General features: G+C 37.6%; 5 protein-coding genes and 2 long non-coding RNA genes across 8 annotated transcripts; 3 read left to right on the top strand and 4 right to left on the bottom strand.

Annotated features, from left to right (window-relative positions):
• Positions 1 to 2,484: 2,484 nt before the first annotated feature.
• LOC124312455 (very-long-chain (3R)-3-hydroxyacyl-CoA dehydratase 2-like) lies at positions 2,485 to 5,429 on the top strand. Its single transcript, XM_046776971.1, has 9 exons — positions 2,485 to 2,943; positions 3,010 to 3,149; positions 3,231 to 3,447; positions 3,514 to 3,562; positions 3,679 to 3,710; positions 3,782 to 4,078; positions 4,140 to 4,481; positions 4,552 to 4,835; positions 4,911 to 5,429. Exons 1-6 carry the CDS (start codon positions 2,686 to 2,688, stop codon positions 3,863 to 3,865), a joined length of 780 nt encoding a protein of 259 aa, XP_046632927.1. The 5' UTR covers positions 2,485 to 2,685; the 3' UTR covers positions 3,866 to 4,078; positions 4,140 to 4,481; positions 4,552 to 4,835; positions 4,911 to 5,429.
• Positions 5,430 to 15,776: 10,347 nt separating this feature from the next.
• On the top strand, positions 15,777 to 16,753 carry LOC124312493 (BPTI/Kunitz domain-containing protein-like). Its single transcript, XM_046777023.1, has 4 exons — positions 15,777 to 15,898; positions 16,011 to 16,062; positions 16,154 to 16,324; positions 16,392 to 16,753. Exons 1-4 carry the CDS (start codon positions 15,869 to 15,871, stop codon positions 16,592 to 16,594), a joined length of 456 nt encoding a protein of 151 aa, XP_046632979.1. The 5' UTR covers positions 15,777 to 15,868; the 3' UTR covers positions 16,595 to 16,753.
• A 3,076-nt stretch (positions 16,754 to 19,829) lies between these two features.
• LOC124312521 (neuropeptide-like protein 31) lies at positions 19,830 to 20,568 on the bottom strand. The gene is made up of 3 exons (XM_046777055.1): positions 20,487 to 20,568; positions 20,229 to 20,346; positions 19,830 to 20,159 (listed from the first exon to the last, which is right to left on the bottom strand). Exons 1-3 carry the CDS (start codon positions 20,502 to 20,504, stop codon positions 20,029 to 20,031), a joined length of 267 nt encoding a protein of 88 aa, XP_046633011.1. The 5' UTR covers positions 20,505 to 20,568; the 3' UTR covers positions 19,830 to 20,028.
• A 3,050-nt stretch (positions 20,569 to 23,618) lies between these two features.
• Positions 23,619 to 24,790, bottom strand: LOC124312464. 2 transcript variants are annotated; one of them, XM_046776985.1, is made up of 5 exons: positions 24,579 to 24,790; positions 24,394 to 24,505; positions 24,195 to 24,327; positions 24,040 to 24,140; positions 23,619 to 23,980 (listed from the first exon to the last, which is right to left on the bottom strand). In XM_046776985.1, exons 1-5 carry the CDS (start codon positions 24,773 to 24,775, stop codon positions 23,876 to 23,878), a joined length of 648 nt encoding a protein of 215 aa, XP_046632941.1. In that variant the 5' UTR covers positions 24,776 to 24,790; the 3' UTR covers positions 23,619 to 23,875. The 2 variants fall into 2 exon arrangements, with proteins under 2 accessions (XP_046632941.1, XP_046632942.1); XM_046776986.1 differs by having other exon boundaries at positions 23,619 to 23,964; positions 24,195 to 24,329; positions 24,393 to 24,505.
• A 10,859-nt stretch (positions 24,791 to 35,649) lies between these two features.
• On the top strand, positions 35,650 to 37,005 carry LOC124311862 (protein strawberry notch homolog 1-like). The gene is made up of 4 exons (XM_046776233.1): positions 35,650 to 35,688; positions 35,890 to 36,487; positions 36,553 to 36,911; positions 36,988 to 37,005. The coding sequence occupies exons 1-4, from the start codon at positions 35,650 to 35,652 to the stop codon at positions 37,003 to 37,005; spliced, it is 1,014 nt and encodes a 337-aa protein (XP_046632189.1).
• Positions 37,006 to 38,354: 1,349 nt separating this feature from the next.
• LOC124312546 lies at positions 38,355 to 39,456 on the bottom strand. The gene is made up of 4 exons (XR_006910539.1): positions 39,250 to 39,456; positions 39,050 to 39,176; positions 38,529 to 38,979; positions 38,355 to 38,467 (listed from the first exon to the last, which is right to left on the bottom strand). It is a non-coding gene; the product is annotated as an uncharacterized LOC124312546 (long non-coding RNA).
• A 3,815-nt stretch (positions 39,457 to 43,271) lies between these two features.
• LOC124312578 lies at positions 43,272 to 43,805 on the bottom strand. The gene is made up of 3 exons (XR_006910572.1): positions 43,724 to 43,805; positions 43,373 to 43,409; positions 43,272 to 43,287 (listed from the first exon to the last, which is right to left on the bottom strand). It is a non-coding gene; the product is annotated as an uncharacterized LOC124312578 (long non-coding RNA).
• Positions 43,806 to 61,460: the final 17,655 nt, after the last annotated feature.

The raw sequence follows: 61,460 nt of genomic DNA on the forward strand, positions 1-61,460 counted from the left end.
AAATTTGCGAGAAGCGCGCTTGTTGAATTTACTTAAATGCGATGTGCGTTAGCCTTAAGTAGCGCAGAATATTTAATTTAGCGCTTGCGCGTTTCGCTAATAAAATAATGAAAATAACCGCGCTAAATTTTGCTTATCGTGCACAAGTTTATCACAAGTAAATGACAAGCGCAATGCGAGCTTACATCGTGCAAGATCCAGTCTAGATCTAGCGCGAAATATTTGACTAATCTATATTTCGCGCTAAATATTTTTTTACCTGGATATCCGGGTTTCGTAAATTATATAATGAACTTGATAGCGCTACGTCTAGCGCATCCCGCAAAAGTTAAGCACAAATAAATCATTAGCGCCATGAGCGCTAAGAAAGATAGCCCTAATTCTTGCTCGAAATAATTGACTTCGTTATTTTTCGTGCAGTGAGCCGCCAAGAACGGGATGGGTGACGATTACGCTTAAATAACGGACGGGTGCGTGTGCTACTCGTCTGACCGCTGTCGCCACAATCGTTTTCCTTGTCTCGCCTGTTTAATAAATTTTAGTGCGATGCGCGTTAGGTAGCGCAATAACATATTTATTTAATCGCTTTCGCGTTTCGTAATAAATCTGACGAAATGGATTTTCGATAAAGTATAGCGCATCCGGCATCGCGTGCTATAGTGAAGCACAAGTAAATTATTAGAAGCCTACTACGCGTTTAAAAGTGTATGCTGTTATTTCCGCTTTGCCAGCAGCCTGAAATAGCGGACAGGCGACATAGCGCTAGATCTAGCACGAATTATTTGACTTTTTTAGCGCTAATGTCCGTTTCTGAGCAAAGAACCACCTGTCTATACTGTTTTAGGCGGCTCACTCCGCGCAAATAATTAATTCAAAAATATCGTGCTAGATGTAGCTCATAAGCGCGCATTGCACTAATGATCTGGATAACTTGCTTGTGATAAGCTAAATAGCGCACGATAAATATCATCATAAAATTTAAGAAACGAGCAAGTGCTAAAAATAATATTTTACCCTTAAATTCCGTGCTGGCCAGACTAGTGAGACTACCGCTTGCTTGCAACGACACACATGTGGTTCATGTAGTCGCAAAGGGGCAGTACTGCAATCCCGGAATAAAACGGCGAAATATTACCGCAATAAATTTCAGCCCAAACTTTGCGGGATGTGCTTCCGTTGTATTTACTTTAATTCGATGCGCGTTAAGTAGCTATATGAATTAATTTTTTAAATAGAATTGAATTTTTTCTTTAATATTATGATAAAATTCATGGCGAAGAATAATAAATAACAATAAATAGCAAATTGTGCGTAAGTTAATCTTAATTAAATCATAAGCGTCATGCACGCTTATTAGCGAGAAATCTAGCGCGAAATATTTAACGTAATTATTTTCATGGAGTGAGCTTCTGAAAGAGTGGACAGGCGACGCTTAGCGATAAAGTAACGTGTGATGCTCAAAATTTGGCGCAATTTATTTCAGCCGGAAATTTGCCAGAAGTGCGACAGTTAAATTTAGCTTACTTGATTATGATGCGCGGTAAGCAGCGTTAAATATTTATTTCAGTGCTTGCGCGTTTCATAAATAATAGGATGAAATAAATTAGAATAAATTTAGCGCAACGTGCGCAAGTTAATCAAAAAAACATTAGCACAATTCGCGCTTACATAGCACTAGATCTAGCATGAATTAGCCTATTTGACTTCGTAATTTTTAGAGCTAAAGATTTATTATAGCGGTTTATCTTCGTTTCATAAATTATACTATATTAAACTTGATTGCGATTAATTTATCGCATCCCTCAAAAGTTAAGGAAAAATTAATCGTTATTAGCGCCATGCTCGCTTAGATAGCAATATAGATCTAGCGCGAAATATTTGACTTTGTTTTTTTTTGTTCACTGAGCAGACGGGCGGCACTTAGCGCTAAAATAATGGATGGCCGGATCCGTGATAAGCACTAAAATAACGGACAAGCGTTCGGTACTCGTCCGACAAGTCACCGCAATCGTTTTTCTTGTCGCGCCCATAATAATATTTGATACAATGCGCGTTTATTAGCGCAAACTATTTATTTCAGCGCTTGTGCGTTTCGTAAATTTCCCGATAGGGATTCTATCGCCAAAGACCTTTTTTCTTGACCCAACCCAACCCAACCCACACCAACAGATGGCGTCGTTCCTCTCAGTGAGATAGGAAAGTTGTTTATTTTCATTAATGTCTTATACGTTTTTTGTCTTATAGTTCAACAATTAGGAAATTTTGATCATCTTGTGCAAGACAAGGTTTTACATGGAGCCGTCGCATTTAGATTTTTATCCGTCGACGAAATCATAATTAAAAACTCAAATTTATGTTTTCGTGTTTTATTAAACTGCCGTTAGATGGTTCTGACGCATTGCTATAAAGCCGTGCTATATAAACACAGCCTATTATCTAGGCAATCTCGGTCCACTGTTTTCGTTTAGTTTTGATTGGTTTTGATAGACCGAGACAGTTCACGCGGCCTTGGATTGGAATAATAGAAAATGAAAAAAACAAGGCAAAACAAAACAATTGATGGCTGGCTGCTAATCAACCAAGTTTCAGGAAATGTAGTCAAATGTAGTTTGAAGTTTGTAGGCAATCTTTTGATCTTAAAGTACATGTAATTTATTTATAATATTTTCTCCAACTTATTCTTTAATGCTTGTTTGGTTATTTTGTATCTATTTAGATTGTACACAGTGCCAAAGCATCATCCCCAGCAATGTTGGAATCACTTTCGCTCAAGTTTTTTCAAGAGTTTTTCTCCTTTGGCCAATCCTTTACTATGTTACTGAGACAAGAGATCAGTTTGGATTCCCCCTGTTATTGATTTCTTGGACTGTCACTGAAGTTCTTCGCTACCTTTACTACATCTTGAATTTACTCTCTACTGTGCCAGCAATTACATTGGTGCAGGTAAATATTACTATTTAAAAATTTTACTTTTGGTTTCATTATCCACTAATGTTTCTGTTTGAACAGATATTTTTTTTCATTATCTTGTATCCTATTGGAATAACTGGTGAGCTTATTTCCTGTTACTGTGCTCTACCCTACTACAGCACAACTCAGGAAATTTCAGTTTTACTACCAAATAAGTGGAATTTAACATTCAACTTCTGGTACATGCAATTTAATTATATATTTTCTCCAACTTATTGTTTAAGGCTTGTTTGCTTATTTTGTATCTAGATTGTACACAGTGCTACAGGCTTCATTCCCAACAATGTTGGAATTACTTTCGCTCAAGTTTTTTCAAGAGTTTTTCTCCTTTGGCCAATCCTTTACTATATTACTGAGACAAGAGATCAGTTTGGATTCCCCCTGTTATTGATTGCTTGGACTGTTACTGAAGTTCTTCGCTACCTTTACTACATCTTGAATTTACTCTCTACTGTGCCAGCAATTACATTGGTGCAGGTAAATATTACTATTTAAAAATTTTACTTTTGGTTTCATTATCCACTAATGTTTTCATTTGAACAGATATTCTTTTTTGATTATCTTGTATCCTATTGCCCTATTGGAATAACGGGTGAGCTTATTTCCTGTTACTGTGCTCTACCCTACTACAGCAGAACTCAGGAATTTTCAGTTTTACTACCAAATAAGTAGAATTTAACAATCAACTTCTTTTGAAATTTTTTCGAGTGACATTTGAATATTACCTACTCATCAAACAGGTGATTTCATTCCTTGGTTCACTTTTTTTTGAAAATTTGAATTTGAACCGTATGTTTTTTTTTTCTCATAGATGAGAGATCATTTTGCTGAATTCACCCTTCTGGGTTCTACGGAACAGCACGTGCGACAAAAGTTGTTCCAAATATTCCATTAACGAACTGGCTTTCTTAACAACGCCGACCGTTACATCCGGGAAGGTCAACGCCGTCGATCCAAAGAAGCTCCCTTCAACCCAATCAACGCGACTGACGTAATCACCCTTGAATCAGAGAAGAAATAAAATCCTCGACTAATCGAAGAAGCTTTCAAAGAGAGTGAAAACAACGAATTAACTGGCTTCAAACGTATCCGAGATCAAAACATTCAAGTAATTATCATAATTCACTTTACCATAATCGTGAACTAATTTTTTTGTGTTTTGACTTTAGAAAAAAGTCTAATTATCAAGGCCTTGCTTATTACTGTATTTGCCGAGGCAAACCCCAAGGAGGAATGATCGAATGCTCGATCTGCTTGTGATGATTCTATCTTTCGTGTTAAGGAGGAGCGAAACAACAAGGTCCAGGGGCCAAAAAGAAGACAAATAATGAAGGCAATGCGATCAGCGGAATCAAAGATGGCCGTTACCTCTGTGGCTTTTTTGTCGTTCAAGACGAACTCGTCTTGAAACGATCCTCTCGCGCTGATGTGACGTTATAAAAACTTCATTTTCGATTACCCGAGAGTGAAACTCTTCAATATGTCTCACAGAGAGGGCCATGAACTGGCAGGTGTGTTATTATATTGTTAAAATCGTCCTTTCAAAAATTTAACCAAAATTTGTCATCTTGTTTAACTCAGGATCGACGCTGCTATCTACTGATGAGTTAACAGCATGTTTGTCTCAATTATCTAACATTATGCAACGAGCTACTGACGCTTCTTCCCAGAAGAAAATATTGGTTATAAGAGTGGATTCAATGAACTTCAAAAATTGTCAGTGACCGGGGAGCAACGCGATTTCTACAATGGCAACGAAGAGTCACAGGACAGCAATTGTACGACTAAAGACGGTATTTCAGAAGTTGTCGAACAACCTCCAGCGTTCAACAACTCAGAACATGCGAATTCTTTGTTTTCTAAAGGTAAAAACTCGTCGATCAATCTACAGGATAATTTTACCTTTTTAACTAAATTTGGTTTTAATTTGGAAACATCAGATGGCTCGAATTGTATCACTTCTAACAAGAAGAATTCACGCAAATCTCCGTTAGTTCCTCGACAGCTAAACTCATTCGTGTGGACAACGCCATCAAACGTTTCATCCGATCTCATCATCATCATCACATAATGTTCCTCTTACAACTCTTTCTTCTCAAACTGCTGTAGATCTCATCCTCGAGGCTGATTCACTCGAAGTGTCGCTCGACGAAACGGATCCATATAGGAAGGATTCTTCAGGTATTAGAATTCTTCGGAATTCTTTCGATTACTGTTCGATTACCCTAGGGTGAAACTCTTCAATGTCTCATCAAGAGGGCCATGAATTGGCCTTCCTTTCAAAAATTGTAACATTATTTGTCATCTTGTTTAACTCAGGATCGATTCTGCTATCTACTGAAGAATTCAACGGTTTCTGGTTGTTGGACTCGGTGCGGGGAAAAAAAATGTAAAATTAAATCCACGAATGAGTGTTCCTTGTTTACAGTGATGTGAAATAAATGCAAATCATGAACTGATGTCGAAATAGCAGAGTGATGAGGGGTGATCGAAGTGATACGGAAGGTGAGAAGGAATATGGAAAAAATTAGAAGTGATTCCGTGAATAGGCAACGAGGGTTGGTGACAGCAGCACGTTATATAGGCGATGGTTATAGGAAGAGTGTGAAAAAAAGCTAGAAGTGCATCCGTGAATAGGGAACCATGCGTAATAACATAAAAATTGTTAGAATTATCGTTTGTAACTTTTTATTTAATTAAAATCCTGTAGAAATGTAAATACCGATGATATAAAATTTCTAACAGATGAAACTTTTAAAAGTATAAGACAAGGTTGACAAATAAGAAATAAAGAAACATTTCCCATTATAAAGCGTTAAAAAGTAACTTGAGAAGATATCGTAAATGAAATGTTCTTCAGTGGATAGGACTGCCGGAATAGTAAAACTAAAACTTACTAGAAATTACAATTATATTTTTTCGATTACTTCCGTTTTTAAAAGTTTCAATAATTTTTTCAATGGTTTTCATTTTTGTTTTGAATTCTACACACTTCTCGGACAGCTGAAGGAATTTTGAATTATTTTCTTTTGGAAACGATAAAAAAAAACACAACTAAAAAAAACCACAGTTGCAGCTGGCAAAACTGACTCCCACAGATAAAATTCCGCATCCAAATTTGAAACTTCTTTAGGTAGATTATCAACTTTCGGAAATTGCTGATGGATAACCTCTTCCACCGCAGTTCGAAACATGTTCTTCCCGTTCTTCGAATTCAATGGTGTCATCACTGCGGGTTTTGTTCATTTTGTTGTACACGAATGTTCATTTCCATAGTGCATACCGGTGCATACTTTACTTTTACTGTCACACCCGTACTTTTGATTCAAACTCGCGTGTAGGTTTTTAATTGTTTGGGTTTTTTTTTTCCGTTCCTATTGTTATGAGGCTTTTTTTTTATTCCCTATAAAACGATTAATCGAACAAAAATATCGAAACCAAAGCTAAAAAGACACCTAAACTCCGCAAAAAAGGTAGACGTTAGAGGACTCCGGAATGCATTAGCCTCTTTTATTGACACTTGAGCGCTCCGGAGTGCAATAGATTTTACCATAAAGGGAAAATCGGAAAATCAAAATATAGACTTGAGGAAAACTATTTTCTAATTGTTGGACCACTCCTATCGGGAAACTCGCGCGCGCAGCAAGGGATCGGATTTTACGAATTTAGCGCTTCGTTCGCAAGTTAAGTACAAATAAATTATTAGAGCAATTGACTTGATTGCGATGCGCGTTATGTTTGTATGATATGTAGCGCTAAATATTTATTTTAGCGCTTATATCGCTCTTTTATAATATGATGGAATTAATTGCGCGTCATTTAGATCATCGCGCGAAAGATAATTTCAATTTATTTTTTAGCGCCATGCGCGCTTAATATATAGCGCTAAATCTAAAACGAATATATATATCTAAAACAACTTTCAGCATTCATAAATTTTCTCATAAATAAAATATATCTAAAATAAATCTGGCTGGATATAAAATATATCGCACATATGTAATCTTCGCGTTTACCTTTCGCTTAGTAGCGCTATATATAATAGTCCCTTGTCTATAAAGCGCAAAGGGCTAAAATGGGGAGGAGTTTGTTTGTGTTTCTGTCTGTTTGTTTGTCCGTAGGTGTGAACGCACGCTGTGATTGGTCGAGCTTACCACCGGAGGCAATACGTCATCACATCTATCTTACAAGGATACCGCCGGAGGCTATGTCGCTCTACACTGCGAATTTACCGCCGGAGGCCAAGCGTGAATATCCTATGTCAGGCAATGCGTGAACATCTCTACCCTACAAATTTACCGCCGGAGGCCAATTGAATCTAGCAAAGGTTACACAATTTTAGCAGCTGCCGGTGTAATGGCTATGGCTCTGGCTTTAAGATGTCAAGTATGGTGGTTCAAGCCCACTCCCGTTTACATCATTTATCGTGAATAACGGCGTGTCAGGGGATGGATACGTGCAGCCAAGGTGCGGTCCCGACGATATATCGTGATAGAAAATTTTTCACGCAAAAAACACGGCGTTGACGCAAAAAAAAATATATATTTTTTAAATAGTAAGATTTAATCTGAAATAGCATAATGGTTAAAGCACTGGCGTGGTAATGAAGAGATTCATGGTTCGATTGATGTGATAGCCTTTTTTTTTATAAGGATAAATTTTTTTTTACGGATGCTTTTGTTAGCCATGACTCAGACAAGTCAAAATTTGGCGAAAAAAAAAATTTTTACACAAAACTAAACAGTAAAGTTACAGAATATACATATTGAAAAAAAAACAGCCGGAAGCAATGCGTGAAAAATTCTACACTACTAATTTACCGCCGGAGGCAAAACGTTAATATCCTCTATCCTGCAAATTTACCGCCGGAGTCAATATAACACAACCTCTACCCTGCAAATTTACCGCCGGAGGCCATGTGTGAATATCTACACATTAAAAATTTACCGACTTTTTAAGCAGCGTATCCAAGCTCCAACAATGAAAATGGGAAGAATTTTCAAAAAATGTTTTTTTCAAATCTTGAAGTAAACTTGATAATTGCTTTACGCTAAGGTTTAAGTTTTTTAAAGAAATGCTAAGATAAAAAGAAAAAAAATTCTCAAAATGTGCAACCCTCAACATATGCTCTGCGACTTAAGATAAGGCTGTGTCTGAAATTTTTTATGTCACCCATACCATTAAAACAGAAATTTTTTTAGAAAATTATGAAAGGAAATATAAACGTTTGGACGTTTATGCTGTGAATTGAAAAGGGATAAAATAAATGTATAACAAATATAAGGAGGCAATGTAATAAAAATAAGGAAAACTTAAGACATGGCTTTGTCTGAAATTTTTTATGCCACCCATACTATTAAAACAGAAATTTTTTTAGAAAATTATGAAAGGGAATATAAACGTTTGGACGTTTATGCTGTGAATTGAAAAGGGATAAAATAAATGTATAACAAATATAAGGAGGCAATGTAATAAAAATAAGAAACACTTAAGACATGTCTTTGTCTGAAATTTTTTATGTCACCCATACCATTAAAACAGAATTTTTTTTAAGAAAATTATGAAAGGAAATATAAACGTTTGGACGTTTATGCTGTGAATTGAAAAGGGATAAAATTAATGTATCACAAATATAAGGAGGCAATGTAATAAAAATAAGGAAAACTTAAGACATGTCTTTGTCTGTTACATGAAAAGATTCGGACAAAGGCTTGTCTTAAGTCGGAGAGGACATGTTGGATTGTGTAGTGTAGCACTCGCAAATGAGATGGGACAATAATAAGCAATTTAATTTAAATAAACACCTCAATGTACTCATACTCACAGTTAAAAATATGGCAAGCAGAAATGGAATGGTTGAAATGGGAAAGAAAAAACTGGCACACATAAAAAATTAGCTAATACAATCAACGTTTCTTCTAGATTTACAATTTGTGGCTTTTCTTGATGCCAGTCCTCTAAATGATCTAATCAACAGTCATTTTCTTTTTACAGAGATCTGTCACTGTTGGTGCAAAAATTTAAATTTCAAAAGAGTTAACTTTTTTCTATTCCATATCTGCATTTTGTCAAGGTAACCTCCCAATGACTTCGTTTTAATCACATAATAAAAACAACTTATACCAACAAAGAGAAAAGAGTGAAACCATATTCAAAAAATTAAGTTATCTCACCTACCATTAGGTTAATTTTTGAAATTTTTGCAAGGCAATTACGGCCCCATAAAAAATGTAAAATGTTCAAATCGACCCCCTACATAACCGTACATAATATATAAATGCCTCGCAAATTGCAATACAAAACTATCACTTACACAAAGTGAACATAATTTTCTTTAGATTATACTTTGCTAAATAGAATTGACTACTTCCTTAATTCTTGATGAAACCAGGTAAAAGCAGATTCATTTGGTTTTTGTGACTACAAACTGAGAACACAATACTTTAAGGTTCAAACTGGTATTTTTTTCCTGAATAACTTATAAAGTAAAACAATAGTGAAACTGCGATTCTTTCTAAGACATGAAAAAGATGTATGCTCTCAAAGCTGTTTATTCGTCCGTTAACGTTTTCACCATGTTTTAACCAGTTTTCACAGCAGCATTATTTTTTATTTTTCTTTCCCACAATCAATTTTTTTTCGGCAAAATCTTCAGTCAGCAATATTGGGCCAAATATACGCTCTAACTAAAAACTTGATTTTTAAATTTACAGTGCAAAAGGACGGAGCAGTTTTGTACCCTTCACCTAAAAAACAAAGTGGTTTCAAGTTGATAAAGGATGGTGTAATGAAAGAGGTACTACTCATCCATGCTGAAGAACATTGCGTGAATTGCATGAATCGAGGACATCTGTCCTGGACTATGACAACTGTGATTGCTCCTGACCGCCTACAAAACATCAGAAAAAGCAATGGAGTCTACCAAAACTGATCACAATCATTTCAACCAGACCGATATTCATGGTGGTTCTGGTATCACGTTCCTCAAGTGGTCAAGAAATTCAACAGGAGATTTATGACAACCTGAGGAAGATCATCGTTACACAACTAAGCTAAAATACATTATTTTCTTCCTGTACATGTAGAAATAACATTACCACCTACACACCATTACACACGTGTCAGGGAAAAGGGAGGGAGAAATGGGGTAAAACTGCGTCAGGTAGGAAGAGAAAATTACTTTATTTTAATCATGGAAGAAATTTAAAAAAAAATTAGGTGCTAATATGTATGTATAGGGATGCCTATAACACGAAAGGAAGTACCGAAAAGAGTTTTTTTATGAAAAAAATTGTGAAGGAGAGGATCTTTATGATGATGATGCTCCTTCTTTTATGGGTCGAACAGAAAGACGTTGGTTTCTAACTGGGCGATTTCTCAAACGTTCGTTGCGGTGCAGAATTATTCCTCGATGAAAATAATGTTGATTATTAATATTATTTCAACTAATTCAAATTCGTAAATGAATCCAACTTTTTCAGCGCTTCGACATTGGAAATGAGCGTCTTCATGGCCACCTCTCAACTTATGGAGGATGTCCTTTTCAGTCAGCGGATCTTTGTGACCCGCACTGATCTGAAAGGGTTTCAAATAAGCTGGTATATATTGGCTTTCAGGAACATCTGCGTGGTTCAAGTCGTTCGCATTAAATTCACACTGCTCGTCACGTTATCTGTCAAAAATTTGTAAATCACCAAAAGTTGGTGGCCGTCTGGCGTCAAAAGCCGCTGCCTGTCTGGCGCCTGGTAGAAATTGTGGTGGTGGAGGTGTTGCTCCAGGTGTTCCAGGTGATTGGCAGTTCAAAACTTTGTGCAATTTAATGGATTTTTTGGATACCGTTGGTGTGAGAATAGAGGAACGAGGGTAGACAATAAAACTGTTTACAACTACGAAGAAATTTCAGTATTAAGGGATAAAAAGTCTGTAGAAGAGTGTGCTAGAAGAGCAAATGAATCTCAATACCCGGTGAAAGGATTAAAGGTTTACTCTGTTTTTAGTCTTTTTCTAACCCTGTTTGACATTATTCTTGGAATCGTTTTTGATTCTATGCATTGTGTAGACCTTGGGGTAATGAAACAACTGGCAACACTTTGGTTCAATCCAAAAAATTGTGACCAACCGTGGTACATGGGTTTGTCACTGAAAGATATTAACAGTAAAATGTCTAATATATTTCCCCCTTCAAATGTATCCCGGTTACCTGCCAGTCTATGTCTACGTTCAAATTGGAAGTCCTCAGAATAGAGGAATTTACTTCTGTACTATTGACCCTTTATTTTCAAAGGAATCCTCCCATAACCGTGTTTTAATCATTTTTAGTTATTTAGTTCTCCATTTACCTTCTAAATCAGAAATCAATCACCCTTCATGAGTTAGGCATCGCCAAATACCTTGAATTATTCGTGAGGATTTTGAACATTTGTATGGCCTAAGTAATATGAGTTTAAATGTCCATCCATTACTGCATGCCTGTGACTGTGTAAAAAATTGGGGCCACTGTGGGTAAAATCTGCATATGGGTTTGAAAATACTAATGGAGTTTCTTGTTGACATGTTTAATGGGAATCAGTGCATTATTGCACAAAACTTCCAGAAATTTATGAAACTGAAAGCACTTACCGCTATGATAAACAATTCAAATGTCAAAAACACATACTTTGATGAAATTCAACAAAAAATGATTGGAACATCTGTGAAAACCCAAAAAGTAGTGAAACAGGGCAACAACATCGTATTCATAGGGAATGGAAAACAACAAATATTATCACCTGAACAAAACTTTGCATGCAACAACTATGCACAACAATACAGTAGGCTTCAAAAGTGTCCGGACACCCGAGAGAACCTTATGGGAAACCGCTGTTTTCGCAAGGCGAAAAAGTGGTCAAATTTTCATTCGATTTGAATGAAAATTTTTTCGTAGGTTTTCTCGGGTGCCAGGAACAACCCTCATTTTTTGTTGAATTTTAAAATAATGGGAAGGGTAGGTTTTTTCGAGGCAAAAGGGTCCGGACAGTAGAGAGGCCCATATGTAAATAGGCTTACTTTAGGTTCAAATTGTGACTTACTGGGAAATGCTAGAGAAACGCAAATGGTCTTTAAAAAAAGATCTGCGTTTCTTCTATGGCACGATTTTTTTAAAGCAATTAGTATTCTTTCAGCAATTAGTATCCGCAAAATTGATTTCGTTAAGATTTCTACTTCTGAGAGCCGTGCACTGCTGCCGGGTCTACGGAATTGCTTACTCTCCCCAACAGTTTTACTAAACCCCTTTGTTTCAGAAAAACGTTTTCAAAATATGCGATGCGACCAGAACAAAAAATATTCCATTTTCTTAATTAGTTCTCCCGTAATTAATGAAAAATTGCTAAAATAATTGCATAACGACTAGTGACATCTAGCGGTTGAACTACAACTTTTTCACTTTAGGTCGAAATAAATCACCACCAGATGTCCATAGCATCGCCCTGATGACTCAATCTATGATGTCCCAACCATGAAGCAACAACCAGATTTGCATTTATGTTTTGCAGTTATTTGACTAAAAGATGGTTATTTGTAAATTCAATTATTGAACTTTATGTGTAAAAACTGAAAACCTTTTTTCCGCTCCCACCCCTTTGTTTTTTCTCTGACGCGAGATAAAAAAGGGATGGGAGCGGGAAAAAGAGGAATTCTATTCTTTCGTTTTTCAACTTAAAATTCATCTTAGATAGTATAAATGAAAAAATTGCAAATAATAGCTAAAATAAAACTAACGAAGGTTTATTTTTTTAAAGTCGTGTTTCCCTAGCCCTAGCCGTTCAACTGAAAAAAGGCCAAAGTGACCTTATTTTCACAAGGTCCTCTCGGCTTTCCAAAGACTTTTAGAACCGGACAAAAGTAATTCAAGAAATGTAAACAAAAATCTCAAAAAATCAGAGTTGTTCTTACTACCTCTAGCTATCTCCACACCAAATTTGAAAGCATTTGTTAAAAAACTGTACTACTGAGAGGACTGCAAACACAGCGTTTTTGCATAAGGTCCACTCGGGCTTCCAAAGACTTGCGGTAGGTACTGTATATAGAGAAGGGGCAACATGTTTTATAAAGACACACAGAGAGAAAAGTCATCCGACTAAAAAGTCTCATTTCCAATTGGGTCGGCGTATCATGGTCCGGCGAAAGGCCAGGGCCCACGAAAGGGAATGAAATTGTTTTTTCTCCTTTAGCTTTAGCTTTCCGTCTCTCTTCGTATCAAAACATAATCGAGAATACGAGAATTACACACGGTAAAATAAATCAACTAACCGCCTTGTCAGCATTGATCATTTAAAATCGTTCGGCGATAATGAAGAACGTGCGTCGAAAAGAAGGGAAAAGAGTAAAAAAAATAATGCGAGAAGAAGCAGAAGGAAGAAGAGAATACGAAAATTAATTCTGGGCGTAGGTTGGTTATTAGGCTCTTAAGAGAACTTGACTCGTTATACTCTCACGATTCTTTTAGATGCTAAACCTGGTCTTTATCTATGAGAGGCACAGCCAAGCGGCGTTTTTTGACGCCTCACGACCAGTCGAGACCGACCGACACCGAAAAAAAATCAGATGTAAAAAATTATCAGGTATAATCTATAGGACCTCCCGTGTGTGTGTCATCGGCTCATTACCCAGGAGCATTAGAGCTGATGTGTGCCAATGATCCGATTAGGAACCGATGTGTGTCGACTTTCAGGTAAGCGTAGTTGCCGATATGGTTGCCGAAACTGTCACGGAGGTTGCCGGTGAACTGTCCGGGGTGAGCTAGAGGGAAGCTGGCCTGGTCCAGCTCGTCCTGGCTAGCGCTTGCACCCGAATTGCGATTGATTCGAATCGCTTCAACTCGAATTGCGTTTTAATTTTAGATTTTCGAATATTCAGTTCATTTCGAATTAGAAAAATCCAAATTCATATTCATCCGAATTGTGATTTTTTTGGACAAATATTCATTTCCCGATTCATGAATATTCATTGTGAATATTCACGAATATTTGGGTCAATTCGTGTCGAATTTGCCAAAAAAAATTTTAAAAGTTGGAATATTTTGGGGAGAGGGGGGTTATATAGTCCGTTGTACTATGTGAAACAGCAAGTTAAAAAATATTTAATTTAGTTATAAAATTCTAAAATTAATACTTGATGTTTTTCTTAGGTATCTACTTTATTCCCTAAAAAATTATTACTTTTGTACATTAAGTTTTTTAGTTTTTTAATAAATAAAAAAAGCCCTCTAAAATTCTTTAAAAAAATACAGGATTTTTTTGGAATTTACTCAAAATTTTAAAAGAAAAATTAGATAGCAAAAGTGTAGGTATACCTTTTTTTCTTAAATCCCCCAAAAAATAAAATTTCTTACTTCAAAAATGTGTTTTATAATTCAAGTTTCCCAGAAGCGTTTTTTGGGGGATATTTGGGACGAAAATTTGGGGTATATTGGAACTAAAAGGGAGTTTATAATGGGTGGAGCTTAGCTCAGTGGCAACGCTGAAAAACTAATCATTTTTAAACAAATAATTTTTAAACATACCAAACAACTTAAAAACATAGTGAAAAACAAATACTAGGAGGCAAATATAATCGCACGATATTTTTTAAATTAATTTATAACAATATTTTATTGCTAAATTTAGAGTGTTTCGCCCTGCCTCATATAAACTCCGAATGTTTCCACGCCCACTTTTTTTCCGCAACTTTAAAAATCGGTAGCGGGTAAACTAACGACTCTAAAATAAAATTTAAACAAAATGGAGATAGAAAAAAGTGAGGCAAATACAAAAAAACATTTATTTTACAAATCGGATGATTAGCAAGGCCCTACACGAGAAAAACCGAAACCGGTCCAAATGACCCCACTCTCAATTTCGACCACTAGATGTGCCACCTCTTCGTTTCGTTAAACGAAGGAGAAATTCTATTGTAATTGAATTATCACTAAATTAAGTGCGGTTCAAGTGATATTATACTGCAATAAATGAGAACAGTTAAAATTTTGGATTTTTTAGTGTAATATTTCTTGCCAAATTCAAGAAATAACTTTTTAGAATTTTTCGTGATTTCATTCGAATGGATTCTAATGGAGTTTCTGGCAATTCGATTTAATTCATTTTCAACTCAAATAACGTTAAAAAAACAATTCAACTCGAATTTCGATTTTTTATGCGAATTGATTCGAGTGCGAGCGCTAGTCCTGGCTGACTGGATGGCCGAGAAAGATCAGGATTGACGTAGGTGACGAGGATTCCTGTGTATAGGCCGTGGTGGCGCGAACGTCAGCGAACGGATAGCAACGTAGTTTCCGTAGTATCCACCATTTGCGGCGCCGAGACCGTATCCGTAAATTTGAGCTTGAATTTGGGCGGCAAGAACCAACACCAACAGGCACGCGATCTGCGTATGGGATTACCAATATGTTAATTTAAAGAATTACGTCAAGATGAAATGTAAAATTAATCTAATCAAACAATAAAAATAAACATTTGCGTGCTTTTAGAGAAAAACCACGCTCTTGACGAGAAACTCTACGAGAAAAACCCGTGCTTTATTTTCTGACTGGTTATCGAGTATCAGCTATCCGCATTACTAACCTCGGGAAAATAATACTACCGCCGAAATTATGTCATCATGGGCTAAATATATCGGTGAGTTTTTTTCCCATGGACACGGATAACATTTGTCAAGTTACTATTGGTTGATTCCAGTTTAGATTGACAGCACGCACGCGAAATTCAATTGAGTATATAATAGAACGTATAATTTAGAGCATCTTATATTGTCTAATACACCATTCAAATATTTCAGATACGCTTTGGCAGCCAGAGGTAAATAAAGCAATTTCCACCGTCGTCTCTACATTCAAATTTGTCAAGCGGTTTTATTAGGCTACATGAAAACATCTTTTGCAATGTTTTCATTGGTAAGCTAAAATATATTACTTTATTCTTCACAGTTCATATCATGAGCAGACTACTAATTGTCGAGATTGTACCGTTAGTCAATTAATATAAACATTTTTATTTTCATATCAGTTTCTCGTTATGAGTTTGATGTTGGTCACATCGCAAGCGGCCCAATTTGATGGTAAGTATAACGCACAAGTTCATAAAGGAAAGGAAACTGCAAATAGGCCTATACCTGTATGAAAATACTAAATGATTCAAATTTTGAACAGACGTTTGCAGTTTGAAGCGAGAATCCGTCAAGTGCCGAACATTACTTCCCACTTGGTATTTCGACAAAGCGACTGGAACTTGTTACTCGTTCAACATCGGTGAATGCAGCAGCAACTTTAACAGTTTCGGGACAAAAAAGATGTGTGAGAAGAGGTGCGCAACACCGGCAAGTAAGTCTACTAAAATTCAAAAAATCCAAAACTGCACACATCATTATGATTAATTCTTTTCTCGCAGATGTGTGCACTTTAAAAAAAGACTCTGGAATGTGCCGAGCGGCGGTAACTGCGTGGTATTTCGATCCGCCAACTGACTCGCGTAATAAAGGCGAATGCAAAAATTTTATTTACGGCGGCTGCGGTGGCAACGCAAATCGTTTCGCGTCCAAGAAGAAATGCGACGACATGTGCGCTTACTTACCCTTTGGAGCCTCAAAATAATTAACCTACTAGATGTTTCCCGCGACTATAAAACTAACGAACAACAAAATCTTCGTTGGATGATGAATTGCTAAGAAGAAGACCATTCAGGCTAAACCGTTATCTTTTGTGCACCACCTCCTTTGCTATTTAAAATTGTATCCTTATAATTGGCTATAGTTCCGGAAAATAAATTGCATCAGTTATTATTTGAAAATGGTGTTCCGTATAGGGTAATCGTTGATAAAGGGTAATCGGCTAATAATAGAGGGAAATAAAGTAAATTCAGAGTCGAGAAAAATATTTTTTTAAATCATTTGTATTCGACTGTTTATTATCAGAATCAAGTTTAATCGAGAGTTTTATTATTCAACGTGTAACACAGGGCCTGAAACTTACAGCTGGTGCGGTGGCCACCAGGTGTAATCGTATTCAGTGGTCCGGGTTCCACCTTCGTACAAGTAATGCGGATAGGCAGTACAACTCATGTGATGGAGAGGATTCGTTCCCTCGCAAGGTGTGCAATGTCTTCTGTTCGGTGTCCCGGCTTTGTCGATCCAAAAACTGAGTGCCCTTTGGTTGATCTGAAGCGGAATGTATTCATCGTAACGCAGTCCCCACTTCCACATGTCCACGTCCGTTTCAAAATACTTCTGAAATTGTTCTTCTTTGGCGGAATGATAGGCTCGGCGGCGGATGTCTTCCGGAAACCAGTAGCGATTCCCACGGTCATTCAGTGCGTAAATGTGGTTCATGTTGTTACTCGGTTCGTTGACATATTTTTCATTGACGAATCTCGTCGCCTTGGGAATTTCTTTGTTCGAGTCGAGATCGTTTTCCACAATGCAGCGCAAGTAATGGTAACGATCCTTGCAAACGGTGCACACACGTCTAATGTCGTGTATGCAGTTGCGGACGGTGAAAGCATTCGCCCACCACTCGATGCTGAACTCCATCAGTTGAAGAGCAACTTGCAGACGTTGGTAAGAATTCACGGGATGTCGTGTTATCAGATCGAAGGCTCTTGTGTTGGTCATTTCGGGTTCTGTCAATGGACGAATTTCAGTTGGAGGCTGCGCCTGACAAACGAATGGTTGGCAATTTGACGTGGTACACGGAGGATGCGTCGGACAGGGTCTGCAAGTCTGAGCTGGACTATTGGGGCAAGGCAAAGCGGCTATGGGCGGACAAGTTGGTGGGGATGTACAAGGTGGCAAATTGCTTGGTGGTGCTGGGCAGCTGGTTGCTGGAGCCGGTGGCAGGCAAATTATTTCGGTTTCTACACCAGTTGGAATGCAGAAATTATAATAAACAATCAGTCCTGTAGCCGTCATCAAAATGAAACCGATGAAAACAAAAAGGAGAAAAAACCACTTCTGACGGGACATGCATGAGCAGTTGCTTGCCCTGCCGTTTGCTAGAGACGCCATTTTTATTGAGTTTAAATGCGTGTACTTTTCAGTAGCAGCCAATGCCCTTAAGTAGACTCGGAGGTTCGAGAGTGACATTGGCACTAGAGTTGCCGTTGCGATTCGACAAATTATACGTTAAAAATCGGACTTCCTGTCAAATTAATTTTGATTTTCCATATTTGCTTAATTATTCCGACCTTGTTCAACCATTAATTTATTGATTTGAGCAACATATAGTTTTATATCTTCAAATTATAAGCAAGTGGTTGTTGCGTTACGAGTTGTGTGTTGTTACGGATTCGAACGCCAGGGGGCAGAATTGCCCGGCTGAAAATCCTGCAATAACTCGGCAATAACTTAACCGCCATAAAATGTTCTAGCTTTGGGAACGAGGTTTTTTAAAATGGATCCTAATACTTGGATTTTGTAGAACCAGCCTAAATATTTTATGCAAACACTTGAAATCAATCCAAATATAATTATAACTCAAATGTTCATGCACATAATCAACGAGTGATAATTCCTTTCATATTACTTTTGAATATCAAGATGCATTCAAAAAAATAATCCACCAAGTTAAATTTATTAAATAAAAAAAATTCGTGTACGAAGCAAGTCGTAGCATAATATTACATTATTAGCATACAGTATACCATCTTCTTAACTATATATATGCTGGAGTCCGCCGGTCCGCCCAGCAGTTGGCATTTCTCACGGGGTGCGCCGGTGCGGCCTCGACGATTGCGACCACAACGGCCAGTAGGACACAAAACCTGAGCTGGAAAATTCATGGGGAAAAACAGAATATCGGTGGCACATGGAAACAAAAAAGATGGGCAATAAGCATCAAATAAAGCGTGTTATATAAGGTTAAATGTATTTAATTGTAGTCCATCTGCGACAGTATATTACGAGTCATGTCGAGGATATTACGAGTCATGTCGGTTGAAGACAGGTTGAAGAATGATGTCCATTCAGCCTCAGTCAAAGGCTTTTATAGCCAATTTACATTGGTGTGAGCCAAAATGAAATGGAATTGAGAAGTTTGCTGGAAAAAGTTTCTTCGTAACTGGGTGAACTGTGAAGCAAATCCATAAGTTTTCACAATCAAGAGGCCAAAGGCAGACATGGTGCGTCATTACGAAAAGGTAAACAAGGCTCTGATTCCTATAATGGGAAACTTTTTTCGACTTTTTTATGTGCATGATGCTGGAAGTATAAATCGTATAAATGTATTTATATAGCAATAATCTCGTGGCCGCTTTCTCGGTGATGCAGAATTTCGGTGCGTGTTTCGTTGTTTGGCATCAGTTTTGAATTGCTGCTTCAACGCGACAAAGCAGAGCATCACTCACCTTCTTATCTCGTACAGGAATAATTCAATTTGACGATTAAAGAATATCAATCGATTCGTCGTTTAATTTTATATTTACAAACATTCAATCATCAAAATAGATACCTACACAAATGTTGCACCTTTGAGACGCGGAGAATCATTTAAAACTTTTGAATTTAAAGGGTTGTAGCGTTGTACAGTCGAAGGGAAAGGAAGAAACAATTAAAATTATCCGCGAAATTTTTTGCCACTTCCAAATTCCCCGAATCGTCCGCCTTCGAATCGCCCGCCTTCAAACCGCGGGATGCCCCTGTCCAAACAAAAGTACGTATCTTCCTTTTCTCCCACAAAAAAAAAAACAAACAAAAAAACAGCTGACCGTTTTCTTACCCCTATATTTATTAACTATAGGCCTGAAAATGCAAATAATAATTGAGATAGGCTAACGAGTATTGTATTAGGTATCAAAATGCAAAATGCCCAATGGGGCAGCAGAACACCTTTGTCGTAATGTAAATAAATTTGTGTTTTATTTCTTTAAATGATTTGAAAATTTAATCACAATAGCAGTTATACAGATATGATTGAAAATGTTGTACCAATTTTCTGACTGAAATGGCGAAATACAGATCATTGAATCATAGTATTTTATGGTACAAAGGAACATCAAGAATAATATAAATAACAATTAATATTTTTCTCGAGATTTAATAACCACCGCCGTAACCCCCGTATCCTTGGTTATATCCGCCGTACCCCTGATTGTATCCGCTGTATCCGTATCCTTGGTTTTCGTACCCTCCGTATCCTTGGTTATCATAGCCTCCATGCTGTTGACCTGTTGATCACGATATCGAAACCATCATGATCCATCGTTGAACGTTTAAATCATTCATTAATAGTTTACCGTAGCCTCCACCTCCTAGGAGTCCACTGAAGAGGCCGCGTCGTTGGCGATTCTCATGGGAGGCGCCATCGACGACGATTGCGGCCACAACGGCCAGCAGGACGCAAAGACTCAGACTCTGGAATGTCATGGGGAAAATCAAAAGTTCAGCGTCATGCGACACAAATGATTCAAGAATGAAACAGACAAACAACGACTAATCTATATACAATTCCGTTATGATATTTAAGTGTTGGATATAGCTAATATTTAGCTTACCAGGGTAGTACAATTCATGTTGGTTGGTTGGTTGCAGACTTTGTCGACTGATGTCCACTCCGGTCTCAGCTAAAAGCTTTTATACTTTGCGGACCAAAGCAGCAGTGTGGTGGCGGATGACAAAATATATAACTAATCAGAGAATAACATGGTGCGGGTGCCGCAATTTGCTGCAGCGCGGGATTGCCAACGAAGACACAAAATGTAACAATGCATCGGAAGAGAAAGTTCCTTATTCTTCTACACACTGAAGTCAATCCAGTATTGACAACCAAGAACCCAAAAACAGCATTTATTACATAATCTAACGTTTGCCTGAATTACGGTAATCAGACCCCGATGACGCAATACGTATGTACACCTGAATTTCTCACTTTTTCTCAAATTTCTTTTCAGTTCAGAAACCAAACGGATTTCTCACTTGTGCAGACAATGTAAAAAGAAAACTAAATGACGTCAACTTGGGTTTGGGTTAACCAAATCAGATTGCGCCATTTATGTGCAATTTTGTTGCGTGTATAATGTCGGCAGTCGTTAAAACGAAATCAAACCATAAAAATGGACAAACGAATATTTTCCTTCTCCACCATTAACAGAAAAGGTTGGCTGTTTGTTTGTGCTCAATGAACTTCGATGAACTTATTGTTGTTATTATTGTCGAAAAAGCATTTTGGGTAATCCCACAATTGGACTCTGCGCCAAACCGCATAATCCAGTTGACTCAAGACATTCCTTCACTAAACTTACCACGCAACATGTGAAATGTAACCAAAATTCACTTGCTGTTTCGGCTTCAATGTCGCGCAGTATACGTTACATAATAGCTTACATACAGTATTATGTAGTGAACTGGCATGACATTTTATTGGCGTTCATACGAACACAGCATAGTCAAAGCTAGCCTTTATGTCTGTCGGGAAAATATACGTAGTTCATTTTGATTGCGGCAGTCCAATAATCACATTTTTTTTTGTTTTTCGTAAAAACTTTTTTCTTCAAGTTCGCAACAACATAAAACATTCTTCAATCCGAGTTACCGTATTCAATCTGAGAAATAACTTAAACCTCAATACCAGGGAAAGACGATTCATGTTGGTTGGAGATTTTCGACAAGATTGTCGATTGCTGATGTCTACTCGGTCTCAATCGAGGGTCTTTTTGTAGTTCGAGTGCCAAGGCTATAACGGAACGGGCCAGCACATCGAGATACAAGGTTGATTGAAATAAAGGTATTTTCCTGGGGAGTCTTATCTCTACTAACTAGCTAATGCGCGGATTAACGGTCATTTCCAAATGTTCAAACTTGCAACTGTTGAACCAGATTAAAAAAGCGAAGCTAAACGAGGTTGGAAGAAAGTTCTATATATACGTGAGGCTCAATCGTACAGTTTCCTCTGATGGCAGCGGTAAAATGACCCTCATCGGGAAACTGGCTAGCTGCCAATCAGCTTACGCGGAACTGTTGGCCGAAGCCGACGTTTCGCAAACCAAACAAAAAAAAGGACCTAAGTAAAGGAAAACCGCGATACAGTACAATTAAAATACCCCTTCCTCCCCACCTAAAAAAACAAACAAAACAAAACAAAAAAACAATTACTCTTTTTTATGTGCTTAGTATGTCTTTATGTCTTTTGTCTTATTCTTCATCTTTCCCCTTAAATCTTTCCCTTCATCCTTTTTTTCTTCTTCATCTTTTTCGTCATCTTTTCCTTTCATAAATTGGGTCGGATATTGGTAGTTTCATCCGACAAAACTTTAAATTCGACACCCATTTGAAACTGGGACAGACGCTAGGGGTTCTACGCAGGATACTCGTAAGAACCACCTAGCGGCTGTCCGAGTTTCCGTGCAGGATACTGTACCTTCGACATATGGCAACTATATTTCGACTGGTGCGAGAATACGTCGACACAGTGTATATGCTTAACTACTTCGACAATTAGTTTTTAAGTTTAGGTTAAGGTAGTTAAGGTTAGGTTAGATTAGGTTAGGTCGAACTATATACGCTATATATCAGTTGTCGAAATATTTTCGCACCATTGTGGAAATATAGTTGCTAGCTGTTGAAGGCGCGTTAAATGGGTGTCGAATTTAAGTTTTGTTGGATGAACATTGTCAATATCACGACCCGATTTCTTTTCTTTTGGTTTCACCTTCTTTCTCATTTCCTTATTTTCCTTAGCTTCCTTCGTGTGAATGAATGGAGTGTGGATTTGAAGAATGTGTGTCAATTTGTGTGTGCGTGATTTGTTTGAATGTCTGAATAAAATTTCTTAAACCAAAACTATACCATCAACATCATTTGTTTTTCTTTTTAATATTTAACATTTTTAGCAAGTAATACTCACTCAACACTAATAGGTATAAGGCATTTCACATTGAACATAATTAAATTCGTTTTCTACTTTTGGGTGTCTGTTATAAATTTCAGACAAACAGAATAAACGACGATTGGGAGAGGGTATTGAAATGTTCAAATGGCTTTGGATGACGATATTGTTTCGCGCAGTTGACCAGGTGACCAGGTTAGTCGCCTCCTTAATTGGAGGTGGCTGATGGCACTTCTTCTGCTAGTATCTCGTCAATTTCGACAAGTTTTCAATTTTACCATCTGAAATTGGAGAGGAGTGCATCAGGATAGGGTATCGCTTTTTGTGAATAAATAATTCAATTTTCTTTCCCTTTACCGGTATGTGGGTTCAATAAATATTTTTCAAAATTCAAAACGGATAAATTCTTATTATCTAAAGTTAAAAAAACGGTTTAAGATAAGACGGGCTATAAATTAAAGATAAGACGGGCTATAAATTAATCATTAGATGTGGGCAGAGAACATATGTAATTTTTTTTTTACCTTTTCACACAATATTTTCTTTTTCAAAAGGAGTGTCCTGTACGCCGTCACGAAAAAAATTTCGAATAAAATTAAATCCGATCCTAATAAACTCAGAAATCATTAGCTAAAATGCAAGCCAACTTTCTTTTACTGGTTCTTCGCTTCACTTTCAAATATTTCACCCGCGTGTGATTTAGCAGACGAACCAACAGGATCAAATAGGAAGCCGTCTATCAATCTTTTACACAACAACCAGCCCAAAAGCGGAGAATATTAAAAAAAAAAAACTGAAAAACAATTTTGCAAAATAATTTATTATGTTCAAACATTCTTCTTTTGGCAAAATTTAAAGAATGGTAATAAAAGTCATGATGGTACCAATCATGAAGCACCAAATGATGGCACTTTTAATAAGTATTGACTAAATCATTCATGATGGTTTGTTGCGGACGCAATGACCGGCTCTGTAATAAACGGAGTGGAATCGTTTGTTTCATCATTTGTATCATCAATAACAACTGAGTTATGTTCGTGAGTATTTTCTTGTCCTTTTTTACAACGACTTTAAAGAAGAAGAAAAAGAGTATGCTAAAAATGCGGCAAAATTGGCAGCTTCAAGCATCGATAACGCCGCTTCGATTGCTGTAAATACATGAGACTATTAGTACAAACAACGTAGTAGCTGGTAGTAATTAAACAAATATTGCGTATACTCACTTTTCCACGTAATAATTGGCGACTCAAAATTGAAGAAATTAAAAACGCTGATGAAAAGTCTTTTGGATGCAAATGAAGTAAAATAGGGCACAATATTTGTTCTGAAAAAAAAAAAATAAATAAAGGAATTGAAAAAATATCAAAGGAATTTTTACCATAAACTTTGGCCATTTCGAGTCCAGATAAGTAGCTACTGAGACCAACAATGAGAATGTTGAACCAGAACAATCCCGCAGTAAACGTCAACATGTTCAGAATTAGAAATATCCAAAAGGTTGCGTCGCCCGTCTTAAATCACAAGATAAATGGTGATGAATTTTTCGAATTGAAATTGAGGCAAAATGAATTGATTACATCACGTCGCAGGACTTCCGCGAGTTCCAGAATGGCCATTAAAATTGTCAACAGCACCTGGGATGAGACAAAGGCCTGATAAATCAGCCCACCAATTAAGCGCAGCCGATTTCTGTTATTGAATGAAGCGAAGAATTTCTAGAAAATCAGTAAAAGATAACTAAAAAATGACAAATGAGTAATACTTGGTTAAGTCGAATTGAATGAACTGCAGTTGGTCGCAGAAGAGCGAGAATGTAATCAAATGCCACTTATTGCCGATATTTTGGACCTTTAGTAAAACCTCCTCGCCACCGCCAATAGAGTTGGCTAACGTCCGAAGTTGCCAATTCGCTGAAATTGTAAAAAAAAAATGGACGTGAACTAGTAACAGTTTTTTCATGGCGGCTTACGGAGTTTCGCCCGTTTCAGTTTTAGTTTTAATTTTTTCCATTTAAATTTTCGTCAGTTCCGTTAAGAATTGGATTACACAATTCCTTCGTTATCAGGTAATCTTTCAACTTTTATTTCACCTCGATAGTCATTGTAGTTAATTTATTATTGATTTTTAAGTAAAAGGCATTTTATTTTCAAAGACTATATATCCTACCCCGAGGAAAGAGAACCCCGCGCCACCCCTTTGTCCCCTCTTAGTTTCTTCCTTCGTCTCTTCTTTCCATTCTTCCCTTGGGGCAGGAAATGGCGATATCTTTTTGTAAACACGGCTGGGACGTTTACAAAAAAATTAATAATAAATAAACTACAATGACCATCGAGGGTAAATAAAACTTTTTTATGGTTATGGTTATGGTTATTCAATTTCTATAGCGCACTTTCCAACTGAATGTTCAAATGACGCTGGTTAGTTTCCAATTTGGAAGATGTGATTAAACACATCACAGTATATTTAACGTCATATCCTTGAAAGCAATCAAGGATCCTGTGTTTATGCGTGCAACCTCAAGGGCGCTACTGCTTACAGTTTTATGACGGGTTCAGCTGGGGTTTGAAACCAGAGCCTCATTGCCTTTTTTCCAAAGCGTTGACGCTCTAGTCCACTACACCCCACATCCCCATCCTCCCCATCCCACTACACCCCATTTTTTAAGTTTTATTTTCACTGCTCTCTGGAATTGTCATGGCGCAAAAAATGAACATCTGTTGAGTCAGTTTTAGCTGTTTCTTTAATAATCGATTGATAGAATATTGATCAACATCTCGATCGATTATTAAATGAACAGCTAAAACTGACTCAACAGCTGTTCGTCTGCTTTTTTTGGGGCCTTAATTAGGCTTCTCCTACCAAAGATGGCTGAACAGCCAAATTTGGGAAGCAGGAGCCTAATACAACTTTAAGCTTAAATATCTCGCGAAATAAATTTTTTTGTGGTAACAACCCTCTCGAAAAAATGATCCCCGTAAAAAATTACCATAGCCTAGTTAAAAACAAAACATCTTTATTTTCCGTGCGTGTACCCCATTACTACAGCGGACAAGATTTACAATTACAAAAGAACTGTGTGAAATTTTCTCTTGTATTTTTGAAAGTTCATTTGGGATCCTTTTTATGTTTCGGAATTATGTGTGATTTCATTTCAATTAATTTTTACGATAGATGCATTTGTCATTCATTGGAATGGATTTGAAAATTCTTATTTAATCTTAAGTGGGATCTGTTCAAGTAAAATTCCCTTAGTACTATCGCAACAGTGTAGGGACTGTGAACAACTATTGTAGTTGAAATAGGACTGCGAAAAACCTTTTTCAATTACTACAACACTTTTCGATTCAATTACTACTGTGATTAACCTTTTACAATTGGTATAGGGTTTGAATACTTGTTACAATTCAATTAGCACTGCGTGCAAGCTTTTACAATTAGATGGACTAAGAACAAGCTTTAGCATTTCAATAGGACTGCGAACAACTTTTACCATTACAGTTTGTAATTTTCCCTTCTATTTTTTGGTTCATTAGGGATTTCCCGCCTTTAGTAGATCCATGTGACACTTCATTGGATTTGATTTATAGCTATATAGTCTGGAGCAAGATTATTCATCTCCTAACATATTTCATGATAGAAATGTTTCAATATTCTTCATCCTAGAAATCATCAGATTCTTTGTCTACATACCTGTTTTCTGTTTCCGTATTCCTACCTAAAGAAAGAAATTTGAGTTTTGCAATTCTTTTTTTAGTAGACAATTATTATTACTTTGTTGTCGACCATCTCGCTGACACATCCCCTCCAAGTGGTCATCCCAGTCCGCCATTGTGAAGATATTTCTGCAGTACTCCACTTGAGGTCTTCTTCGCGGACTTCTTATTCCACGACGTTTTCCACGTTGATATCCCTTACCATGGGGACGAGGTAAAGGGTTTTTGGTAATTGTTAACATAAGGAAATAGTTATTAAGAGTTGAAAGGCAAAAAATTAGGTGTATAAGATTACAGTAATTGTTGTCCCAGAAGCTGGACCCACATTAACCATTATTAACTCCTGGCTTCGTCCCCTTTTGTGATACAAGTGTAATACTTTTGCTGGCACTCACGGAGACGTGGATATAGCTGCACCAGCTTTCCATGCACGCTTTCCTTATTGTCTAAATAATTTAGCACGATATTATTTCGCCAACAAGGCCGTTTGCTTCTAGAACCTCCCAATAAAAGAATTCTGGAGCGTAGTAGGGTTCGTCGGAAGAAAAATCGTGTCGAATATGGTACAAGAAGAAATCCCTGTTTTCCTTATCGTTTTTCTCTATGAAAAACATGTTTCATGAATTAGAATTTCCGAATTTCCCCTGTTCGAATTGCGACAACTTTAATTAAATTTAGTTACTAGAAATAGTGGTCTTAGCAGATTTCTTCGTCATTTTCCCACTACGTATTTCCTTCTTCACAGTCGAGTATTTCTCCCCCCCCCCATAATTTGTTTTTGGTGGCGATTACGATCTTCTAGAAGGTCCTGGCTTTGAGGACGTTGATCGGGTAGACGGACCTGGCCTAGGTGACAGGGATCGTCTAAACGGTCCCGGATTTGGTGATCCCGCACATGGAGACGGGCTTGATGAAGATGCCTTTGATTTTCCTGGCCGATGGTGGGGAATTTATCCTTCTTGACAAATTTACTCGCGAATACGGGGAATATCATAAAAAAAATAATTCATGTTATTGTCCGTTCCGTAATTGATGAGTTTTTTTTACTTGGCGTAGGTTCCGCAAATAGTGCCCCTCGTCCGCGTGTTCTATTTAGAGATGGCCCCGACGAATTACCTAACGTACTGTGATGACCGCGGGCCCTACCTACAGATGGCATCGCCTGGACTCTAGGATCAGGGTCAAATAAGATAGATTGGCCACGGGTGGGGTAATTTAGAAGCGGGGCTATATCCTCTTCGGGGGTGGTACGCAGGATAGGTTGTTTCCTCTATTTCTGCGAAATACAATTTCTACCGAAAATCGAAATCAATTTCACAACAATTTTCATTTTACAGACAACAACGCGTGAAATCAATTTTCTTTTTAAACAATGTTTACAACATCAAACGGCAAAATTCTTTTTCTAAATCTTTTGTTGGCTATATTTCACTATTTTTATCTGGGTTACCAGAAAGGCATGGTTTGAGCTTCTCGCCCTTCATTTTCCTCCCAACCCGACCAGCCCAAATTTCTCCTGCGGTACTGCCAGGGTACTGCAAGAGAAATTTCTCGTGGCTTGTAGTAAAATTGTATTTAAAATTTCACGTAATTCTTTTGCATTCTACCTATACAACCTAACTACAAATGTAACAAATTTCTAGATAATGGTCCCTATTTGCTGTTCCAACCGCTAAAAATTTACACGCCTTTTATACCAACGTTCTTGGTTTCTTCATTTCGTTTTTTCAAACGCTTACTCTGACGAGTACTTTCCTCATTTTTACGTTTGGATTTTTCTGTACTGGTTGGTGGCTCACCATCGTCACAGTCACTGATCAGTTGAACCTTTAGTTTCATCCAATTTCGTCTTTTTTTCTCGTTCATGGTTTCTCTTCTTTCCGGTGTCACTCCTGTGGTGATTCCAAAAGAAGTAAAACAAGCCTTTTTTTCTTCCCTGTACCAATGTTCCAGTGTTACTATGAGGAGTGAAGAATGACTTGAATTGGATAATTTGTTTTGCGCTTCAACGGCTTTGGTAGTTTTTGGACAAATTGCCCAATCTGCATATTAGATCTCAAGATATTAGCGACTCCAACAGCTAATAAATAAATTTTGTTAGCGGTTGGAACAGCAAATAGGGACCAGAATTGGTTTGTTCTAAGGCTTTACTTCCCGTTTGGATGTTGGAACTATCTAATCGGAAATTATTTTTACGTTTAAATCAAATTTATCGGCCAACTTAACAAAACGACTAAAGCAGGGCCTATGATGATGGCACGTCTCCATCGGCATGTGAAAGCAGAGTTAAGTAGCAAAATTCTTTGTGCTTAAGTTACTCATTGTCGGGAAATTTTGTGTATTCTTCGAGAGACGTGCAAAAACTATAAGATAGGGAAAACTTGGAATTTGAATTGTGTGGTTATTCACAATGCTGATTACTTTAAAAACGTAAGGCACAATTCAATGAAAAAACTAAGCTAACTCAAATATATTTTTATATTCTCAGGGGAAGTCTTTCTATTTCTTAGAGAGTGGAATAAAGGGATAGATTATTACCACTGGGATTTCTATCACACAATGTCTTTTCTGGAACAACAAATAAAACAGAGAACGTAACTGCTATAAAAATTGTTTATTGAAATTATAAATGGTACTTGTACAGCAATTTTTTTTACGTTGCAGTAGGTTTACCAATCTCTCATCAGCAAAGGTACTACATATTGATTTAGTAAAAGATCTGCTGCGAATGAAATGGAGAATGATGAGTAAGTGGAAAATGTTGACAAAGAGTATGTATTATTACATTCAAACGATTACTAATTATAGACAGCGAATCCTCTTTGAACATCGAAGATTCTCTACAAATTTCAGGTACACATACATGTGTTTCAATGTTCTCAATTTACACCGTTTAATTATATTGACTGTTTAATGAAATTTCCAATTACGATATTATATACAGGTTCCATGAATGTATCTTGTAGTAAAGATGTATTGACAACGAAAAAAATATTGACCTCCATGGCTTCAAGTCAAAGCTAGAAATCTGTCAAATATCCTTTTGAATCAGATACCTCAACCGAAATTCGACCTCAACTGTTTCTCAAAACATCGACACCCACTCTTTCAACTGTATCATAGTGTAATTTTTTATATTACTACATTTGCAAATTTATCTTCCTAGTTATTCGTGCAAAGCGCAAAATGAAATTAGAAGAATCTCGAGCAGAAAAAGATAAATGTCGATGCTGGTATCACAGTTGATTAATAAGAAACCAATCATAAACAAAATCATAATGTGATTGAGAAAAAAGAATAACTCGATGAAGTGACGAAGGAATGGAGAAATGATTGCAAAGTTTTGGCCGATAAAGGTATAAATGCTTTGAAATGATCAATTCATATACACGTTTAGGTACAATAATCTTCTCATTTATAGTTTCTAAGATCAGTAAGAGCATAAAGAACGATGTACGATTACAAATGGAACAATTATTATATGAAGCAGGGAAAAAAGAGAAGAAAAAGTCCAAGATTAAAAGAAGAAAGAAGAGGACAGGTTGAACCAAGCTTAATCATTCTTTGGAATTAGAATGGAACAAATTGTATTACGTTACTCAGCGTTATCAAAATCAATAATAAAGATCATTTCGAGCAATTCTTCCGATGCCATTAATCTTCCTCCTCAGAAATTCTACCGGTTTCTTTGACAATGCCCCTCTGCCATGGCACTGCACCTTCATTTGAAAAGTATATTTTAAACTTATCGCGAATATTTTTGGCGACAGTTGTGTAGTTCACTCCTGTTCGTGGCCACAAGTCACTTCACAAAGATGTAATGATAAGATTAATTGTTTTATGCGTTACTTTCCTTAAAAATATTTACCGAAACATTGGTGTTATTGTATTGTCCGTCCTCCAGGCCCCTTCGATTAAAATTCTCTTTGCATCAAAATGATCTGGTAGCTTTTGATTATCCAAGTAGAAGCGGCTATCTTCGCGAATCAGCATATTGTGCAAGACAACGCCTGCCTTTATATAATTTTCAACACTTTGAGGGCTTCCAGTCATGGGGGTGCGGAAAATGCGCAATTGATTGGTGAAATTCCGAAAGCATTTTAATTGTTCTTCTTTCTCGAGACAATCTAAAGCACATATATTGTGCAGTCCTATCTTTTCACCTTATATGGCTGAAATATATGGAAAATGTATTGAATTCTACCTGTAATTGAAGATTAGTTCTGCTTCAGTCAATGATCTTGCACTTCGTCCGGGATATGGCTTCATTATGTTGGTTTTCAATGGAAATGCATCATTCTAGATAAAAAGGCAAACATATTGATCAGTGTTGAGTTTTACAATAGCACGTCAAAGTATCAAACATTACCATTACGAAAACGTAAGGTGATAAATTACTGAAGTAAATCAGTGTTGATAGTTCTTGAATACCCAAACAACCGTTATCGAGGTCTTCCGCAAACTGTGATGATGCAAATATACTCGCATCTCCCTCTCTACCATAAGCCCCGATATCGATATCAATGAAACAGTAATTTGCATGGAAAACGGTGAACATAACCTTTTGTAGTTGTACCAATTAGAGCCACCGTTGTCAGGGCATTGCATCGCGAAGTGCTTTCCATCTCCAGCCCCAACACAATTTGGGAAATACCAAATTTTTGATAAGTCATTCGATATTTGTTTCCACTTATTTGTATCTGGCAATTGTAAATAGGTAGGAGCAAGGATCTCATACACTATTCTCCATGTTTCTTTCACTATTTTAGATACTGTGTCCTATCCGGAATAGGAAAAAGATCGCATACAGTCTCCTGATGCGAGGAACCTCAGAGTCAATGCCAATCGTTGCTCTATTTTATTGATGAAATAATTACTAAAAAATTTCAGTTTAATGATTTGCAACATTAAAATCTTACCAACTGGAATAGCACGTCTGATTTGGTGTCTTTCTTGAATAATTTAGGGCCTACCATGACCAAAAATTTGTTGAACAAGGCTTGTTGTTGAACGAAAGAAGTTGAACATACGAGTAATTTTCCTGAATGTAAAGACGTATGCATACTCTTCTCTGACAGTAGAACCTTTTCCACAATCTACCTAAAAATGAGTAATATGAGGTTTTCAGATTGTTTGTGGTGATCTCTCAACTGAAATTATAATCCTACCAACAGGTCGAAGATTATTGGCTAACAACCTTCGTCGGTGACGTTTAAACAACAAGGACAACAAACATACAACCTTGGCCTTCCTACCCCACATTTCCAAAGTGTTTTGACGAATAATTCGTTCTCTTTCTTGATCGTTATTATCAAAATAATTAGAAACTTCTTCAACGGATGAATCACTTATGTTTTTTCACTGATGTCTGTTGAAGTTGATGAAGGAAACTGTTGACATGCTGTTGATATTGACAAGTACTCCAACTGACAAACACTACACTACATCTATTACAAGAAAAATTTTTGGTTTGAATTGACGTTAAAACCCAACTCTAACGTAAGTGCACAGTGTAGTGTGAACAGAGTACAAAGATTCTAACGTAAATTTTGGTTCGTAAAAAACTAAATGAAATTTACGTAAGAAAAACGTAAAACGAACACATAGAAAAGAGTTGTAGTGTGAACGAAGCTTTAGTTATTATTTTTGTTGAAAACAGTCGATGGCAGAACCTATCGCTAGCACTTTAAGTTCAAAAAGAAATTTACAGCAAAAAATACGAAGAATGAGTCGATATTTGATGCAACTCAGGGTTTCTCAAAAGCAGATGATTTATGGCTCGATATAACAATAAAGCATATATTGGCAACTTTTTTAAAGAATGTTGTGGTTCTAAGGGCAAAAAAAAATTTTGCAAGAGAAATAACATTGTATAAAATCGAAGAAAGAAAATAGAACGGGACCAAGATGATAAAATAGCGTGTCGAGAGCAGGAAATTGGTCAAAGTGTAAGTCGAGCTGGACACGACCAGTTGAGACGCTAAGACCACCCAGAAGGAACTCATCGTTGAGAATGAGGATCTTTCTTGGTGGATTTGATCCTTCTTGGTGCCGGAGCGGGAGCTATGGATGGGCCATTACCAAATGTGAAATTCCTCGTAGGCCGACTTGGTCGTTCCGTTGGCGTCAGCGCCATCCAACCACTTTCAACTCAACCGGACTGTTTGGCGTTAAGCGGGTGGATGGGCTCTAGTCGGAATCACGCTAGAGAAGGGGAGAGCCACTGTAAAACTTCCTCCAATTTCAAGATGACGCCGTCGCCGCTGCCGACGGATGCCCTGGCAGAGTCGTGAAGCAAGGATAAACCGGACTGAGAGTGGACATGCCGTGCGAGCGTTCTCAGCTCTGACGAGCACCGCGTAGGACGTGGTGAGTTGCAAGTCTGTCAAAACGTGCCGATCCGCCAGCTCCATTTGGTCGGAATCGTCGGTCCAGCCCACGTTCAGATGTTGTCTTGATTTGAATTGGGGTCGCCACTGCTGAAAATTTCGACCGTGTAGCTCAGCAGAGACGAGGCGCCGATTCTTGAGCCATTCTGTCAGCCAACCGCCAAGGAGTTGGTCGTCTTTGTAGAGGAGCCGCAGCTGAGATGGAGAGCCGGACAGAGCCATTGGGTTGCTGGGGCTACGCGAGTAGGCGACGTTCGAGTTGCTCTGGCTGGCCATCGTAAGAGAGGCCGTCCAGTCCACCGTCTGATCTCCGAATTCAATCCAACAGGCTTACATTCTGACGTTGGTACTGTTTTTGCGAGTGCTCTATGGCTTATAGGATTAGGGCCGTCATGACAGAGAAAGAAACTTTTAAGATTAGTTTCCATAATTCTAATAATTAATATCTCTGCTTCTCAGCCGACTATCGAAAAAATATGGAAACTATTTGAAGAGGTGGGCTATCTCATCACTTTGAAAAATCAGAATATGTATAGGTACAGCATTTGACGAGAAACTGCTGCACAAAAACAGCAAAAATTAAAATTCCGGCTACCCCCCCTCCCCTCTCACAGTTTTTTGTTAATCTCCAAAACGACAAAAGCTAATCGATTGCGGTTTTCACCAATTGACTAAGCAAAACATTTTGAATTAAACTCATCTATTTATGTATTTACAACCCCTAGTGATGATTTCTTCAAAATAAAAAAAAAATGCCAAAATGGTCTATTTGAGTGGCGGATTGCTTGTAAATATTAGCTTAAAACCTCAAACCTACACTGACATATTGAGAAATTTACACGGAACAAAACTTACTTGCTAGTTCAATGCAAATTTCCGGAAGTTGACAAAAGAGCAAATTAGCAAAAATCTAACAAGTGAACAGAATTGCTGGAAAATTTATAGTATAATAATCCACATCATTATCTTACGTTAGCTGCTGATATATGTCTTTGGAATTGTGTAAAATAAAAGTAACTGAAATGGATGTTTCTGACTGCTGAAAGCAACTGGAATAAAACTGGAATAAAACTGGTTTTGTCATGCACAAGAAATTATCTAGAACCAAAACATGTTATGTAAAAGTATACAATAGAAATTTTGGTTAGTTTGGGTTACCTGAATTCCAACACTTTTTTTAAAGTTTACTTGAGCTCTGCTGACTTGAACCTTCATCAGGCAGTTCTGTGGGCAATCTGATTGGATTTGACTAAAAGGTAGATCAACAAAATCTTCAAAAACTTGCTCAGATTTTGCAAAGTGCTTAGCAGCCTAAAAAAAGAATATTATGTTACGTAGGGGAAAGGAAATGCCAATGACATAAACCAATGAAGATAATGAATTACTTCTACGTTATCATTTCCATGGATTTTAAATTGGATTTCTGAATCAAGTGAAAGTAATTCACAAACAAGAGGCAAGAACAAAACTCAAGAAAACAAAGTCTCACGACAACATTGCGTCTAAATGACATAATTTTTTTTCATTGAAAATCTCCATTAGGGCAGGAAAATATCTGACAATGCGATTCACGTTCTGACTCATTTTCTACAGGCACTATTAATAAAAACAGATGTGATTAATACTCAAAGAAATAAAAAATAAAATAATAACTAACCTAAGTCCAAATTTGTGGTGCCAAAGTCTCGAAAGATATTTCGCAAACTGTTTTCATTTGCTTTGAAAAGCAGTCTGATTTGAGAAAAATCATCTTTTCTTTGCACTACTTGTGCTTGAAGATCCTTGAATACGTCCACCAAGGACAGTTCATCAAAACCGTCGAGTTCAGCCACATTATCTGCGTCAAATGAAGACACAAGGTAGCAAAACGCAGGAGTTGCCGCAAGATCATATGGGATATGAAATAGCTGGGTTTGCTTTGACAGTTGCTTAATTCCGCTGTCGACGAGAACAACAAAACACATAGATGAACCTGATTTCATTTTTCGACCAGCAGTTATCATACCAGTTATTTACCACTGTAATACTCGTGGTGTCAGCTGATTGCTTGGTGGAGTTCATTTAATCTATTTACGCGACCGTCGTTAGTTCTTTGAAATTTTCATGTAAACATTTTTGTTGTCGAGTTCATCATCAAATGAGTAAACGTTTTGATTTATTCAGTCTGTCAGTCAAGACCCGACAGGCTAACAGCCAAACAGTGTCAAACACAATGAGTGTGTGAGTTCATAACGAATTTTACATTTCAGATTATCTAAGGAAAGCATTTCAAGCAAAGTCGATATGGCAAAGTTTACTTTAAAATAACACAATGTTGAGTCACAGCCAGTGATACATAAATTAAGTTGTCGCACTCAAAATTTTGTTTCTGCTGGTATGTTGTGGATGATTAAAGCATGTTGAAGTAAAGTGTTTAAACTATAAAATGTGATGCATTGTATTTCACTTATTCACTGTAACAAATTGTATTTTTCTCAGGGAAAAGGAGAGACTGAATTAGTATCGGGGGTCTTCACTTTTAGTCTAAACCAAATAGAGAAGCAAACCAGAAAAGAAAAAAAGTCAGCTAGCAGCAACACTGGAGACTTGTGGAACCTTACGAGGTCTTTGAAGAAGAATTTTTATGCCAGAATTCTCAGAATGTTTGATTCAAGAAGAGATCGAGCTCGAAATAAGGAAATAAAGAAGTAACCAGGACAAGCAAATTTATCTTGACTTCAAGCCTGAAACCATGAACAAACAAGAGATTGCTAGACGAATTATGATGAAAGTAGAAATCCTAGAGGGAAAAAATGGAGTGTCCGGCAATTTGCACATAAGAAATCACCCAGTTCCGCCCAGTTCCTGTTTTGGAGATTCCGTCACTTGCCACTGTTACAGTTTTTGGTACAAGCCAGCTTTACCTTAAGAAACAATCGACAGAGGAGCCTTTTTTGTTTTTCAGTTGGAATCTGTTATCCATGCCTGTCAGAGGCATACCCAAAGACTGCCGGAAGGATCTCGAGCTGGATTTCTTGTCGGAGACGGAGCCAGAGTGGGCAAAGGTCGAATTGCTGCCGAAATTATCTTCGAGAACTTTTTACGAGGCCGTAAAAACTCTATCTGGCTCTCAGTGTCGAACGAACACAAATACGATGCCAAGTGGGATTTACGTGATATCGGCACCGACCAAATTGCCTTCCACCATTTGTACACCTCTAAACGCTCCCTCGTCTCTGCTGGAGATGTTTTCGGTTCAGTAAAAGAAGGTGTCGTATTCTCTACTTTCTTCAATCTGACCGAGTTCTCGTATTTCCGTAAGAAATACCAATCGAGCCTTGACGAGCGGTTTGATTGGTGTGGGCAAGATTTTTATGTCGTCATCATTTTCGACGAATGTCATCAAACTAAGAAACAATTTTACAACAACGTGAGGACTGGAACAAACATTGAATTTGCAGTTTTGAAACTACAGGCCAGATTACCAAATGCAAGGATCGTCTACATGTGTGCAACTGGCATTTCAGAACCCATCAATATGGGATACATGACCCGCCTTGGATTATGGGGCCAAGGAACTGCGTTCCATGGTAATCGAAAATGTTTTCTTTATATATTTTAATGCATTTTTAATATGATCTTATTGTTTTCACAGAATTTGACCATTTCGTGGAAGCCTTTGAGGATATGGGTTGCATGGAATTGGTGGGCATGGAGAAGCAACGCGGAATGTACTTGGCACGTCAACTTTCTTTTGAAGACGTCGTTTTCGACATATTTGAAGTTGACGTGGATCAGAATCTCGTCAAAATTTACGACCAATCTGTTGCACTGTGGGAGGAATTCTTAAAATCTTCACATCAATCTTTCACAAAAGCCGAAAATCGCCAAACCATTGATCGAGATGCTCATCGAACATTTTGGTTACACTTTTGGGCTGCACAATCTGATTTCTTCAAGTACCTTTGCATTTCAGCCAAGATATGGGACGCCGCCTTAATGGCTCAACAAGCCGTAAAGTATGTGAAGTGTGTGGTGATAATCGTGATAATGACGATCATTTCTCTTTTTTAATTCCTTTTAAATTCAGTGTGGTCAGGTTATTTAAATTTAGAAGCTCAGAATGTTTTGCTAGAATATCGCGTGGATTTTGCTGAGTTTTTCCGGAATTTGCGGAAGTATGGAATGGGGAAGAAGGTATTGATACCCGTAATTTAATTTACCTTTTCGCAGATGTTGCACACGTACCACCCTGTTCTTTTGTTTACAGCCAATGGAATGTCTTTCGTCAGCCCGAATGATGCGCTTGAAATAATGTATGTAATCTGTAATGTATTCATTTCAAATCTACTAAATGAGTATGGTAACAAGTGTTCTGAAAGTTTATGATTCTTTTGTTCTTCTTCTTCGCCAAGTAGACGGGAGCTCCAGTACCGACGCGTTCTGCGTACGATCCTTCGCGGGGAATTCAATGGATACAACCGGTGTTGGCGTTAAAGGGTTAAATAGTAAAGCGATAAATCATTAGTTTTTTTTGTGCAGTTCGTCTGACCATATAGAGAACTATAGCCACGAATTTTTATTCCCCAACATGATTGGCTACCCCAACAGAACAGTTACCAAAACCCACTTTAATTACTTGAGGCTCTTTTGAAACCCTTTAGAATATAAAAATAAAATTTCAATTTGGTCTAAACTTCGTTTCAGGTGCCCCGCACCATTTCCTTTAAAGATTTCTTATCCGCAATCTAAATACTTCTGTTTATTTATGGTATTATGGAGAATTTTTATTTCGGAGTTCAGATGTATTTTAAAACACGGCTTCAACATTAGCTCTAATTAGGATTGAGCAATATTCGATTTTCCTTTTCAAAAATGTTCAGTGACAATCACTTGACCACAAAATTTTTTTAGATTGACGAGGATTGACAAGGATACGTCTCCAAGTCTTATACGTCGTTATTATTATGTCTTATAAGTCTTTCGGTTAACAGGACTACGGCTAGCCACTACGTTGGAATAAGCGTTTCGTCGTGAGAATCTGTCCAGCCCCCGATCGCGATGGTTGCCTTCAAACTCGGGTACTGTTTCTTGAGATCGACGATTGTTGCATAAAACTAATTAGCTCATAGGCCTAAGACAACAGCATGATCAAATTCTACGATATTATAAGTGTTCCCATCCAAGATTGCAAAAGCGTAGACCATGTCGGTGCGGAGTGTGGCATTTATGTCGTCTACTGCATACTTGCTATCACCTTAATTTAACAAGGAAAAAAATTGATAAGATAATTAAAATGACGCCATAATAATTTTTTGAAGCTTAGTTACCTGGACGATGGTAGGCCCAGTTTGGGAAATAGCAAATAAGGCGGGATCCAGCTTTCATGACTATGTCAGAAATAGTTGTCATCAGAGGGTTTTTCTCGTTTTTTTCCACCACCCCATCATTTGTTGTGAAAATCACCGGCCTACTAATATCCACAACCATTGCTCCACCCAGTTGATGATGTTTGAAGACGTATTGGCTCTTTGAGAGTCATATGTTGACCACTTTGAACTTTCCGTCACCTGCGTAAAATGCACTTGTCCGTTATTCTTAGTTTTTTCCTGGAGCGCAATGTAATTTTACCTCTTGATTTTTATCGACACAGCCCTGGCAGGAATAAAGGTCGTTCAGAATGCTGTGCAGGACTGGAAGGAGGGACAAGGCCTTGGAGTGGATCACATCGGCCATGTGACAAATCAGCCACAGCCAAAGAGATGCTCAACGATCATGGAAGTAGTAGGGATCTTCCTCGCCATCCGATCCCTGCGGGAAATTCTGGTAGGATTTTGGATTTCAGCAGATTGTAGGACGCGTTAACAAAACCGATGAATGTGTAAGAAACGGTGGCAAAGAGGACGAAGCCAAAAGTGCAGCATCAGAGTTTCTCGACTGATCGGCAGGCGATGCCAAATTGGCGTTGATAATTCCAGACGACAGCTGCATTTGTTGACGGAGGATACTGAGGGCAGCAATTCAGTTCCAGCTGAATGCTGCTGAGACTTTGGAATGCAAATAAAATCAAGTTCAGCAATAACTGCAATGAAAATAAAAACATTATATTATTGGAAACGCTTTCAAAAGTTTAAAGAAGTGTTAAAACTCACTGCTACGAGGCAGCGGAAGACGCACTGGACGCGGAAGTATTGCGGCAGTGAGCCGTATCCTCGGGAGACAATAATGGGATGTGCAAGCATATCTTCTATAGCGCGCCATAACTTAGCAGCTGAACATCTGTTTTGGATTGCAGTATTGGAAAAAAAACGAACACATTTATACGGAAATTAATGACACATGAAACTATTACCTTGCCATGAACCAGGAGCCAATAAATACGGACAAAATGTAGATCCAGTAATTGAGAAATTCTATCAAATATGCATACCAAAATGGATTTGACAGTTTGCTATTTTCCACGTCGGCAAACGACCTGGTTAAAATGGAAGATAAAAGGTACCCAAGTAAACGAAATCCACCGCCCAAACAATCTTGGCAGTTTTAATGGAAAAAACGACCATTAGTGGCTGATTATTCGTAAAAAAATTGACATCTTAGCATAAGAAAAGCGTAAAAACTTGTACTAAAATTATTTCCAAGTCACTAGTCTCTTATTTACCGATGCTTGGTTTAGCGGCCCGAGCCACCGTGGACATCTTGATCTCTGTGATCCTTCTTGCGGAGTGCAACCAGGTTTTCTGCTCATGCTCATATTAAAGACTTGAATCGCCTATTAAAATCGAAAAGCATTTCATAACTCGAGTATGGGTATTTTTCAATGAATTATTGAGGTGAGAAAAGTAAGGATGTATTCGATTGGCAAACAAAAGGGAGGATCCTCGACACGTCAGTCAACATCATGTGTGATCTTTAGAAGAAAGCAAGAAAGCAAGTCAATGAAACAAACTGAAATCCTATTCTACATTCTTATTTGGCTCTTGACAAATCAAATGCCCTGAATAACTAGAAAACTAATCAGAAAAACTTGTCACAACAAATGCAAATACGAATGTCAACAAATCTGCTTTTAAATGTGTGGGCGTTGCCAAATAAATTAAAAATTGTTGATTTCGTCGTTCAAATTTTGGTCCTGCGCTTTTTCACAGCGGTCGAGAACGCCGATTTAATTCGATTAATTAAAATACGAAAAGAAATGTCGCCCTTTAACAACGCAACCAATAATATTTTCCCTGTCTAATAGCATCGTTTCCATGGACAAAAATATAAAACAGATAATTAGGAACGATTAAATTTATCTCCGTGCAAATATGACTATGTGAGAAATTTTGTTTTGTCATTGAATTCTATCGCGTTGTACCGGAGCCTAACAACGTAAAAATACAGTGGGATTTTTTAAAACTTCTGTGTGGTAACTGAATATGATATATCTGACTGACTGACTGCAGAAAAGATGGGCTTCAAAAGGTTAAAGCCGCCATAAGCAACTTTAAATCAAATTTAAACGTCAAACTCTCTCCAACTTTCGTTTCCGTCTACAAACAAAAATAAAGTTCGGGATGGTAATAAATTGGAAACCTGATTAAAATGCAAATACCTGCGAGGTGGCGAGTGTGAATACAAACAGGGAAATAAAATCATCGCGTTATTTTATAGATTTGATTTGTTGATTGATCACACGTGTTACTTGATGACCGAAAGTGGTCTCTCACGCAAACGAATGCTCCACACATATACGTACACCAGTTTTGAAAATAATTACCGGATACTGCACGATATGCATACGCGTTTCGAAATTATTAAGACCATCCATAATCGCCACTTGCAGCATCCGTCTAACTAAATCTAGTAAATAATCAAGCAATAAAGACGACTGAAAGTAATTTCCAATTGAATTGTTAATTTGACGGAAAGGAGATCAGCAAGAGTGTAAAAAAGTTATGCAACCAGCTTAAGATGAAAATGACGGCATATTATTCCTAAAATGAAAAATGTTTGGCGTTAAACCACCTCTCGTGTTCAGTATTCTGTCCGCCCTCAAGGTGATGGAGGGTTTCACATCGTTAGATTCCGGCAGAAATAAGAAAACGCCTTTACTATCACTACCATAACAATTTCACGGCAATCATACTGCTCTTTTGTTGATAAGAAATAGCGTACAGCACGCCTCTATTTATCAAAAGAAAAATGCAAATATCACTCGCTTTCGTGCCACGGGTCTTTAAGTGTTACAACGTCGATCGATATACACAAGAGAAGAAGGATCTGATTCTCACACAATACGACCGTGATTGAACCAACTGTGACCCCCAAATTAAATAAAGGATGGGAGACATCCTTTATGTAACGATCATTGATGGAGAAAGGTGAACATGAGCAGAAACAAAGTTGAGACTTAACAGGAAGGAATCTGTTATTGCCAGAACAAAGTCTACATTAACTTTCTCCGCATATCGTGACCATTAATCAGCATATTCCGAAAGACGATTCCGAAAGAAGAAAAAAAGGGGACGAGCCGAGAGAAAGAAAATGTTAAAATTTATAACCCGGTCCATTTCATCTCACGTAACAAATAAAGAAAAGCTTTTTTGACAATGACTGAATGACATCTCCCGTGTTGTTCTTACACGGCTATAGGCATGCCAGCTGTGTATATAGATCAAAGTAGGTTAATTCTTTACGACTCTTCTCTCTGCGTCACAATACCTATGCAGTTGTATAAATGCCTGCTGCTGTGTAAGTTTCTTATCTTGTGCGAGTGAAACAGCAACGAACAGCACGCAAGAGGCAAAAAGCCAAAAAGGGACAAGGATCTCCGTTCTATTCTTTCTGATGTTTATACAGTGAAAAACGGACACTTTTTACCATAAATTTTCATTAAGCGATCAATTGCTGCTACAGTCCTCGCAAGACGAATAGGTCCTTGTACGACCAACAGCAGGTCAAAACGTGGAAGAGAAAAATTTCATCCAACGATGATAGCCATTTTTCAGCGAGACAGTTTTGGGGGTCAACATTTTCTCGCTATTTCTGTAGATGTTTGATAAAAAGATTGTCAGAAATTTACCACGGACAAAGGATTGAGTGAAAGTAAAACTCCACAGCGAAAAGAATGCTACACTAAACACTCGACAATTTCAAAACAAATTACCGTATAATAAAGAATACAGCGGCTTGTTTTGAGTAACACAGCCTCGATCAAATTATTAACCCTATAAAATATTTGTGACAGAATTTTTCCGGAGAAAGTACCGACAAAGCTTCCTTAACGGAAAGCAAAGCAATATGGGGCTGGGGCCGCTGAATAACCTGTTTGGGGCGTTACATAGAGATCAATATAAAAATAGGCTATTGTTTTTTTTTTTTTTTTTTTTTTGTGGGAGAAAGATCCTGAATGCTCAAAACCACACTGTCCACAGCCATCACCGAGGTCCTATTAATTTACCTTTTCGTATTAATTTCTTTCCTATTCGGTAGTTTGTTTCCGGGCGGGTTAAAGCACTGGTGATTGAAGGCTCCTAAAAACGAACAAAAATGGCGTTAGAAAATTGCGTGAAGTGTGACTATTCGCAGTTGTATAAAGGAATAAAATCTTAAAGAAAACTAAACTACACTATAGTCTATAGGATTAAATGCACAGAATTGTTTACTGTCGTTGTGTAGAGACCAATAACATGGCTACAAAGGGGGGGGGAATAAGGAGAATTAATAAGTGTCCAAGCGTTTGATACCGGGAAACGATCTCATTATATTTGTGTGTGAATTTACCCAATTTTGATCAAACCGAGTCCTTCCCGTTCAAAGAAAAAAGGTGATTATAAGAGAGAAGTTGCTCTGGGAGGGAGACATCGATCGGTTTCCCCCCATCTATCACGAGTTTGATCTCGATAAATTTGGAAAAAAAGGAGAGAAAACTAAAAAAAAAAAAATAAACTTCTAGCGGCTGTTTGCCTATTGTCCCAGACTAATGGCTAAACAATATTCGATCCATCTCCCGCTGTCCATACATTCACAGGTAGATTTGAAATTGATTTCAAAGACTTTGAATATGCATTTTCCCACTACAACACATTTAAATTATTTTCTACTTGATCTTATTCGTCGTAATTTGTGTAAAAAAACGTCACTTATCGTTTCGAATCCAAATGCGCGAGGGATGAATGTTCAAAACCCCCGTCATTTTACCCCCTAATTATTTGAGGAAATATGCGGCTGAAAATCAACATAAATTCCGATGATTCCAAATATGTTAGGCACTTACCCATCGGATCGACGAGCGCTTTCGACACCCATAACTGGAAGATACAGCTGCATGCTGCACGATTAATCTCCAACGCCGATAAAGGATAACCCGACACGCAGCAGTAGCATGTTTCGATGCACCTGCAAGCTACGTAAAGTGAGAGCAAACATTTTAACCGTCGTAATTAATGAAAAATTTAAACGATGAAACAAATTATTACCGAGATTATTACCATAAACGAAGTATTTAAGCCACCCATCGCTGTCTACCTGTTTGAATAAGATTGGCGTTGAAAAAAGAATTAGTATTATTCATTTAAAATGTAAACAGCCTTCATCATACACACAATTCAAATTTAATTTTCTCAATCAAAAATTAAGTCAAAAAGAAAATAAGCAAACAATTAAAAGGTCAAATTTATCATGCGAATCGCTGGTGTTTTGTATTTATCTCGGAACACGTCTTCAACGGTATTCGTACATTTTTTTTCACACTGAACAAAAACATTTCCTCCTTTTTTAGTGTCAAGATATTTATTTTTTTCAGAAAACATGCAAACAAACAACCAAGCAAACAACTTAACCTTTTGGTCCTTAACACTTTGCATCTTCCTTTACTTTTCTCAGTTCATCTCGGCTGTCTGATCCGTCGGCACCTTCATCCTCAGCCAGCAGGTTTGCAAACTTTTTGCTACTCTCAAACACATAGAAGAATAAATTTGTCAGATTAACTCACATACAAACAGTTTAAAGACACAATGAGAAAACTTACGGGCGCTTTGGGCTTTTCCAATTTTTGAACTTCATCCACGCTGGATGCAGAAGAAGCAGACGCCGAGCGGCGTCTGTCTCCGCTGTGATCGTCACGACTGCGCGTCCTTCAGTCTAAACGAATAGAAACCTACAATCAAGACAAAACAGTCAGTCAACGAAGAATAAATAAATAACAACTCATTTGTTACTAGACCTTTCATTGCTGGGCCCAGTTCCACGCGAGGCGGAAGCGCGGTAAATTCCAGCTCCACCACCACAAGACAATCCATTCTCTTTGCGTATTGCGTGAATTATCGCCTCGAGGTGGACGATAGTCGCCATCTCTAACGGGAGAGGAGGACGATAATAGTTTCCTCCACCGCTGCTTCCCTCAGCCTCCGGCTAGCGGACGGTATTCGTTAGGATCGGCGGTCGACCTATGCGGCGGCCAATATTCTCCATCTCTAGGCGCCTGTCGCGAATCGCCAGAGTAGCCAGGACCATCACGTGCTGGGCGCTAAAGATCTTGATTGTCATTGCGATAGTTTCGTCGATCGTCCGTCTTCTCTCCCTATGAAATTTTCAGAATATATAAAAAACTTAATTCTATCAAAAATTGTTTGAGCATTAACGACCCCGACAGTCTTTTAATTCAACTAGTATGAGTGTCTGTCCCTCAACTCTTTAATGTTAAGCACAATGCAAAGGGAATTCATGAAAGCCGATTAATAAGTAGGTGCTTATTTCAAAACTAAGAGCAAAGGAAATCTCACCTTGTTAGAACGCCCGCGCCCTCCACTGGGATGTTCAGAGGAACGGCCACCACTGTCATGGGGATTATCCCGTTGATTTCTATCACTGAAATAAATAACCAACAAATCAAGTCTCGAGCTATCAAAAGAAACATTTGAATTGGTTACTCTTGGTGATGAGTTTCACGTCCACGAAGAGGCGGTTTCCGCTCCTCCAAAATTTTCGAAACATCGTGTTTCCTATGAACGGAAAAGATGGCCGTCTTACATCCCTTGATTGGGAAGAGACAGCAAAGGTTTGTTAGAAAATGTTGCGATATTCATAAGCAACAGTAAGGTAAAGATTATTTTTTTGATCCGACTATTTTCTTTTGTCGGCTTCTATTACTCCCACCTACTCGTCTGTTTGCTCTTGGTGCCGACCTTGTCCTTGGTTTTTTCTTTTGTCGGTGGGGGGCTTGACAGGCTTGGTGTAAAAAGGTGGGAAAAAGGGTGAAAGTGGGTGACATGCTGTGGGCGAAATTCTCTTGAACCCACCCACCCCAACTGTCAACATACAATCACCCAACAGATCGTAATCAAGCCCAACAGGCCTATGTGTCAAGTAATGTTTTAGCCGTTCGATTTACTTATTAACGACACAATCGTCATACATCTATACCGTATCATAATACTAATTAGTCTAAAAAGATAACGAGTAGTTCTAAACCGCATACACAAGGTTTATTGTTGTGACAGTTAGTGTGAAACTCCAAAATTTTCTAAGTCCATACCACTAGTGATACATTGCTAGTGTGTTATACTTAAAAGTTTATAATGAAAGATAGCTCAGTCAATCTGTCAGTCTGAGCTAGTAACAGTTAAACAATTGGGTCTTAGATTCAAACCTCGCTCATAGTGATAAAAAGTAAAACAGTTGACAAGTAAATTTTTTGATTGCAGTCACCTAACCGAGGTTGGTAGTGGGTGGTGGGAACGAATATTAGGCGAGGGAGGTGGGTGATGAGGTAGAAAGAAAGAGTTAGGTGACTATAATTGGTACTCGCGCCCCTTTTTTCGATACAATGAGCTAAGGTTTAGCAAACATTTTTGTTTCGAAGAAATTTGAAAACATGCGATTTCTCGGAGGCGGTGGCAAACGACTCTTGTTTAGATATTTCTAAACAACTTTTATTTTAAGCATGAAAATTACGATAAGCATCCAGTCTTATAAGCACCCATTTTTATTTCAAGTACCTTGTCACTTTTAAGCATTCTTCGCCGTGTGAATTTTTAGCCACTTTAAACCGCTGTGGGGACTCTCTTCCATTGGGAAATTTCGGGGTTTCAGAGATAACTTTGGTCTTTCCTTGGTTGGTTCTAACAATCAAAATGAAATATCTTGTCAACAAACCATTCACAATATAAAAGGAGAACATATCAACTTACCTCCAGCGTTTCGGCGTTCACTTCGCTGCATTCCGTCACGGTTGAACGACGAGGTACCGTCTCGCTTACGTCCATGTGACGAGCCGCCATCTCGGTCTCGACCAACCCGAGCTTGGAGGACCGTCCCAGCCGCCGCCGAACGAACTAGGAAGACCGTATCTCCTCGAACCACATGAATGTCTCTCAGATGAAAGAGCTGAGCTGGGTGGCGATCCCTTGTATTTAACGAAGCCGAGTACCGTTCGCCAGCAGGTTCTGATGTCAAACGGAATATTGAAAGGCTTTGCTTTGTAATCAAATTTGTTTAATCAAATTTACCTCGTCCCGTCCTGTTTCCTCCTCTTTCACCACCCCCGAATCCACCACCACCACCACGATCCTGGCCTGGAGATACCTCCCTTGGTGCATTACGCCAATCGGAACGAGTATGATCTTCCATTTCATCATCATTGCGAGAAGGACGGCTTCGACCTCACCCCATACCGCAAGCGCCCTGTTTGATCACCATCTGCGCCCTTGGCAATGTTCACTTGGAAATCTGCAGTTCTTAATCATCTGCAAAACAAGGGACATAGGGAAATAAAAACACCAAAAGGTCATATAGAAAAATTAGAAACATTACCAATTCGTTCATCAATTCACCAATCCACCAACGCCGGGTTGTCGCCCCCTCATAAGCGCGTTATTTCTCTGTTAAACAGAGAAAAAGGCGCGTGGGGTGGAAATGGTTGGGAAGAAAGGGACTAGAACGGGCAATAAAATAAAATCTGTTTTCAATTAAGAATTGACTAGATTAAATATTACGCAAAAAATATGAAAATGTAGACTTCTGTTGAGCTTGCGAAGTTCTTCATTTTAGAGTTTTCCGCGTCTTCCTAGCTCTACCCGTTCTTTGGTTATTCCCCTTCAAAGTACCCTAATTTGCATGGGGCACTATAGAGTGTTCCCAAACTTAGGGATCCATTTTAAACCTACCCTCCCCTTGATAGGAAAAATCTGAAAAAATCAGTTTATTGCTACCTATAATGGCTACGGCCAAAAAAAAATTCATTGCGATCCGACGAAAATTGGATTTTTCGAATCGCCGAGAAAAAAGCCAAACTCCATAACGTTCTCTCTCGCGCGCGCGCGCGTTCCCAAACTTTAGGTAGGTACTGTATGTCAGCCATGTAAATTTTTTTCCGGAAAAATTTGAATCAGAATTTCAAAATAACTATTGATTACCTAATGTTCCTTTACCTAAAATTTAATTTTAAAGAGATATTTCAATTTGGTTTACGGAAAATTTTAAATAGGTCAAAACACCGGTGCTATCTAGGAACCAAAGCTCTTGGAAGCAGATGCCTATTCGTGCATACCTAGAGAAAGAGACACCACTCTCTTATCTCTAAAACTTTTACATAGCTGCCTAACTCTCTTTTACCTTGTTGCGAATATTCTTAAGAGCTTAGGGTGCTTGGCTGATAGATGGCACCGGTGTTTTGTCCTTTTACCCCTACTACTGAAAGTAAAATTGTTTTGCTATCCCGTTCCGGTTTGAGAGGTTCCCGTAGGAACATAATAAAGCAAAGGGTAAAATGAAATGCAAAATTAATTACACGAATCTAATACGGTATGGTGAATCAGGAGGGGGGGCCGCCCGTCGCACTTTTTAAAGCTTAAGTTACAGAAAAATGTATTATTAGCAATATGGAATTAGAAAATATTTAACATAAATCTTTGTTTTGGTTTTGTTTCTTAATAAGATTTGAGAAAAAAAAACCACCAGTCTTTGGTTGCGCTGTATTAGTCTATTAGATAATTAAGATGTTATTCTTTGCTTTCCTTGTGGGTCTAGTAAAGAAAAGAAGAGAGCTGAATCTCTCTTCACTTATAGATGGACGGAAAGAGATTTAAAAATCTAGAAGAAGAAAGAGAAAGAGGCAAGCGGTCGATCTCCTATCTCTATACATTCTAATTCTTTCGTGCGCTTAGTTCAAACCGTTTTCCATTTCCTAGGCGCGCAGTTCAAAATGCCAAAACGGCATCTTTTGGTGAACGTTGAAATCAAACGCCATCTATTGGCGAAATTCGAACTAAAATCCTCTCGTATGCCAAAAAACCTATACAGAACCCCTACGGGAAAAATATCTGATTGATTAATTTATTTCACTAAAATAAGTTATAATGAGCGAAAAAACTGCATTTATCGATGTTTTCCATTAATTATTTCATGAAAATACCCCGCCCGACTAGCTTTAACACGGCGAGAAAGGCGAAGAGTCCCTTCCTTTAGTTATAGTAGTCCATGGTGATTCGTTAGGCAATTACAGTAACTACCTAAAGTTTCCGCACAGCTGAGAGAAGCTTATGGGAAAACATTTTTTTTTGAAAATTCACAAAAAATCAAGTTTTCGTCGGACGAAAAGATTTTTGGATAGAAGGTTCTTTGACTTAAGGTTTATAACATTTTTCATTCACGGGAAGGTCCCTTTTAAATTGGGAGTACAGTCAAGAGGGTCAGTAGTAAATGTTACTACTTGGGCTTTATGGGACGGAAAATAGAGCTAGGAAGGTTCATTAGGGCTTAAAAAAAAGAGCATCGTTAGCTCTATAACCTCATCTATAATTTTGACCTCCTTGCTATTTGAGAAATCACTTTAACTTCGATGTGAAAATGAAAAGTTTCATTTCTCAGTTATTTTCCCTTTGTTCCCCCTCCCTTAGTTGCCAGTTTTCCAAAAACCAAGTCTTAAAAAAAGGTCCTAGAGATAGCCTGTCTTTTTTCTCCCCCTGTCCCTAACATTTAAAATCTTGGTATTTGGAAAAACCGGCAGCTAGGGGAGGGGGGAGTCATCCAGGTGAGTCATTCCACCCAGATTCGACCGATTTTTCCACGACCAAACAGTAATATTCTGAATATTTTACAGGGTATAGTAGATTACATTAGAAGTCATTTCCCAATTTTTCAGATTTTTTCCTATGACTGGAATTGAATTACAAGGGTTCAAATTTCCAGTTTTTTTTATCCCGCCTGACCGTTTTCTCAACTAAATTGCATGTAACTTGGCCCCGGGTTGAGAAATTGTAATTTAAAAAAATTAGTTTTAAAGAGCATATTTTTATCTACTAGATGAATTAGCTGAGATGATATTTGTCCTTATTTTAGTAACTCAAATTTATTCTAAGATTTGAAATTAACATTAAAATGGTGGTTATATACGACCACGGCCGAAAAAGCCACGATAAAGCTCACGTTCTAGTAAGCAAGATAAACATTTTCCTACTTGTTACCATTCGCCGATTCTTACTTATAATTATTTTAAATTTCGTGTTTTCGCCCATGGTGGCTAGTGTGACGCGCGGCGCGCTTGCCGCTCCCGCAAGAAACACCAGAGGCGACGGGGAAAACGGCAAGATGAAAACTATTGTCTTAGCCATGACTCATTAATGAAAAGATATCGTTTAGTGGCCATCAACCATACACTGGGTTTATTTTAAACAAATCACATCAAATTCATTTTGGTTAAATTTGTGCATACGATGTAACAGTAGTTTTTAAAATAAAAGATCTCTCTAATAAAACGAATTGAGGACATACTGACGGGCTTTCAATAGTTAGTTTAAACCCTTTATGAAATCCTGACTCACCGTCAGGTGAAAGAAAATAAACCACATATTCTTGGTTGACTTGGTCAATTTGAGAGATTTGGGCAACATACCATAATCCATTCTCTTCATAAATACTGACAATGTATTCATTGACAGAACAGTATTCAATCTGAAAAACATCATGATTAGGCAATACATCACATATCTTAAATTCTGACTTAGATCCGGATAGACAGGAAGCACCGATTTGGTATAAGTTCAGTGGACTGTAGCAATGATACCTGCGCGTTCCTCGTACTGGGATCGCTTCATCTATTCTTTGTTGAATGACATCTTGATTAGTCATTACTTCATATGAGCTTACACAAAACGTTTTAAAATCAACATTTTCTGTGGCCCCTTGGGGCAGGTCTTGTGGTGTCGTTATTTGGTTGGCTGAGTGTCACTGGAGACTAGCTTATCTAGTTAGAAGTTTATTAGTGCCACTTATGTCATCACTTGCGCTTTTACCGTGGCAACGCAAAAAATGCCACTCGGAAGATAAACCAAAACCAACTTCATCGCAACATAAGTTGGCAAAGTTTTTCTTATTTTTGTACTGACTCTCTGCTCCGTCGGTTCAATAAATAATTTTCTTCAGGAAGAGTTGATATTTTTAAGGAAGGTTTGAACAGGGCTGAGGAATGCATGGACAGCAATGATATCGTGAATCAAAATATTACTGATCACGCAAATGGGGACATTGGAAACGGACCCATCCTCTTTTTGCATATTAGCCATGAAAGGTAATAATGTTGCATGATCATTCATCCAGTAGTATCCTTTTATGCAATCTTGTATGACAAATGCGAAGTTTTCGGAGAAGTCACTGACTAGGACACAAGAATCGGGCTGAACCTCACTTTTTCAGAGGGAAAAGTGGGCGCTTTTACATCGGGCGACGTAGTGGTGCTTGGTGAGTTTTCTAATCATTTTCACCAGCGATTCGATGAATTCTTCTTTATCTTCCGTTATTGTTTCTTATTTGGTTTCCTCTGTCTGGGTTCATTTTTTTTCGAAATACCATCGTCTTCTTCCGTGGTCAACTCGATCAGATATTCCTGAAGAGCCGCTTCTTCTGGACAAGACGAGCAGCGATCCATCATACAAGTCTTGTTAGATACAGAGCATACAAATTTATCCATGAAGTAGTGGCGCTCGTCATTTATATGTATCGCCGATAACATGTGCTTTAGGTTTTGATGGTACATGCACACACATACTGAATGAGTCCCACTCGAACCAACAGTCAGGACATATGCTGGCCTTTTTGATGCGAAGAAGAAAAGTCCAGTTTGTTGCCGCATCCGCGGTGTGTCTCGTGGGAGGTTTTCATGTTGCCGTTTCCCCCGTGACCTCTGGAGTGTCTCGCGGGAGGGAGCGGCAAGCACGCCGCGCATCACACTAGCCACCATGGGCGAAAACACGAAACTTAAAATAATTATAAGTAAGAATCGGCAAATGGTAACAAATAGGAACCTTTTTTATCTTGTACAGTAAAACGTGGCCTTTATCTGCCTAAATATTCTGGCCGTGGCCATATATAAACAAAATTTTAATGTTAATTTTAAATCTTAGAATGTAAATTTGAGTTACTAAAATAAGGACAAGTACCATCTCAGCTAATTTATGTAGTAGATAGAAATATGGTCTTTAAAGCTAATTTTTCCCAACCCGGGGCCAAGTTTTATGCGATTTAGTTGAGAAAACGACCAGGTGGAATAAAGAAAAACAGCAAATTTATGTTACTCTTCAAAGAATTTTTTCTCCCCCCCCCCGAGGATTGTGAATTATATCACAGAGAAATTTGTATGTAATCGAATTTCGCTTTTGGAAATTTTTGAATTTCCACTGAAGAATACAAATAATTTCTCTGCAGCAGTCAACCTGTCTCATTACTCCTTGTTGATTTTTCCTCCAAGAGACAATATTTGTATCATCAGACCTAATTTGGTTGTCCCGATTAACTGCGAAGCTAAATTAATCTCTTCGGGCGTTAACATTACTATAATAAGAATAGAAAATAGTGGAATTGACAATAATTACGATAGAATTACTTGTGAAAAGGTTATAACGACGATAATGGAAAATTTTAACAGTTGAATTGATCAATAAATTGACTAGTAAGGACCAGGTTCCAATGAGCAAGTACACAGTTACAATGCGAAAGTTATTTGAAGCCACGAAGAAATAAAACAACATCCCATAAAAAAATAAGTAAGAAAAGTAAATCATGTCAACAAAAAGTTGGATGAAGTGAAAAAAACTCAACATTCGTATGCATTCTCTAAGTTAAAATCATTATGTTAATAGTCTAATGATCTGACTCAAAATTTTTTATTCTGGTTTTTCGGTTTTGTGTATATGTTTGACAAAAGTTGAGTCTTTAACAACGGTTCAACTGCACAACAACCTTTAATAAGTGTTGAAATCAAAAGTTCAAGCGATAACGAGGTCATTATGAAACAATGTAGAACCTGAAAATTCGAATAATAAAGCAACCATGAAATTATTAAGCAATAGTTATTATTACTTATAATGGAAATTTTAAATCCCAATGACCATGTTGGCGTTTCAACTTGTAATACTGGTACAACATCCAAATCTAAAAACAAGAAGAATTCTAACACTCAGCAATATATATTTTAAGCAATATAGACAATCTAAAATGATGTTCCATTATAACAGACAAAGCTGTTGCCAAAAGAGGCATCTCGAAGAGAACTAAAGCCACACAGCCGACATCATTGCAGACTCAGAAGTACACATGTAAAAAACAATGGCTAGACGAGCCAGAGCTTCAATCGTGTCTTGAAGAACGTCTTATCCCAAGTACAGTCGAAGAACAATGAAACAACAAGTGGCCTTGGAATCGGACCTGGTCCATTCTGGAAGATTTGTCTGTTTTACGAGCGTTAATGACTGAAAGAACGTTCGTCATTTGGAAAACACTGCCACTTATACCACAAAAACAGAATGATGCCGAAAAATAGACAGAATAGACGTAATATTCACAGCCCGCATTTGTGCACTTGTTTTCGAAAAATTTTTGCCATTTCATGTAGTAGAACAATCAGTCCGGCTTCAGAAAAAGCTTAATTCTCCCGGTGACCGTAAACCAGATTTCCATAGAAAGGACCATAGATGGTTCTGTGATTAGACAAAATGTTTGACAAGTACATATATTTGCTTTGTTTTTTTCTAAAATTGAATTCATTTTACAGCTTTTGGAAAGTATTTATCGACGGCGCTGATAAATTACAGACAACGCTTTTTTCCCTATCTGCTGATTAAAATACGAATCTATCAACTGAAAAAAGTTAGCAATCGTGGTGCAGTTTGATGATTTTGTAGAGCATAAAAAACTTGTTGTCAATATTCTGGATTTGGTCGAATGTGCAGACGAAACCGCAAAATAGATTTTCAGTGTTACTGGATTTACTTCAGAAAAGATGAAAAAATGTAATAGGATTTTCTGCGGACACGTGCAATACCATGTTTGGTAAGAACAATTCTGTTGCTGAGCATCTGAGGGAACACATACCCTGGCATTTTGGTAGTAAAATGTGCTTGCCATGGAATTTAGGCCTATCTGTCAGCATGTAAGACTGTTAACGTTCTATGGAATTGCCTTGAAGAACTACTGAACTACTTCTACAACCGCAAGACAAGGATCCCCAAGCGAAGGACAGATTTCTTTTATTTTCAGGAATATGCCAAGACCGAATTAAAACTTCTTCGAGCGTCAGACACTCGATGGTTGACTGTATAAGCAAGTGTGAAACGCATATTGGGTCAGCTGGATGCCCTTTGTCTTTATTTTGTTTATTTCAAGACTAAAGACATGAGGAAAAATATTGAGTCTTTGGGCAATGTGATTATTACAACAGTGGCGGACTTGCCATATGGTCGAATGCGTCAATTGGTACAAGGGCCTCACTCATGCTGGCAAGCAGGCCTTGTCACTAAGTTATAACAATACAAACTAATAAAAAGACGTTATTGCACAGACAAATATAATCTCGGTGTGTTTTTTTTAAAGTTTTATTTTTGTTGTGCGAGTACGCTTTATTCTTTCTTAGTGGGTCTAAAGCCTCTGATCCCCGTGATTTTTTTATTGCAAAGAGAAGTTGAAGAAGGAAGGAAGGGATTTCAACTTGCCCAAACTTGTTCAGTCGCAGTTCAAGTTGTTAGTGCTGTACTATTCGTAATACTTAGTTCCACGTCGAGGGAGTCATTTAGTTATGGTCTTTGTGATAACTTATAATATATCATCAACATCTACAATCTATAAACATTTAAGCGGTTGTGAAAAAAAGAAAACGAATCAACGCAGAGAAACTTTCGGCTACAGAAGCAAAAGAATTTTTTTCGTGTTTGAACGGATATTCCTACAAGTTCTCTGAGCAATTCATCAAATTCTCATCGTAAGAATTAATGTTCAGAATCAACAGCGTCGGATACTGAATCAGAATCTACGACGTCAGAACTGCCAGAAGAAGACTCTTGAGATAGTGAATTGGAAATGTTTAGTTTCCTTCAAGGTACAATTTAACAAACAGCACCTGTAGTCCAGTACCACTCTTTAAATCATATTTTATATTTAAATTCAATTTGTAGACACTCCGACCTTAACACCGCTTCCTTCTATGTAAAATCTACTATCAGTTAATATTTTGTTAAGTGATAATTCCGATATTAGCTATCGTAGAGGTGATGAAAGACCGCAAATGTCTAGTCAAGTAATTAGCGACTCTGTTTGATCTGGGCCATCTTCATTTTTCTTGTTCTTTCTTCCTTGTTGTTTTTTTTTAACTAGCATTTAAAAAACATCCTATTCAACCTGATGATAAAGACTTGAAACAGTGGAAAGCTTTAAGTTTCTGTTTCTGTAATCGAAGGCTTCCTAACGGAGAGACAGTTCCACGGATGTGGGTAACTCTAAACGTATTGTTGATTCTTTTGTATCTCTCCATTGCTGCATCTGTTTAGACTTTGGAATGTATAACAATTGTAAATTGGTCCGCGGAGTTTCATCGCGGTTCACTGTAAATATACAACGAAACGAAATGACCAAATCTCACCAAGACGCTGTCGATGCTCACATGCGGACAAAGAAGAATAAAGACATTTCTCATTTAATCAATCTTGAAGTAACGGGTTTGAGAATGAAAGAAATTGAAAGCAATCGCAGCATAGCGAACAATATATTCGACGTTATCCAACTTATATGTAGAGAAAATTTAGCTTACAGAACCCATGAAACAAACTAAAGTCTATAAAACTTCAGAAAAGCATTTGTTAGCCGTTTTAAATCATGATTATTTCTTGGAAATCTTCAAAACGTTCGGAAATTACAATCCACTGCTTGGTCATCATTTAGACGTTGCAATCAAAAAAGTTTCAACGAAAAAAAACAATGAATGTGCGAGAAAAAGTCGAAAGGCCTTGGATCGGTGGTCACTTTCCTATCTAAATCCTTTGTTAACAAAGTATAATGGAGGCGCCATTAAAAGAAATCAGATTGATTATTGTTGAAGAAATCACAATTCACAAATAACAAGATCAGTGTACTAATGAACTCTTCTATTGACATATCTCAGCAACATTTATCAAGTTGCGATCGTCCTTCATCGATTCATCTAAAAATCAGTGGTCCGAGAGAGTCTTTTTGCTATGGTGAAGGTGAAAAATTCAATAGGAGAAGCGCTTCAAAAATTACTGTTGGACACTTTGTCAATACAGCATATATTAAGGAATGTTATGATCGTTGGAATGGCCTTCGTTGGGGCAATGAATATGAGAAGTGAGCAAGTTGGCGTGCATAGAAGAATCAAACAATTCATGTTTAAAGACAAAAGGGGCAAGACAAACCGAAAACTCTCCAAAAGATAGGAGAGGCTCGCTGGTGGTCCTAAGAAAAAGCCATAGTTACCAACTATGAAGATTGTGACATGCAACCTAAAGGAAATGTTTACTAAAATCGCCAAAGTGCTCTCCACCATCAGCAATTCAGACATTTGATGTGAAAACTTCAAGTGAAGCAGAGTCTTTGTTGCAGAATCTAATTTCTTTTTCTGATATCTTGACGGGCCACTGATTTCTCAAAAATTCTCAAACACTAGCCCAGTATTACGATAACTTCAAACTGGAGGATTAGACTACTTATATGCCTGTAAAAGTATTTCAATTATCAAAACACAGCTCGCCTATAGTAATTTCGATGCTATTTTTCAAGTGCTGTAAAGAAAAAATATATCAACAGAAAATGTTAAGAAATCTGCGAGAGATGCTCACTGGATGCAACGGATTTCAAAATAAAGACTACGAGACAGTAAAAGAGAAAACAACATCTGTAGCATGTAGAAAATGTTTTGGGTGTTGCTTTATTTTATTGTACGAACGAAATTCTCACACTACATAACCTTTTCTAACCTCTTTCTTGTTAATGTGAGTAATTACTAACACTTTCTTTTAGTCAGGTAAGTAGTGAAAGATCATTTAGCCTGTTAAAGATAATAAAAATCAGACTTAGATTTTCTTTGAAGCAAGATTTCTATTATCTTCTTTATTCGGAAGAATAAAAAAAGTTGCTTGTTGTTTACACTATGTGCAATACAAAATTGTAAGCGTTGGGCTTTTAACTGATAAATAATGAACCTAGAAAATAAATAATATGTTTTGGTTTCAAAATCAGACAAACCCCACTGGCTCTGAGTACACCCCCTCCTCCCCAAATCGCCACTACTCTGTGTGTCCCCTGACTATTGTCTTTTTTGAGTTCATTGATTATGGACCGGGGCTTAATATGAATTATTTCAAGCAGTTTAATTCATCTCAATAAACCAAAATATGAAATACTAATTTCCACCCTAGCTATTCATCTTCATGGAACCCAATCATGAAAGCAACAGCTATTTGACTTTTTTTTATCTCTATCTGATATTTTTTATGTTCACTTTATTTGATACAGGTCCATCTGCTTTTGAAACAATCCAGTCTCTTAAGAAACCCACAGAATTTAGCGTGAAGTTAGATTATCCTTCGCTGCTATTTCAGGTTTGCAGGAAGTCAGTAATGGGCAGAGTTTTGACGTAGCTTACAATACTAATAGTAAGATTGTGACACTAAAGTCATTTGGCTTCTCTGGCTTGTCAGTGATTTTGTGGGTGTAACCCAAGAAAAGATAATTACATTTACCTTCTACATTTATTTATTTGAAATATTTTTAACATTGTGCCATTTCCGATAAGATATAGTATCTCGTTTTGATTTTTTTGATCCCCTGTTAATGAGGTAGTACTATGTTACATCTCGAAAAAGTGAAAAATCTAAAACCTCTGACGTTTAGAGCGTTGTTTGAACGGTTCCCACTTGTAAGTAATTTTCTGCGATCACAAGGAGGCTAAGAAAGAATGGAACGCTCACGCTCTACTCCCTACATTTAGTTTCGGTGTTTTGACCAAAACCACAGTTTTGGGTTTGTCCGCGGATAATACTAGCACAATGTTTTTGCTAAACACGAGACCATACTTTTGCCAACCTACGCGTTTGGGTTTCCATGCTTTTAGATTTCTTGCTGATTTTTACTTTTGATCTTTGATCCGTCCGTGGTGGGTGGGCTTAGTCAAATTAGTTGAGACAAATAATCTGAAACGGAAATAATTACTATCCGTTCAGCGTATGTTGAGCGCTGCTGTGCAGTTTACCCTATCACTGTCCAGGAATGTCGAAACTTTAAAACTAACTAATATTGTGAATAACATTGAACGAAAAAATAAAATACAGGAGAATTACGGCCGTTGTCTATCGACAATTCTTCGTGTTTTGTAAGGTCCTAATTATTAAGTAAGGCCCTAAAATATTAAGTCCATACAACAGACAATAGGCTTGCCATATTTTTAGGAACGTCTTGCCACTGGACCTGGTATCAGCTCATCAGCTTATCAGCCGGCCACACACACAAGGACAGGGGGGTATTCTGTTTAAGAACCATTTTCCATGGGTAGCAAATCCAGCCAGTGTCGGGTAGCTAGTGTCGCGGTAGCCAGGCCGTATGGGTAGCCAGTGTGGGGTAGCCAGTGTCGGGGTAGCCAGTGTCGATGGTAGCAGGTGTCTGCATACCTTTCTTCTTTACCAAACCTTGACAACATAGCATCTATAGTGGAACCGGAAGAGTTTGGTTGCTGATCTTAAGTTCCATTTTCATATTTTTCATTTTTGACTTGTGATCAAGGATTTTCTCATCTTTATTAAGAAAATCAGGTTTGTCTTCCGATGAATCGTCTTTTGACGAATCCTTGATAAATTGAGAATTCCGTTTAAAAGAATTAAAAAATCTCGTCCAGAAAAACTCTCCATACTGAATTTTGAAATACTTTCATTTTCTAGTTTTCTCTGTGTAGCAGCACGAGACTTTCCCTGTAAAAATATTGTGTAATACTGCTAATATTTTAGTACAATAAATCTAAAAGAATGCTTACTTTTACCTCACACCTCCATACTGTGTCGAGATGTGTTGTTGTCAAAATGGTCCTATAAACAAAAAGTCCTATAAATTTGGCTAAAAGCAATCATCCAGATTTTAGATACTTCAACATTCCTGACATCAGTTTCTTGAAATGTGTCATCAGGATGAGACAACATTGAGTCACAAGTTTAGCTTATCTTCTTTAAATACAACAAACTAGAAAAACAACTCATTCCAATAAAATAAATATTAAATAAATACATTAGTTCTGCGTTTTTCATGTTTCTCCTTGCCTTCATCATCTATTGCAGCTACGAAAACAGGATTGTTCAATCTATACTTCTCTGCTAGAGTTAGCTCCTTCAAAAGCTTTAATTTCCTAGCTAATAAAATCTGTTACTTTAAGTTGATAACAAGAAAAAAAATTAATACCATATAATTATGGAACCACCTGAGTCATTCCATCTCAACTCAAATTTTTTCGTGGAAGAAAAAATACGATATTCTGATTAGTTGTGATTCATTTAATTTCACCGCAGCCGCGATAGCCCTATAATATGGGACAAAAGTTCTAGAAGGGGGAAGGGACATAAGGTAAATGTTGGATATATTAATACATAAGGAACAGGAACACACTGTGAAAAAAATCAGAAATTTATATTTTTTCCGTGACAGACAAATTTGAGTTGGGATGGAATGATCCCACAATCCTGGGTACTACCCAGGATTAGCTACCCAGAGCAGCTACCCAGTGGGTAGCTGGACTATCCAAATCAGCTTCCTCCATTTTCCCTTAGAGAAATTTGACATTTTTAACTACTTCATCATCGTAAAACATAAAGGGGTTGGAAACTAACTTGATAGAAAGAGCTGTCCATGGCATAGGACGCTCTTTCCAAAATATCAAAACGTACTTATGTTTTTTCAGGAAAAAATACATTCGGTGTCGTGAGAGACATTTATTGTTAATCTGTACACGATAAGTTATTACACAAGAATGAAACTTATTCTCCCATCATGGATTCATAAGTGTTTTGCAGCCAAAATTTGTCTTAAGTTTCTAAAAGAAGACTTGTTTGTTTTAGTTGATAATTAATTAAAACCCTCAGCCCAGAAAACTAACCCCTGTTGTCCTTTGGCTAGGGATGTTGTTTATGCTTAATCATCAGATGGCAGCGATAAAAAAATAAAAATGCTTTCTCACATAATTTTGTTTAAAGTTAAATATTTATTTTTACCTTGTAAGATTGTATCTGATAAACAAATCTTTTTGTTCTTAGTACTTTGCATACAAATGCAAACCTTTCAACATGATGCTCGTTGTTTACTAAGCAGTTTAGTTAAGTTAACAAAACAGTTTTAATGAACCAGCACTTCGCGCCTCAAAGTGGCACCTAGCTCATTGTCTTGTTATAAAGTTTTGAGCTGATACTTAACACTCATTAAAAAATAGCTTTTTTTGCAGTTAGCTCTTTCTGGGTACACAAAGTTTCAGTTTCTGGGGTACAAGAACAAATAAAATTATCCTCTGCGTACAAAAAACATTTTTCACAATCAGGGGAATACCCTTACGAAAAATTAGGGGTCTTAAAAGGGATCTAGCTAGTGCACTCATTAGGAATACGCATACTTGCAAAAAACAGGTTTTTGGTATAGCTGTAAATAGTTAGTTTTGTATTAGCTAGAGGATTGATACTCGTTACGTCCTAAAAACTGATAAGCGCTGTACTAACTTAAATATTGTCGCGGGCAGGTTATACGGCATTCACGTTGACACGGTCGATCAATAAAAGTAGTTCACGGAGCTGGCTTGTCTATAACACTGGCTCAGTCTCAGAGAAACACCTTCACTGTCTTCTCTAATCTAATCTAGCTCTAATTCACTAAGACGACAGTGCCCTTCACCAATTACACCAACACAGTAAGAAGTCTGGAGGAATAATCAACAAGAGAAGAACTCGGGGTTAGATATATATAGGAAAATTTAGGGGTGACCCCACTCCGCCAAGGAATCGTCAGGATACGTAGGGGTTTCGTCTAGGGTCACCTTACATGCTATTCTAAGAAAGACATAGGTTAAGTCGTAAAACGTTTGCATTTAATTCCAGTCGTCAAGCCCATACAAGTCTCTGTCACCTTGTACGTGACAATATAAAGGAGTTTTATGTCAACAAGAACTAGCTTATTACTAGTGAAAACGGGCATATACGTAAAATACGAACGTACAGCCTGTTGTTTTGTACAAGTTTTATACGCATTATCATAAGTTTGTTGCACATTTGTTTATAACTGCGTTATTACCTTTACTTTTCCTATCTTCACGCCCCATAATAAAGATATTATACCCCCCCCCAAAAAAAATGCAATTTTAAAAAATATATTTTGCCATTTTCTAAATTCTTTTCTAAGGTATTTGTTAGGGCCGTAACAATAAAGGAAGACAGCAAAGAATTATATTCTGCTACTACACATTTTCTTACTATTTGGTATGACAGCATTACTTCAAAATCACCCAACCCTGTTAATCTTGTGGTCTTACCAGGTAAAAATCGAATTCTTTGCCCAGTAAGACGGGAAAATAAGTACTTTTAAATTCCTGGCCCATGAATCGACTAAAGATTAAACTAGGAATTTTTTTTGCTCCTTCAATAAAAACAAAATTTTCGAAGAACAAAACGACCATTCAAGAGAGCGATGATCTCATTTTTTGACCAAAAAACGCTATAAAGCATGAAGGAGGAAAGGAGGAGGCTCTACTCTCATAAGAGCTCTGCAGACAAAAGTGTTCAGATGCTGTAATTGCCGTTGGCAATAGAATGATTAATTTTTCCAGCACTAGACGAAGAAGAGTACGTTTCACATATTTTTCAGATGTTTCAACGACCAACGTTAATTACAGCATCTCGACATTTTTTAGCCCGAGTAGCGCCTCCTCCATTCTCCCCTCATGAAAAAGTTGTTAATTAGGGGTATAGAAAATATTTTTTAATTTCTGCTTTTCAAGAAATTAATTACATCATTGGTATAGAGAGATGGTTTCCACTCTCCATGTTAAATTTTCCATTTGGAGATTAGAGTATTCAACGGGAAGCTACGTTTTACTAGCAATTTCTTATGGAGGTCTCTTCGAAAAAGCGCCGTCTATGAGTGGTCTGGAGATTTAGTCTGGAGATTTCAGTCGCTTTTTTAGCCTCTCCTTTACATGAAATTTTGAAATCTAGAATACACAAGTCTAACTTTATTCCACTAGGTGGCATTTATTTTTTCTATTAGATGGATCATATGTTA

This window comes from Daphnia pulicaria, chromosome 8, assembly GCF_021234035.1.
Source record: "Daphnia pulicaria isolate SC F1-1A chromosome 8, SC_F0-13Bv2, whole genome shotgun sequence".
Taxonomy (NCBI): domain Eukaryota; kingdom Metazoa; phylum Arthropoda; class Branchiopoda; order Diplostraca; family Daphniidae; genus Daphnia; species Daphnia pulicaria.

Coding starts and splice junctions, on each gene's coding strand:
- LOC124312455 (XM_046776971.1), top strand. CDS start 2,686: ATGCTTGTTTGGTTATTTTGTATCTATTTAGATTGTACACAGTGCCAA. Junction 2,944..3,009: donor CAGCAATTACATTGGTGCAG/GTAAATATTACT, acceptor CTGTTTGAACAG/ATATTTTTTTTCATTATCTT. Junction 3,711..3,781: donor ATTACCTACTCATCAAACAG/GTGATTTCATTC, acceptor TTTTTCTCATAG/ATGAGAGATCATTTTGCTGA.
- LOC124312493 (XM_046777023.1), top strand. CDS start 15,869: ATGAAAACATCTTTTGCAATGTTTTCATTG. Junction 15,899..16,010: donor CTTTTGCAATGTTTTCATTG/GTAAGCTAAAAT, acceptor TTTTCATATCAG/TTTCTCGTTATGAGTTTGAT. Junction 16,063..16,153: donor GCAAGCGGCCCAATTTGATG/GTAAGTATAACG, acceptor AATTTTGAACAG/ACGTTTGCAGTTTGAAGCGA.
- LOC124312521 (XM_046777055.1), bottom strand. Junction 20,160..20,228: donor CCTAGGAGGTGGAGGCTACG/GTAAACTATTAA, acceptor CGTGATCAACAG/GTCAACAGCATGGAGGCTAT.
- LOC124312464 (XM_046776985.1), bottom strand. CDS start 24,775: ATGAAAAAACTGTTACTAGTTCACGTCCATTTTTTTTTTACAATTTCA. Junction 24,506..24,578: donor ATTCAATTCGACTTAACCAA/GTATTACTCATT, acceptor ATTCAATAACAG/AAATCGGCTGCGCTTAATTG. Junction 24,328..24,393: donor CGGAAGTCCTGCGACGTGAT/GTAATCAATTCA, acceptor TTGTGATTTAAG/ACGGGCGACGCAACCTTTTG.
- LOC124311862 (XM_046776233.1), top strand. CDS start 35,650: ATGAACAAACAAGAGATTGCTAGACGAATTATGATGAAA. Junction 35,689..35,889: donor CTAGACGAATTATGATGAAA/GTAGAAATCCTA, acceptor CATGCCTGTCAG/AGGCATACCCAAAGACTGCC. Junction 36,488..36,552: donor CCAAGGAACTGCGTTCCATG/GTAATCGAAAAT, acceptor TTGTTTTCACAG/AATTTGACCATTTCGTGGAA.